The 72,089-nt window shown below is 41.8% G+C and overlaps 1 protein-coding gene across 2 annotated transcripts; it reads right to left on the bottom strand.

Moving 5' to 3' along the window:
- Nucleotides 1-27,875: 27,875 nt before the first annotated feature.
- On the bottom strand, nucleotides 27,876-56,383 carry TBX18 (T-box 18). 2 transcript variants are annotated; one of them, XM_027696002.1, is made up of 8 exons: nucleotides 56,125-56,383; nucleotides 55,185-55,368; nucleotides 53,494-53,595; nucleotides 50,462-50,633; nucleotides 43,941-44,108; nucleotides 42,666-42,730; nucleotides 38,915-39,009; nucleotides 27,876-28,290 (listed from the first exon to the last, which is right to left on the bottom strand). In XM_027696002.1, the coding sequence occupies exons 1-8, from the start codon at nucleotides 56,381-56,383 to the stop codon at nucleotides 28,280-28,282; spliced, it is 1,056 nt and encodes a 351-aa protein (XP_027551803.1). In that variant the 3' UTR covers nucleotides 27,876-28,279. The 2 variants fall into 2 exon arrangements, with proteins under 2 accessions (XP_027551803.1, XP_027551801.1); XM_027696000.1 differs by lacking the exon at nucleotides 27,876-28,290 and adding an exon at nucleotides 34,740-36,375.
- Nucleotides 56,384-72,089: the final 15,706 nt, after the last annotated feature.

The following is a 72,089-nucleotide window of genomic DNA, read 5'->3' as shown; positions in this document are numbered from 1 at the left end:
CTGCCTTCCCTCTCAGTTTCCTATTCAGTAGGTAGGGTTGCCATTAAACCAAGAGTGTAGTCACTCCTGAGCCCACAGTTGTCACTGCTGTTGTTCAAGGAGTAAACAACCTACTGCAGTAATAGGATTGCCAGGTCTTCTCTGAAAAGTCTCCTCCTGCCAGCTCCCCTCTACCCTCCTTCATAAACTATTTTGACAGCTGAAGACTGACCTAGAGGGTGGTTAAACACTGAACAGATTGCCCAGAGAGGTAGTAGATGCCCCATCCCTGGAAACATTCAAGGACAGGTTGGACGGGGGTCTGAGCAACCTGAACTATTTGAAGATGTCCCTGTCTATTGCAGAGGGGTTGAACTAGGTGACCTTTACACATCCCTTCCAACCTGAATTGCTCTACGATTCCATATGATTCTATGACTCTGTATGACTTAGGTTTTATTGTCAGGTATCTCTGCAGCACTAACACATACCCACACAATGCTCTAAATTAATTTTTTTTCATTCTGAGATCTGATTTTTTGTTTTAACAAAGAGATATTCAACCCTGTCACATCTGCAGTGCTTATACCTAGGTTCCCAATTTTTCTGAAGCCCTCACATCACTCTTGCTAGTCAGGGAACTGGTAGCATGTAGATGGTTCTCATTACATAGGCTGCTACGACAGGATTTCCAGGTGAACAAGGTTCAGAAAATGCCTAGAACAACACTCATTTTCTGTCCTTCCCTGGAGAACTGCATGTCCCTTTCTAAGCAGACAAGCAGTGTACCTCAAAAAAATCCCTGCTCATGCACTGCCATTCTCTCTTCCCCCCATCAGTTGCCCTGGAGGCCCATTCCCTCGCCAAGTGGTTCCTCAGCCATGCATGGCTTTTTCTCTGCTTTTCCATGAACATTCCAGTCCTGGTAAGAGGCATAAATACAGTCATCTCCTCAGAGAGGCTTGCATGCAGCCAAATCCCTGGAGACACCAGATGTGGTGTCTCCCCAGCAAGGCCCATGTGTGGCCATCTCCACAGGGAAGTCCAGACACACCTGTCTCCCCAGTAAGGCCCACATATGGCCATCTCCACAGGCTGGCTGGGGTGCCTCTGCAGCCATGCTGGATGCAGCTTGGTGCCGTGTGCAGCAGCACTGCTCGAGGTGGGGCACAGCAACCATCTGGTAGAACTTACAGCCAGACCCAAATCTGCAAGCATGCACATTTCATGGGCTTATTTGAAACTTTGCTTAACGTGTCGCACATGGAACTGTGCAGGGCTTGGCAGCAGTGGGTTACGTAATATATAGTCATCCATCTGCCGCCCCCATGAAAAGTGCTTACTCAGATGTCTGCCGGGCGGCGGGTGGAGGCTGCGCTACTCAGAGGCTGGCTATTAAAAACAGAGCTATTACTTATTGACAGTGACAACAAAACAGTAAAATCTCTCTGAACCTCCTTTTTCTCTGGCTGCCAAGCCTATTGCCATCGGGGGAGGAGGATACAGCAGGCAGCTGCAGTAATAAAGCTTGTCTAAATGGGTTTCTTTGTGCGTCTTTATCTATCAACAGTATTGCTCGAAATGAAAGCAAGGGCCTAGGCATGCCAGGCCTCTCCCAAACTGCATGGCCATGTTGAGAAAGCCCACAGCCGGTGGGGCCATCGGCCCTGCGCTCTGCTGCTCCTCTCTGCCCCCTGCCTCACCAAACTCCCAACACAAAATGGACAAATATTTATTTGCCTTAGATCCTGTGGCAGGAGTGTTTAGGTCCAGAAGGTGACAGACATGCAAGTTTGTTTTTTAAAACACCAAGGTGTTTACAAAACAAATACAGCTCCTCATCTCAAGCTGAATACTTTTAAACAAGGTTGTCATGTCACATTTGCCAGCGCTTTGCAGCAAAAGCAGCTCTGGGGAAAATTGGCTATAATGTTGTCCCAATAATGGGAACAGCCTAATGTAAACACGGTTTTTCATCAGCGCTACACCAAGAACTGGAATAATAAATAGAGCTAGGGGGTAGCCCCACACTTCAAATAATTTGTGGAATCCAACTTCCACACACTCAGCCCATTTCATATTTGTGCAGTTGCTGACCATAAGGATGGCCATAACCCTTGCTGCGCCTTGGACAAGTGCCGTGTTAATCACTCCTCACATCATCTCCAGCCTCAGGAACTGAGTTCACTTGACACTGCACAAGTGTCTAAACTGTAATGAATTTCCTCAGCTTTCAGGGCAGCCCCTTCAGTTTGACTGGCAGGTCAGCACAGCAACTGGCTGCCTGGGTGGCAAAGAGGAGCTGATTTCTATACCTTTGGGAAGTACCATTGCCTAGAGAAAGTACGATCATTTATGATTTTTTTGTAAAGATAAATCATAAAAAATACATCAAACTGGGGTTCAACTGAGCAGCACTTTAAAGCTTTATAGTTGAACATGCAGAGCTAAAGAACAGAAAAGCAACACTAATGCAAAAATCAGGCTGCTAAAAATTACTAGTATTTTCTCTAAAGGTGTCTGATTACTCATTTATTTTCTGATGCAGACAACAGAGTCACCATTCACTCTGAAATCATAAGTATGACCATGATATTTAAAAAAATCCCCACAAGTAATAGTGCTTACTGTAGAAAGAATCAGTGTGTTCAGTAGATTTTCTCCAATTTTCTTATTGTTTTCACACTGGATATTGTTTCACAAGGATATATGTGAATTTCCTCTCCACTTAACTGCCATCCTTGAAAATACCATAAGCCAAATTAATGTCTGGTGAAATTTGTCTTGCTTTGGTTGCAGCCAGGAATAGCTGCTTCGGTAGCTTTGGAATCAGTCACAGAGTAACTAAAAGTTATGTTGCAAAATCCACAGGAAGAATTATTTTCGTCTTCAATCCAAGATGATTTCCTTGTTAAGATTTCTCATCTTTGACAAGAAGAATACATTTATTCTCTGGTTTTACTGCCCAGAAAAGTATGCACAAGCATGGCAGATTTCAAGGATTTCTTTTAAGGTCATGTCCATACACATGGAGGTCACCTGTGGTTTTGCAACAGCCCATAGCCATGTATTCACTCCTGGTTCCTGTTCCTGGCAGTGCCATACATGTTCCCAAAAACACCAACTCTGAGAATCTAATGTCTCATAGTGAATTTGGGCAGCAAATACGAAACACTCTTTACAAAGAAACTATATAACTTATATTTAAAAGGGAAAAAAAGACATGACAAATGCTGTCCAAGGTGTATATTTACTCCTGACCCCACATCTAGCCTGCCTTTTCCTGCGATGTTTCTTCTATTTTGTGCTAATGACCTATTTAAACAGTGGCAATAAGTAGCAGCATCTAACAGAAACAACAGTGAGTTACAAGCTTTTGGCACATTCCAGAGACAGCTCTCAAAGGTTTGGAGAATGCAGACCCATTTGAACCCACAGCCCAGGCACAGAAAATCCTGGAAGGTAATATTATCTTGCTATGTGTCACTTAGGAACTAAAAATGAATATCCCAAAGACTTTGATTTCTGGCACTTAGTAGATGGTAAATATTATTGTTATTTTTAAACCAATGTTATTATTGGAAAGAAATTAATAATTTGAAAATAAGATTAGTGTTGAAATGACTTCTTTCGTTTTGACTTTTTGTAAACATTAAATCTGGGTCGACTATTCCTGGACAAGTATTTCAGCTGGAATTTTATTTTCATTTTTCCTCTATTTATACTGTGATCTATTCCAGTATACACAGTACAGCATTGACTTTGCCTTGGGATATCATCCACATTTTTTTAAATTTAAAAGATTTCAAAGAAAGGAAGTTAAAAGCTCTTACCACAGAAATAAACTAGGCTCATACACCATTCCTTGAGAAACTTATATATAATCCAATGGCCGTGGCCATCATCTTCAACAGAACAGTGGAGAGGGTGTGATAAATACATGTATTTCTTGGATGTAAATGGTTTAAAAATCTTATTTTTATTTTTTTCCTAGAGTGACTTTAAGATACCATGTCAACAGTTTATCAAATATCCCTATGCAGCTTTCTAGTCAGTTCTTAGTCCTTTACTTGAGAAGGGGCTGATTCTTGATGAACTACACAAACAACAATAAACTACAGAGAAATGAGAATTAATTTGAGTGCATTTCACTGGTTTTTACACAAATTTTGCATTTTTTTTTCACACAATAATCTATAAGAATAATTCATCCCAGATCTGCATGGTAAAAGTAGATCAGACACCTGCAATTGCTAGAGCAAACAAAACCAAACAGAATAGAATGTTTTATATATATACAGGTTTACATATTTTAGAATGCTTGTATAAGGGATATTAAATGAGATAGACATAGAAATGAACATAGTCCTGAGACCAGTGCATTTAAATCACCAACACCGGTTACCCATTCAAATAAAGCTTTGCATATCTTCCTATGAAGTGTGAAGCGAAACAAAGCAAATAAAGACGTAGGGGTAGAAATTACAAATGAAACTTGAGAAAAGAAGTATGTTAGAGGTTTCTAAATATAAATTAACATAATGTGTTGGCTTTTTTTGCCTTTGATTTCTAAATGGAACTTGGAATAGGAGGGAAAATTGGAAGTACATTATTGTATCTTGCATAATATCCTTGAGAGGTGTAAATGGTAATTCTATTCTTCTTTCCTTTTCCAGATCGGTGGGCCCTGCTAACTGGAAAGTATCCAGCCCTGTAAATCTCTTCAGGCACAAATATGTGGATCAGAAATTAAAACTCTTCTTGTTAAAACTTCTTGCTTCTTTTCCAAAGTGTCACAGGTATGCTTTCTGCAATTTATCCAAGCACAGAATAGAAATTGTGTGATCAGGTTGCAAGGGAGACCTGGAAAAGATCATTAATAGTCTTCTGTGTCATGAATACTCAGAGCTGTATCTCAGAAGTTTTTTGATACATAGACAATAAATGTATCTATCAATATGTACATTGATAGATAAAATGTTAGAATTTAGCGAAAAGGGCTTTTTAAAATAAATAAATAAATAGATGTACCTAACTGAGAAAGCGTTTGCATTAGTCTAAAATTTTTGCTGAAGAAAAGAAAGCTTTTAGGTCATTGTTATGGAAATCCAAAAAGAACTGAACTTGTGAAGTGATTTTTGAAGCAACTTCCTTCAATAAGTGTCACTAAACCGAGTCTGGAACTGTGTAAAGGGCACACAGAAAATTAATCTGTAGTTGCCAGGATGTTGAGAAGGAAGAATTACTAAGAAGAAGCTAATGATCCCTCTTTCTTTCAACCTGAAGGAGATGGGAGGAGATAAACACTCTGATGAAGTGTCACAGGCATGAAGTCATGCAGCAAGTATCTTCAGTGGAGTGGCCACTTTCCCAGTGTCTGAAACGTGGAAGGAGGAATTTGGGCAGGAGGAGGCAAATCCGCTGTGTACCATTAGCAGTCCCCTCAGCCTGCTTGGCAACCTCGAAAGTGCATTGCTCTTAACAACCTTTTTCCAATACTTACTTACAATAACATACTTGGCTTGCATCAGACCTATAATGTGCTGGGTACATTCTAAAAATAGGACCACATGGGCCTTGCTATAAGCAGCGCAATATCTAAGATGTCAACCACTAGATTAAGGGAGGGAAGAGGGATAAAACCTTTTAAAAAATAGTATCAGCTACTTCGGCATGTTATCTAACCACTATCATCCGGGAATTTCTTGCTCAGAGGCGTGTTCAGTGTGAGAGAGACAAACTCCAAGCACCCAGAGGGCAGCATCATCATAGTTTGAACAGCTGCGCAATCTACTGCAAGCAGCAATTCATCCTGACATCTCACACGGACAGAAGTGATTTTATGGGAGGTCCTTGAAGAGCTTCATTGTCTTTCCTTCCTGCTCCAGCCTGGCCCGAGATACTCAAGCAGCTCCTGCATATGGCCAGCAATGTGCATACACTCTTGCTGGGTAGGGGACTTTGGGTTGATTTCTCCCCTCTCCTTCAATGATATATGAATTGCAGCCAGAGTCAAGCAGATTAAGGTCCAAAATCTCCATTCCTGTCATTCAGAAACTGTTTACATTTATATAGCACCTTCCTATTTGTGATTAGGATGCTTTCCTGGGAAATGGAAATTTGAGCTCATGAAGACTGAGCAGGGTACCTATAGCTCCCATTCAATTTTCTACTTCATGGCCAAGGGCTGTAATACTCAAATACCACCAAAAGATAGGCAGGGCTGGCAGATGCTGCCTGTTTTTTTAAGGTACTGGGTTTGGGGAACTGTCTCTGTGCATGGATACCAAGTATGCAGATGGTCATAAGTGACTCCTTGCAGGCCACAGCCAGATGTCTACTCATTCAAGGGAGGGACTTGTAACCACTGAGCATTGCAATCTCTCTCTCCCACTGGACAATACTGAAAATTTCTGTACCTGACTACGGACACTGTATTCCTCTCTAAACTCTAACCCCTAATTCATAGCCACCTAAATATTTTATCACTTCTAGTTCTTAAGTAGAATCATAGAATCATAGAATGGTTTGAGTATGAAGGGACCTTTAAAGGTCATCCAGTCCAACCCTCCTCCAATGAGCAGGAACATCAACTAGATCAGGTTGCTCAGAGTCCCATCCAATCAAATAGAACAGAAGCCTTTCAAGATTGACTAAAGTAATTGGAAAGCATATGCATATGTTGCAAGAAAAATTTCATTCTATTTATCCCTCAAAAGTATTGAGGAATTCCTCTTTTCTTGTCCTATTCAGACCGTTTTACTGCTTTTCTTCAGCAAACTCTACCTTCTAGACTATCTCTTTCAAATGTTGTTCCTAACAGTGTCTAGAAGTGGAAGATACTAGCATGCCTGTAAGAAGTGCCCACTGCTGACTTTTGCTGTGTGTCTTGCTGTGCAACACTCAAGTTAGGTATCTGGAACCACACAATGAAGCACACACTCCTGCCAGGGCTTTTAAGCATCAGTCAAGTTTCATAGGCATGGATGACATTGTTCGAAGCAGAAAATTTTAGAGGTGCATGCATGATGTAGCCGATTCCATACCTTAATTCTGAATATATCCATCTAACTAATTTTCCTTCAGATCTCTCTTGATGGGCAAATCTTATTCTACAAAGTAAATCTTACTCCATGTTTTTTAAGGCTAGCCATTTTTAGTCTGAAGTACATGGAGAACATTTTGAAGTTTTTAAGTGTTACTTTTTTAAAGAGCACAATAAGAAAATCTCTTTTGGCCAAGACTACATGGAAATGATCTGTGGATAGCTAGAAGTGTTTTTCTTGTTACTATTATTATTATTACTGAAAATCTGAGCAAAGAAAAAGAAAATTAAAATAGGGCTATGCTCAGTATCTTGCAGTGGATTCTGGAGAAAGCTATAATATACTATACCCTGGCTTGTCAAATTTCTGGAGTCCTCTTGTCTTCAGAAACAACAAATGCACTCGAAGTATAAAACTTCATATTTTTAAGGAGAAGGGTTAATAGGACTAAAAAAAATGAGGCCTCATAAATATGCCAATGGATGATTTCTGTCAGTCTCCAAGTATGTTGGGTTTTTTTGCTTGACTGGTAACATGAATGACAATGACATGCATTGTGAATTTATGATCTATAGATTTAGCTGATAGATGTGTCTGAGTGACTTTTTCTTACCCTTTCCTAGGTTTCCATCTTCATGGGCATGGGTGTTAAATGTTTCAGATGTTATGACATTTTACACAGGTTGGTGGTTAATGAATTTTAGGAGTTGTGAAGCTCAACAGTGCTGTATTCCTGGGTTCTCTTAAAAGCCTCATCTACCTCCTACACCCAGTGATGTTGTGGTAGGGACTCAAAGGAAAACAATGTGAGTTCTGACGTATGCTACTTAAAAAGAGCATATCCATACAAGCATATTAATGCTAATTCTATGTGTGGGCCTGCCAAAAAATATGTGTTCCATCCAAAACATTTAAATACAGTCCACCTCTCTGAAGAGGGATCGTTTTAATCAAATGTATACTTGGAGCACTGCTCACTAAGAATTTATACTCTTCTTCTCAGTGTTTATATTAATATGAAACAGACTGCAAGTTTTAATAAAAAGGCAGTGATCTTCTTCTGCTAATGGATTAAACACAGGACATTTGAATTTCAGTGCAGCATCCAAGAGCATAGGTGGCCTAAGTGCTTTTGTCCTATTTCAACATCTAGTTATAAAATCACATAGACAGAAAAATACATTTCCGTCTATACATAAAACAGTTAGTGTTCACAGAGGGGATCAGGAGGAGGTAAGGAGTTTGTTAACTTCTGTCTACATCACAGTGCAGCACTCTTCATAGTACCTATTAGGAATATGTCTACTTCTTAGAGAGTACAGTTCCTCACGACTTTAAGGAGGTCTGAAGGTTTCATGGTAAGGCAAAATATAATGTGATGCTTGTGTTTATCAAATTTGTATTTTGATTCATACAAAACCAATCAATTGTGTATTTGAATGTCCCTACTTTGCCAGCACAGAAGAGGTGATATGATTCAAATATTTAGTGCTTTTAGCATCCTAATTTGTCCATGCAGTTTGCTTTGCTGACTAAAGCAACCACATGGCTCTGTGTGCGGTGGAAGACTGAAATGTGGACAAAGCCTGGGATATAATGAGTGGGGCTTACCATTGTCTTCATGTTAGGATTTGTGTAGATTTAAGAGTCTTTCCAAAATCTGCTGTAAGAGTTTCAAGATAAGGCTTCTGTTGAGCTGTTGGTACTTACTCCTTTTTATTTAGCACTGGAAAACTTCATTAAACACAGAAAAGAAAAAAAAAAACTAGGAGGAGGTGTCAGGGAACAATCTGGGCTGCTGGCTGCTCTGTGGATTTGCTAATTGCGCATATCCCCCTGCATCTCTTATCTTGTCTTCCATCTGTACTCATCCTGAATTTAGGTGAAAGTGCACTGCCCTGCTACCTCAGGATCTGCCCAATTAAAGGAAAAAACCCGAAGTCTTCCTTCATATGATTTGAGAAGCTTGCTTTCTCCCTCTTAACTTTTTCAAGCCTGGGACAAACTGAAAAAAATGCATGGACCTGCCAACTGAGCTGACACAAATGCACCACCATCCATCACAGAGTTGTTGGGGAAAGCTTAGCTCCCTGCTGATGCACAAGAAAGCCCATATTGTTTAACAGTTTAAATAGCTGTTTAATACATTCAAGCTTGGTTTTGCTGTTGTTGTTGGGATCTGCTTGTTCGTTTCAAGAAAGTTAGGGCTAACTTTCAGAAGAGTGAACTTTTCAGAAGAGTGAATTCTAACTTTGTGAAGAGCTGCAGACAAACTCATCAGGACTGCATTGGGACCGTGTTTGGAAGCATGTTCAGGCAGTTTTCCTTGTCCATGGGATCATGCTGTACTTTGAAAACAATTCTTTGCATGCATGTGAAAACATATTTATGTGTATCAAAGGGTTTTATGACATAAGGCAAACTGAAACACTAGAAATGGGAACCTGATGGCAGTTCCTGCCTATATTTCTTCTTGAAAAGCTGAAAAATTGGCAAATGAACTAAAACCACGCTTAGACAGTAATGAGGGAACTATAGCAAATAATTACATGTGAAAATGATTCCCTGGTCATGCAGTGTGTACACACAATGAAAGCTGGGATTTATGTATATACATAGCTGTTACAAGGCAACACTGTAAGTGCTGTGGAATCACAATGGTGATCATTAAACGATTTGTATTTCTGGCAGAAAAAGGTAAACTAGTGCAACTATATTGTATAACATTTTAGGACAAGAGCTTGTGACATAAAGAAGATAAAAACTGAATGGCATATGGGACAAGTCAGTATATTCACATAGCTAACTGTAAATTGCAGATTTTTATGATCTGACCTTTAATTCTTATGAAGTAAAACTGATTCTCAGAATAGATCCCTACCCAGAAGCTCTTTTGGCAAATGAGCCCACAAAAAAAGAGATGAAAATCAGTTTAGGCTGGTTTAGTTGTTTCCCTTTGTCCACCAGCAGATACTCACAAAGGGCTCACGGCCCTATCTGTCCTCTGATGTGTGGTGCTTTCAGGCCAGTCTGAGTTGCTTTTCTCCTCTTCATCAATAGATGTCAATAGCAAGCTTCCTACTCCCAGAGACTTCAGCCATTTCAGGGCTTGCACCACAATAGTAAAGAGGAAATAGTGACTCCCTCCCCAGTAAGAGTTCTACTGTTGGGTACTTTCAGTTTGTCCTTAGAAACTCGTTCCTAATATGACTAGACATACTTCTGTATTTCGTGCTTTGAAACTCTGAAGCTGACCCAATGTTTGGAAGCTTCAGTCATCTCATGACACATAGAATCCCAAAATTTGATGCAGATTCAGCGAATTCAACACTGCAGATTTGCAGGAACATGACTCAGTCTCCTCTTCGTCTTGATGAGCTCTAAAGAAAGCACAAAGAAGCTCGGCAGGGCACATGTCCATATCTTTTTCTGTTTCTCCTCTCTTTCTTTGGTTTTGGTTTTTGATTTTCACACATGAAAAGTTCTGTCCAAGGATGGCAATTACATGCAAAATAACCTGCTGGAAACAAATGACTACATTCTCCAGTCATGTACTCTGAATATGAATGAAATGTAAATGAAATGGAAACGTATTTTCCTTATCCATTAGTGTAACGGTACAGAGAATCAGAACCTGGTGGTGTTGCTGCTAATATCCTCTGAATTTCCTTCCTTCCCTCCCTTTCTTCCCTCCTTTCTTCCTTCCCTCCCTCCCTTCCCCACTTCCTTCCTTCCTTCCTTCCTTCTTTATGCTGCAAGATAGCAATCCACAATTGATATTGAGCATGACAAACTCAAAGAAACTGTCTGATACCAAACTATATGTGAATCTGCTGAGTAACTTGCTTTGCCACTTTCCTCTCGTTCCCAGCTAAAAATAAATAACTAAGAAGGTGGTGGTAGCAGCAGCCAAGAGAGCAGAAATGGCAATACACTATCTCTCTTATATCAGCCAGGGATTTGGATTGCAAGGACAGGTGCCCGCCAGCTAAGTGCACTGCCTGCATTTTCCTGCCATTCACCTGCCCAAAGAGCAGATCACAAATCATGCCAGTTGTTCACAGAGGCACCAGCAAATGTCAGCATGCTTTAAGTGCAACAGTCAGCAGCCCTGCTGAAGTTAGCACATAGCTGTGATGGCAGGAAGCCTATGTCATAATGTTCTTCTGAACGGTTTACTTTTTATTATTATTTTTTGGATGGTAAGTGGAAGAATAAACTTCTAGGAGTTATGGAGGATTCAATTACTGATAAATGCTGAAGTAAAAAGAGTTAATGTCTGGGAATCCAAGGAGTTCCCATCAGAAAAGCTCTGTGGCATCTCCAATGACCTCTTCAGACAAATTTGCTCTAAATATTATGTTTTTCAAGGCAAGAATTTTGTAATATATTCCCAGTTTCCCTATCTTCAAGACTTCTTTAAGAGAGGTAAGGAGAATAAATATCTAAAACCAGCTGTGGCAGGGTTTATTCTAACCAGATATTCTTCAGTATAGAACAGATCACATCTCAGTAAATTCCCCTTGCACAGATTACCAAACCAGAGAGACAGAATTTAGGGCCATATATAAGTCACTATAGTCCCCCATTGGATCTTGAAATGCAAAATTTGAAATTATTATCATTGTAAATCCATTACATATTAGTCCCTGGTGTTGCTATGCGGCAGTTGGAATGTAAGAACACACTTCAGGACATGTTGGTAGAATAAGAAGAAGCCCTCAAGGAGAACAGTCTCAGACTTGTTACAAATACCATCTCATCTCCTTGAGTGTCTTATGGAGAGTCTGCAGGAAGGACAATCAAGGCTCCCATTTCCTATGCCTTCAGGAAGTTCATCATTTCAGTTTGATTAAGCTGATGTCTGGGTGTGCACAGAAGGTTGCCCTTGTGATGTCTGAAAAAGAGCAGATCAGGTACTGACTGGCAGAGCTGTTCTCTGAAACAGAAAAGAATTGGCACCATGATGGAGTTTCTTATTTGGAACCTGAATTCTGGCCTAAGGAGTAGTACTAAAGCTACTACCAAGGGCTTTTGAAAGCATGGGCTTCAGATGGCTGTTCACACTGTCTGAGACCCCTGAACATCGGCTCAAAGTGACCCCTTCCCAAAAAGCCCATTTAATAGCTGATTCTGCCAGCGCCAACTTTGTCATAAGTGTGATTCTCTTTAGGAGTCCTACCTTTCTTTACCTATAAAAGGGACACAGTGCTCTTCAAGCCCTCAGTGATACAGGACTTTCCTGATCAAATTCTTGCCTGGAGCTCAAAAGATGACATTGAATCAAACTTGCGTCTATCTAAATATCCAGCCTTCGATTAAAATTTCCCAGAATAAAACCTTTATCACACCAGTTATTTCAATGGTCAATGAGGTTTCTGTCTTCACAATTACTTTTCTTGAGCTTGCAGTCTTTGAAGAATTCTGTATATTTGTATCTTTCTCTTACCAGAGATATGTTCATCATAATTAAGCAAACCTGTAAATTCTTTCTGACAAGCTAGAGAGACAGACCTGTAGGGAAATATGAGTTAACACATTTTCTAGAACTTAAATAATTATTGTTAGAACAGAGAAGGAAGTAGTTACTGGTGGTAGAGTATTTCTTTCCCTTTTCTCTCTCTCTTTCTTTCTTATATTGAAAGATACTAAGAACTTCAAATTACTTTCTTATTTTAAGACAGAAGGAAAAGTCAAAATAATTTATTTTTTCTCTAAGCATCAACCCAAAGAAAATGGTATTGGATTTTTTTTTTGCTACAACAAAAAGCCTTTGCAGCTGAAAAAATAGTAAGTACAAATGTCTCCCATTGATGACAGCAAAATTACAACTGGTGGAGTAGAGCTTCATAAACCAGGATTTCCTAAAAACTTTTGAGTTTTTCTGTGGTTGACAGCACAGTTAGGAATGTTGGAAACAGATTCTGCTGCAGCAGTCAACTTTGACTAGGAAAAGCTCAAGTACAGGAGTCATAGTAGCACAAGGCTAAGTTACTTTTTAAAATTTCCATCCCTAATGATGGTTTCTGCCACACGAGTTCTATCTTTCACTCCTGTTTCACATCACACTATTCCTTTGTAGGCACTTTGGCTAACAGGCATCTCCTGACTTGAAGATGTTCTGCAGGGATGCGTTCTGTCTGCCTGCCAGCTGCAATCTCCTTATCATCACAGCCTGTCAAAAATCCCCTCGTGTTTAGCAACAGTTGCTCTTGCTGCTCTTCTTTCTGGTTGGTAGCATTATTATCTCTTCTGCAAGAACAGTATTCATGTCTGTCATTTCAACGACTCTGAATTTCTTATTTTTTCAGGATTGATGGCAGCAATGCTATTCCTGTTTGTTGTACAATCTCCAGGACTGACATAATGAGTCATTCCTGTGTGCTCTGTGATTGCCAGGTCAAGTTCTTTTCCTAAAGGGGGAAGGCTTGTAGAAAGACTGGATAAGGAATATTGCCTGACTAATGCCTTAATGTAGCTTTCTATGATGCGACTAAACCATGTATCACAAAAGTTTGACATATGAGTTTATTTTAGCAAAAAGCAGCAAATGGAAAGAAACAAAAGTTTTTGCAGTGGTCCATGGATATATTCCTGTGGCTTTTCCAAAGGCAGGATTAAAAACACCATAGTGATTTGATGGAGAAGAGAAATACAAAGATGAGTTTATTGAGCATGGAGTGAAGGATTCACACTAGTCACCTTTGGTTTTCCTTGCAAAATTGAAATGGCCAAGGAAACATTTGTGACCATGGAACTCCTTTCTGATTGTAAATGATTATACAGCTAGTTATACAAGAATTTACCTGAAACACTTGGGGTTTTATTGGTTTGGGGAGCTGGGAAGCATTTTTACTTTTCCTAATTAAAGGTTCATTTGTCCACTGAAGTGTAAAAAAGCTAACACAGATCCCGAGTCACAAACACAAGAATCTAAGTGTAGTTTGGCTGAGCCACACCAGAGGTCCTGTCTCCAAGAATTTCAGTAACAGATGTCTAGGGAAGGCAGCAAGAACAGGTCAGGTCTGTAGTAATATTTCCTCAAAATACAACCTGAGTCACCAGTTACTTGTAGTTTAGGGAGTATTCTAGTCTGGAACTGCTTTTTTTGTTTGTTTGGATATCTTCAGTAGAGTTTTATTTATTTTCTTTTTTGTCTAGGTTTTTCAACCCATGTAACAATTAGCATCCAAATTATTCAGTCACAAAGTGTTCCACAGTTTACCATCGACTTACGGAAGAAATATCCCCTTTTTTTCTTTCATAATTGCCACCCATTAGTTCCATATAAGGTCTCATTGTTTTGTTTTAACTGGCTTTGTGTTGGAAGAGACAGTGGGTATCTATTTGTCTTCTATAGGAGAAGCATGATTTTAGAGAGCAGTACCGTATCTCTTGTCAGTTGTCTCATGCTCTCCTCAGTCACCCCTTACAGAAGCTGTGCCCTACTTTGACAACTCTCCTTCACTAGACCTTTTCCCAGCTCTGTTACATCCTTGTGAATGCAGAGAGGCCAGAACTGCATGCACTGCTCCAGACACCACCACCACAGTCTCTATGCTGGTATAATCATAAGTACTTTTTGTCCTCTGTTTCCTATCAGTTCCTAACTTCTGATTTATTTTCTTCACTGCTTCTGCACATTGAGATGGTGTCTCCATGGAAGTGTGCAAAGATCTCATTTCTGAAAGACAGTGGAAACAGACCTTGAGGCTCATCATCGAATAGGTAAAACCAGAATTGCTTTTTCTTTTATGCATTATTTTACATTTACTGACATCAAATATTTTCTGTTTACTCAGTTACTTTATCTTGTCAGGTCCTTCTTCAACTGTGAAGAGGCTCTTGTCCTTACCACCCTAAATAACTTATTATCATCAGTGTACCTTGTCACCTCATTATTCACTCCTTTTTCCATATCACTTATGAACATGTTGAACAGCACAGGCCAGAACACAGATCCTGCAGGATTTCACTCTTGACTTCCCTCCACCTTTCGTTCCTAACCTTTTCTTTCCTATCTTTTAGTCAGATAGAGTCATGTCAGAGTTTTGGTTCTCATCCCATGGCAGCTTAGTTTCCCTAGCAGGCATTGGTGAGGAAACCTTGCTGAAAGTTTTCTGGATTTTCAAGAAGGACAAAACAGCTGAACCTTCCTGATCTGTGTGCTTCAAAGAACTAATATGAAAGCTTGTATCTGTAACCACTGAATATGTTGAACAGAATCTGAGATATCTTTTTAAAACTGAGACCACTTTACACATCATTCTCCTTCCAGTGATCAGCTCTGCCATTTCTTCTGTATCTACTTAGCTGACAGAAGACAGTGATACTTATTCAGCTCAGCAATATCCTTTCTGTTAATCCAAACATTGTCACAAGCGTGACTGTTGTTTTAAGCTGTGATTTTCTAGAGTCTGATTTTGTGTAAGGCAATTGATAGCACAATTTACCCAAGGCCAAGAAGTGTGTGTTTGGTTGTTTGAATGATACCGCCTGGCATATTTTCTTCTTGTTATTTTGGACATAAACACACACTCTGCATAAAAATCTTCACTGAAGTCAGCTTTGAAAACACACATACCATGTTATGAACACATACTAAGCTAAAATATTTTTGACATGTATATAGACTCAGAAAGTTATTAAGAAATATTCAGCTCGATATTATTTGAGATGAGGGAAACACAGAGGTACGAGTATCAGGAGTTCTAATCAAAATTCCATTGGGACTTCAATTTGGGATTGAAGCTATACTAAATATTTGCATCTGAAGCAAAATTCACAAATATTTGGATTTTCATCAGTTCTGCTTGGATGCAAAACTGTCAGGCACTGTAGTTTTGGCAGTCAAAAATTGCTTTCCTAAATGTTATCTGTGTTTCCCACCCATTGGAAAAATTGCAGAAGACCCAGGGGGGCTTCTAGTTCATATAAAGCCAAGTGCCAAAGAAAAGAACTTCCTCAGGGGTTCCTTGTATCTCCTCAGGGGTAGTCTGTCACCTCCAAATCTATGCTTCATTTTCAGGAGGAATAATTCCTTATGGCAACTTTCCCTGATTCTGCCTTGGAGCAGAGCGATTCCCAGCAGCCACAGATGCTGCAGTCTTACAACTTTGTTTAAACATCTGCTTAGATTAAGAAAATATTAGCACAATACTAGGCACAATGGTCTTTCCATAAAAGGATTTTAAAATGTCTCTGCTCACAAAGTATTGTTTTCCCCAACATGCAAGGGAGGGAACTGAGGGCAGGTGTAAAATTTCAATGAGCGTATATATTTTTCAAAAATCCTTTGAGGAAAATGTCACAGCCTGTGTCATAGCTTCAGAGAGGCAAGAACCTAATTCCTGATGACGAATGTTTTGAATTCTTATTGTCTGACAAATATTGACTCATTCTCCCTTCTCAACTTAGAATCTCACATATAAGATCTATCGGCAAAATCATCAACTTTTATGTTGTTTTATTAGCTCAAGATATCTTTTTTTATAACTATAAGTTATTTAGTGAAGAGTGTTAAGCAATTACCAGAGAAAAAAACACCTGCTTTACCTTTTCCTGCTTTTCATCTTTCTAAGACCTACTTTGTTTATATCCACTTTATGTTTCTGGATACCTAGAAAATACATCCCGCTTACAAATAAAGATTAGAAATTAATTTGTTATTCAAAGTTGATCTCTTCAGCAAATGATCATGTAAATGAATGTTGATTGTGAGATTTGCTCATGTTAACTGTGTGCTGTGACTACTATTACAAGATATTTTTTCTCTTCATTGACATCTTGGGCTCGCTGGCTGACTGAAATAGGAAGCATTCCTGTTTCCTGCCTGAGAAGACAACTCCCGAAATTGTAGAACTGTTTCCAAGATGGTTATTCAGGAACTTGGAGCAACCATGTGTGCATTAACACCTCTCCTCTGAAAACCTTCTCATTGGCACGAATGCACTCACATGGGAAAGGAGGGAGGACACACAATGTAACCACACCAACATCTGTATCTAAAGAAATACTTCTGGCTAGTGCATGGATGAGTTATTTCACACCCACTTTGCCCCTGCAATGTCAGTAGAAGGATAAAGCAGTGATATTGTGCGGTGGAAGAAAACATGAAGAAGCAAACATATACACAGATCAAGGCAAATCCAAAGCTGTGGCACTGAATTTAGCAAAGTTTCATTCTTGCCAATATACAGACCTCATTCCTTTTCTTTTTCTTTTTTCTTTTTTTTTTTTTTAGGAGCTACTCAGCAATGCGAAGTTTTTGTGTGGAAATTCAAACTTTATTCTCCCTTATATTTTAACTATAAGACTATCCCTCCTGCTAAAAATAAGTTGACCCTGGGCTGAGCAAAGTATTGGACTGAGTTTTGTGTTAGTAATGAAATCTTATAGCTAGTAAAGTTTTAAATTTCACTGTGAACCTTTCACTCTGTTATAACTTCATAATTCTTTGAAAGTCTAATGCTAAAATATTTTTCCTTATCAGTTTATGTGTATATGTATGTGTAAATATGTACTCATATAAAATAACAAGATATATATGTAAACATTATATATATATAACATGAAGGCAAGATTGTGTGGCTATTGGTATGAAATAGAAATGTCTACATTACTCATGACTGAAAAACCATGAATGCTTTTCTCAATGAGTGCAAGTACAATGTTTCAGGCAAGCCAAGTTGGTACAAGATTAAGAACATTATAATTAGGTATAAAAGTGGGATCTGTAACTGGAAGTTTCACTTCAGTCTCAACTATGAGTCACAACTGCTGCAATGTGTTTATTTCAGCATAGATAAGTAAATAAACAGGTCTAGTTTACTGTTAATGACTTACAAGGACTGAAATAACAACTACCCACTTAATGTTCACTACCATTATATTGATAACAACACAACTTTGTGTCAGTACAGCTCAATTTTATGCTAAAAAAAGGCAGGAAAGAGGGGGAGAGTCTGGCCCACACGTCATTCTTAGTTATACTAAATCTCCCTGAGGTCTCGGACAAAGGAAAGGGATTTTAACTTTGATGAAATTACTGATCTCCTCTGCACTCTGGTCTGTAAAAAGTCACAGTGCAGCAGCTCTAGTCAAGGCCTGGTTTAAGAACAGAGACAGCTAAGTTCTGTTGCCAGTGTTGTTTTACAGTGCCAGAAAAATTAGGCCACAGCTGATGTTCAAAACATTAACATTTTAGATTTCTGAAAAGACAGTTGTGCACATCCAGCACCATGAGCAAAATGTTCCTAAGTGTCACTTTGGGAAGAGAAATAGAAAGGGCTCATGTTCACCCCAGCAAAGTTTAGAGCGTGTTGCTCCAGGCGCAGGTATAAATGTCACTCTGTCTAAGATAGCACCTTGCAAAGCATTGATAGAAAAGCACTTCCTTTTCCAAAGAAACCACAAGGTTGGAAGGAGCAAATCTTGTACGAATGACAAGCACTTACTGTGTGCAAGTGCAGGGCTTGTACGTATGTATGTGTGTGTGTGTGTATACATATATATATATATATATAGAATAATTAACGTAGTGATTTTAGATAAGGTTCATCCCACCGAAGTACAAACATCTTGCTACATCTGAGTTGGGCTTCTTAGATGCCCTTTGTAATTCCAGGAGAGTATATAGTCCTTGCAGAAAGTAATTGATCTGACCTGCTTTACATGTCTTCTTTAGGTGAAAAAGAGGAATGGAAACCCAGAAGTTCCAAGTTTCTGCTGTAGGCTATCAAGTAGTAACTTGACAACCAGTTCATGTATTGTAGCTGTATATAAAGAACATGTATAAAACACGTATATGCACAGACCCCAGTCTTTGACAAATGGTGGCTGCTCAGCTCATGGTTCCCAGGCTGCCTCCTTAGTAGAGCTTCCATGGTAAAAAATGACAGGACCCCAGCATGGCATATTCATGCATGCATGATATAGTCACATTTCACTCTATTTCAACATTGTTCTATCCTCATTCCAGCCTTGCCCCTACCCCTACCCCAAATTCTGCCCCCGGAGGTATCCTAGGAGGTGCAGGAGATAACGACAGTGCTGAGCTGATCCTTAACCTTGCTTGTTCAGACAATCACTTTTGTGTGTCACTTTGATCTCCAGTTTAGGCATCATGTTAACTAAAAAGGGCAGGAGCAGGAGAAAAAGGTGGTTTCTGCTCAAGTATTTTACTTGAGAAAAATGTTCCCTTCTACCTCTAACAACTTCTTCTTTCATGCTTGCCTCTTCTATTAGTTAAACATGGGATCCTGGATGAATGTTTTTGAATTTTAAATCTGAACTTTTGCAAGCACCATGATAGACAATCATATCCTTATGAAAAACACAGCATGGTTCTAATTAATTTTTTCAAACATCAGTATCTCAGAGCTTCAAAATATTTTTCATCACAACGTTAATCATCAAAATAAAAAAAGAAATCTCTGTGTTCATGGGAGTCTAATTGTTTACAAATATTGTAAATCACCAACAGTTAGAAATTTGGTTTTTTTAAAAGTCCTTTGCTTCCTTTTTTTGCCACTTTTCATTTGTGGGGGAAGGTATATGGAAATAATGAACAGCATGTTAAGAAAAAATAAACAACAAGGCTGACAGTTTTCTGGGCAAGTTTCAGCTCAATTGGATTTCAAGTGGCAAAGATTTTGAAACCCTCCCAGATCATGGCTGACACAAGGGAGAGACAAAGCAGCATCTGCTGAGATGCATTCCCTTTCCCAAGACCTAGATGCTTCACATTGCAAAAGACTGCAAAGTGCAGTGCTATGCAAAAAATTTTCCATTTTACCTTGTTGGGATAAGACAGCAGCACTGGCAGCTAATAATATACCACATCAAATATACTTTTTTAAGATGAAACCCTTTTAACATAGCTTGGTCTTAACACCTGGTGCCTAGAAACAGCAAACCCGAGAACAACAAGATCTCAAGATCTTAAGAACATGTGGACAAAATTTGCTCATGTACTGGCATTTTAATTATGTTTCCCCTGACCTTTTTCCCATGTTCTATAAAGCAGACCAACAATATCGGGGGGGGGAGGGGGGCTGAACCCACCTCAGTAGCACCACCTCAGCTAAAAAAGATGAGCACAGTCTTCAGAATATTATTAGCAAATAAAACCAAACCAAACCAAAAATATATTGGAAGGAGGTTGAAGCTGATACTTAAAATAATAGTGTAAAGAGCTGTCACATAGTTTCTCTTAATAACTTCAAGGACACCTTCTTCTGGCTTTTAAGCAGGGTCATAGGCAGTGTTACGTGCTTCTACGGAGTCAGACCATTTCTCTTCCCATCCTCCATGCGAAAGGGAAGCAGGGTGAAATGGATTACAGGGATTACAGATGCTTGTGATCGAACACACCACTGAATTGGGGGAAGCAGCCTCCGAGGCGATGAATTCCAGCCCCCAAATTCAAACCTGAAAACAGCCCAGATGGAATTATTCCATTTGGAGTCTGAATGGAAGAGACAAAGTTCGACATAATGAGGACCCTGCAGAAGGCCAGGGCACCTCCCCAGGCATGAGCACAATGTGAGGAACCCTGCTAGTACATGCCAAGGAGGGATTCGTGTCACTTTTCTAATGGGGAAATTGTACTGCATGTAAAATGATATCACATTGCAAATTCTCCAAGCAGCCAGTTGAAGTTGCCAAAGTGAAGATGCTGTTTCTTAGTGTTCAAGTGCTTAATTAGTCAAAGCTTAATCTTATCACTGATAGCACTGCTTTGTCCTGTTGGCAATATTTATTTTCAAAAACTAATTAAAACAAGCTGATAAGTCCACCTGGGACAAGTTTTTCTCTCTCAGTCCTCATGAACAGCTGAATGAGGTTACACAGATTGCATCTAGGAATATGAAAATTAATAACCAAAGGAACAGCACAGGGAAGGCTTATTTCCTCTGACAGTCATACTTGAGCTAGTCATGATGATGGGCAGAGCAGAGCATGGATTCACTCCCCTGAGGCTCCAAACAGCAAGAAAAGGAGAAGGTTCACTGTACCCCAGTGACTCAAGACACAGCTGTCCATAACACCTTGTGCAGAGCAGTAGACAAGAAGGGGAAGATGTCTGAGCAGTGCTGCGAGGTGGTTGGGCTACCTGCAGGCTCCTTGGGAATGATCCGAGCCTCTTTTACAAGGACAGACTATTGCAGACTATTGTAATGACAGTTTTCTTCCAGACAGGTATTACTGCAAAAAACATGCCTTCTCTGCCCCCTACCTCATGTCAGCAGGAGCAGAGCAGCACCTAGAGCCCTGATTCTCAAAGAAAGGAGTTACCTGCACTTACCACTTTGTTGCACCTCACTCGCAGCAAAAATAACAGAATCACAAAATATTCTGAGTTGGAAGGGATCCACAAGGATCATCAAGTCCAACTCCTGGCCCTGCACAGGACCATCCATGAGTCACACCCTGTGCCCAAAAGTATCATCCAAACATTTCTTGAACTCCGTCAGGCTTGGTGCTGTGATGACGTCCTTGGGGAGCCTGTTCCAGTACCCAACCACCCTCTGGGTGAAGAACTTTTTTCTAATATCCAACCTAAACCTCCCCTGACACAACTTCAGGCCATTCCCTCAGGTCCTGTCACCGGTCATCACAGAGAAGAGATCAGTGCCTGCTCCTCCTCTTCCCCTCATGAGGAAGCTGTAACTGCAATGATGTCTCTCCTCAGTCTCCTCTTCTCCAGGCTGAACAGACGAAGTGACCTCAGCTGCTCCTCATATGGCTTCCCCTCAAGGTCCTTCACCATCTTCGTTGGCCTCCTTTGGACACTCTCTAATAGCTTAATATCTTATATTGTGGTGACCAAAACTGCACACAATATTCAAGGTGAGGCCGCACCATCCACAGCTGCTCCAGTATTAACATAAAACTCATAAGCTTGAGCAGAGGAAGGAAGCTGAAGTGGCAGTGACTATGACAGATGTTGCAAAATGTCAACTTATTCATAACAGAAAGTCAGGCAATCTTTTGAAACCTTTTCTTTTCCCCTTCCCCCCCCCCGTGCAGACTTCAAAGCAATGAACTGTGGCATCTGTAACAGCTACCAAACCGTGCCAGTTGAAGCCAGTAGAGCACAATCCACACTCATAGAATGCAAGTCATGCAATTATTTGAGTTTGCAGTCCTGGTTTTTGAAAAAAACATATGGTCTGCAGCAAGGAAGCCAGGATATTTTAAAAGAGCTCCTACAGGGTTTCAAACTTTGATTTTACAGAGGTGTGGGAAAAGAAGCAGACTCCATTCAGGCTCTGATATTTAAATACATGTGTTGTCGTTTTGCTTATTGAAGAGAGCTGTGCTGTGCTTTTACATATGCAGGGTGTATTCTGAGTTTCTAAGAAGCAGGCAGCAACATATAGGTATTTCACACGTTTCCTCCTTTTTGTTAACATTTAGGGAAACAGTATTGTACCCTTAGTGAATACCGAGTGGCCTGAACAGCTTTTAAAAAAAGTCTAACATATCAATGTGGAAAAAATCCTGTTAATTGTCACAATGAAACTGTCTATCCAAGCATTCTTAGTCACTGACTATTTTATACTGAAACACCGTTGTCAATGCAAAATGAGGATCTGTGAGGTCCCCTCAGGACCTATAGGCATAAATCCTGATGACAAAGTAGTGTGAAACACTCTGGTTGAAACATCTCCCTGGCAGGTCAAAATGAGTATCTGTGCTGTGTCCTTACCTGTTCACGCTGAGGGCTGCCAGAGCTGAAAGGCAAGCCTAGCCAAGTTGAGCTACCATGAGTTCCAGTTTCCATTTATTCATTATTTATATTGTAAATATCCCTTCAGTCTCCTTATTCTCTCTTGACCATGAAGGTGTCTTAGTCTAAACTCCACCTTTTCAAAAGATGCAAATATCCAAATCAGGCTTCTGTGTCAGTGTCTGTCTCTAGGACACTGTCTTTCTCAGGTTTCTCAGGTAGCTATATTTGCTTTAATGCAAAGAAATCTAGTAGCTGCTCTTTGGCTTTATCTTATGGCTTGCTACCTACAACCCTTCAAAAGCCCTTATCACTCCTGGATGTTGAAAAGCTAATCCTGGACATAAAGCAAGCCTTACATAAAATATAAAGAAAAATCAGCACTAGGCACAACCACAACCATGGTATGGGATGTTTCTGCTTATTAGATGAATTATAACTGTTTCCAATGTCACTTTTTTATTGTCCACCTTTTAAATATATTTTAGGTATATATTGCCCAAGGCTAAGCTCCCAGGAAATGTGGGACACCTTCCTTAGCTTTCAACATCAGGAAGTATCCCTGTCACATCTGGTTTAAACCTACACCTGACACAAATCAGAGCTCTGACTAGTAACTCCTGCAACAGGTCCAGATTATTTGGCTGAGCTGCAGCTGCAGCAAAGCCCTTTGACCTCAAATACAACAAAAGATATTAAACCTATTCTGAAAAGTTGACTGGGTTAGCTTCAGAGTGTGAGATCTTAAGTACATATTTTTCATGAACAGAAACGAAACACCAGTCAGCTCAGAAAACTGGATTTGTTCTCATCAGCAACCAGGTGCTGCTGCTTTATGGGACTACCCAACCTCTTTACCCCAAGGTTGTGCAGGCTTTCACCAAGCCTCTCTACTTGCTACTCTCCATCTCCTCAGTATCTTCCTACACACACCATACTGGTCACTGAACTCTCTCTGGTTTAGCAGAAGTAATCTTTGAAGCTTCAGCAATCTTCTACTCCATGCCCATGGTCTGAGTAACCCAGAAAAAGAGTCATGCAGGAGCAGAAACCCAGCACAGCAGTTTTCCTTTGAGAGGCTGAGAGGGCCCAGCCAATGTGCTTTCTATTGTATCCTTGCTCAGAGACGCTGATGTGTTGAGAGAAATGAGATCACTTCTTCTGGTCTCCCTGAAAGCTTTTCACAAGGGAAGGTTGAAGGAGTTAAATACATATGGCTTGACTACAGGATCACTGAGTAAGGCCATGATAATGCTTTCTAATGTCTGAAGTACATAAAAATCTATGCAAGAGTGGCATTATTTAGGCTCATAGAGAATGTGTAACTATCAAGAATGGGATGGCAACTATTGAAGGACACAGTGCAGGAGTGTTTCTTGACAGGAAGATCTACAGCTTATGAAATCATCCCTAAAAGAAAGTTAGCAGCAGCCAGGTCTCAATCAACTGTAAAGCAGAAAAAGTATGTTATTACTGACAAAGAAATGAGTCCTATCTGATTTCGCTTAGGTCTCTAGGAGCCTCTAGTGCTCTCACAGGATTTGTACAGAACTTCCAGGTATTTGCAAATAGGAATTCATATTCAATCGCTTATTTTTAAATTGTGCCCCCATTCTAACAACGTCTTTCCTGTTTCTGAACAATCAAAGTTCTATGTAAGAAGCCCTCTTGCCTAAAGAAGTGTATTTGGGTGCAGTTGATAAGTCTCATGCTCTACAAAATGCTGCAGAGAAGGAATGGAGAAGAAAGTACTCAGAAGTGGTTAAGCTAAGTTCCAAATGATTTTGACAACTGCTTGGATCCTTGAATCTGGTCTTAAGGGTCTATGCCTCCTTATAGAATCACAGAAGCATAGAATCATAGAATCAGCCAGGTTGGAAAGGACCTCTGAGATCATCAAGTCCAACCCTTGATCCACTACCACCATGGCACTAAGCGCCACATCCAGTCTCATCTTAAAAACCTCTAGGGACGGAGAATCCACCACTTCCCTGGGCAGCCCATTCCAATGTCTGATTACCCTCTCTGTAAAGAATTTCTTCCTAATATCTAGCCTAAACATCCCCTGGCAGAGCTTAAGACCATGCCCTCGTCTCACTGATAGCTGCCTGGGAGAAGAGACCAACCCCCACCTGGCTACAACCTCCTTTCAGGTAGTTCTACAGAGTGATGAGGTCTCCCCTGAGCCTCCTCTTTCGCAGGCTAAACAACCCCAGCTCCCTCAGCCGCTCCTCAAAGGACTTGTGTTTGAGTTTCTTCACCAGCCTCGTTGCTTTTCTCTGGAACTGCTCCAGCACCTCAATATCCTTCCTGAACTGAGGGGCCCAGAACTGGACACAGTATTCCAGGTGTGGCCTCACCAGTGCTGAGTACAGGGGAAGAATCACTTCCCTGGACCTGTTGGCCACACTGTTCCTGATCCAGGCCAGGATGGCATTGGCCTTCTTGGCCACCTGGGCACACTGCTGGCTCATGTTCAGCTTCCTGTCAATCCAAACTCCCAGGTCCTTTTCTGCCTGGCTATTCTCCAGTCACTCTGTCCCCAGCCTGTAGCGCTGCATGGGGTTGTTGTGGGCAAAGTGCAGGATCCAGCACTTGGCCTTGTTGAACCTCATCCCTCTAGAATCAGACCATCTCTCCAGTCTGTCCGGGTCCCTCTGCAGAGCCCTCCTGCCTTCCAGCTGATAGACACTCTCCCCCAAGTTAGTGTCATCTGCAAATTTGCTAATGGTGGACTCAATCCTCTCATCTAAATCATCAATAAAGATATTAAACAGGACTGGGCCCAACACTGATCCCTGGGGGACAGCACTAGGGACCGGCCACCAACTGGATGCAGCATCGTTCACCACCACTCTCTGGGCCCAGCCCTCCAGCCAGTTCCTAACCCAGCACAGAGTGCCCTCGTCCAAGCTGTGGGCTGCCAGCTTTTTCAGGAGAATGCTATGGGAGATGGTGTCAAAGAATAGACACTGAAGCTTTCCCTTTTGCAGCCTGGGAAAAAACCTGCAAAAGGATCAATTTATATTTGATTTGGTTTTATCCATCTTACAGTGATAAATGGGGAACCTTCTTCACCAATCATTAAGTGCTTAGGAGAGATTTTTGTCTCCCAAGAGAATGAAGCCACTCAGATGAGGTAGTTCAATGCGTCGTTTTTGCATTGCATACATGCAATGTATGTAGCATACAGATAGTTTTGTACAACAGAAATAAGCCATTTGCTCATGTGTATAGACAATCTGCATGTAGCAGATCTTGTGCTTATGCAAACCCTCAAGTAGCAAAACCCCAACAACTATAGCAACAAAAACTAACTAAAACACAGTCCTTTCGGATGCAAATTTGGTGTGCAGAAGCACATATGTAGGAGTAGAAATCAACCCCTCATGGCTCCTTTCAACTTCCTTTGAAGTCAGTAGCAAAATTCTCATTGAGTTCAATAAGAACAAGAGGCAGCCCTTGATCTAGTAATAAGTCCTTATGAGGTTTTATTAGCTCTTTATACAAAACTTTATTCTAGTTGTATATAAAATACATTTTGACTCCATATCCACCCACAAGACTTTGTGGTTGGTTGAGAATAATGTGACACCACCACCCTGCCCAGGCTGCGATTGTCACTCAAAGCCCTGGATGTGCAGATGTCAGAAGGATTCCAGTTTACCTAAACAAGTTTTGCTTTTCAGAGAAGAGCCACTAAAGACAGGATGACAGCTCAAGTAGCTTGTGCCCAGCTATTTAGGAGCAGGTTAGGTCAAGGCCATTTCTGGCCACTGATCCAGCCTTCCTCATGACAGCAGACACATGACAAATGTCCCTGCTAATTCTGCTCAGTCTTGTGGTAGTCTTGGACACAGCTCATCACAGGGGATTTATACCAAGACTGGAGAACCTGGCATGAGGAGATGGAACTGCTTTAGTGCAGTTCTGTTTCATTCCTTTCTGATCAAGTTCAGAGAGTGGTGATGGGCAGCTATTCCCTCTGCTTGAGGGTGCTCAGCTGTGAATTCTCTAAGGGATCACTCCTGTTGCTTCAGCTGTCCTACATTTATATGAACTCTCTGGAAATTTGTCAGACAATTTGGGAAAATTATTATATTTGGTACTTTGTCTGCTCTCCAACTGACTCAGAAACCATGGTGACTGGGCTTAAACAGTACTGACAGGAGTAATGTTTCAGCCAAAAGCCAGCTGGCTGAAAGTCTACTCAGAAAATATGGAAAAGATGGTGATTGGCAAATATAAACACTGTTGGGCCTTGCAGCCACAGCAGCCTCAAGACAGTGACTTATACCTCTGTTATCTCTGTTTTGTGGCACCCAGATTAGGAGATCAAGATGGGCCAATCAGGAGAAAGCCATGGAATTCCAGGTAGCTCCATAAAACTGCTGCTCAGAGGCTGGGTAGTCTGCTCTAGAGGAAGGAATCCTCTTCTGCACAAATCCTGGCATCATGAAGGTGCAATACACAAGGAAGTCAACTCAGTCAAGACCACACAGCCCTGCACCTCAGCCCTAGAAAAAACACTGCTCAGATTGATGCACAGTTCATATTTTTGCCTTGGAAACATGAGTATTACCTGCCTCATGGGAATTTCACTACAAAGTGTGCAGCAGGATAAAGATCAGCAAGAAATGGCTGGTTTATGATTGATTCAGCTACAAAATGATGGATGTTCTGTTGTTTAAAATATTTATATGGAAATAAATTTTCTTTGATTTTCAAAAGCTTCCCCATTAACTTGTACACAAATACGAAAAAACTACTTCAGGAAGACAAACGCTATCATGTTAGGCATTGAAGTCCTTTGACTATCTGGAACAAAGGTAAACGTTTGGTCGAAAAGTACACATTAGTAGGCTGAATTCATTAAATGCTAGTAATTTTAGTTCAAGTTAAAGCATCTGAGCCCTTAATGGGTTCAAGGCCACAGTATTAATCAACAAAGAAAGTTTCTAATCAAATTTGGCCTTGGGAAATTCTCTTATATATTCTTTCTGGGTGATGTTATTGTTTTGGGGGAGCTTATCTACTATCTTGCTGGGAACAACTATCCACTTTAATAAAGTGCCTAAAATAATGTAATAAACACACAGCTTATATCAATAGCATCATATTTCCCCACATAGTATTTGTGTGTGGTTTAATTAGATGGAAGGATTACAGGAAAAGTTTGTGTCATAATGATTCTTTAAAGCGAAACCATAGATCAAAGTTCATAGCTGCCAAATATACAACTTTCAAAACAAGCTCAAGTGCTGCTATTAATCATGGCTGGCAGGGGATTTGATGACAAAGATTAAACTGCTGTAAAGGATACTGCTGTGCATCAGATTCTTGCAACTGTCATCATATAGTCTGCCAACTATTAACAGGTCAGAAGAGTTGTCCAGCATTTACCATGGGTGGCTCCATCACTGCAGTTGGTGAGGCTGTCTATGCCATGGTGACAACCAGTGACACCCTTCCAGATAGACATTTGTGGGTTGTTATTTTTTACAGTGTGGCTGAAGTCTTAAGGTCTTCCTGTAGAGTAAACAAGAGAGGGAAACTGCAGGATCTCAGCCTCAAAGCACTGTACCCTCATAGGAACATCGCTTGTGTGGAATATTTTCTTATTTTCCACATGAAACACCTTCTCCTTGCTTACTGCATGTGAAGAGTGCCCACCTGTGGAGCTGAGGTGTTGTAAATTCACTCCTAGTTTCACTCTGTATAGATAAGCCCTTAGAAAGTACCTCAAGGAGCAGCTTTCATCCCATTTGCAATTACACCAACCCTCTCTCTTTCCACAGGGATCATGTAATATCCCTGTGGGAAGCTACACCATTTGTTTACACAGAAACATAATATGAAGGAAGTATGTAAAGGATACTTTACAGGGCAGGAGCCAACAACATGTGACCCACGAGCCAGTGCTCTGTGGTGGGTCATCGATAGCCATTAGATGGCATGTAGAGAGTTGTTAACCTACAGACCTATAATATGCTGCTGTCGCTGCTCATATGTAGCAATGTGCTTGAGAAGTGGCCTTTCTGAACCTCAACTTTGTGGAGTCTGAAACTGGTTATCAGTTTTGCACCGAGCTGTTGGTGTAACAGATGTGAATGACAGTCTGATGCAACAAGCAACTGAAGATTCAAATCCAAACCCACAGATTTAACTACAGTCTTCAAAGTTTAGGGGACTTACAGATCTGATTCCAGACTTCACAGCTGCAGTCAGCTATAAAAGACACTTATCTATATAATGGGTTTAATCCAAACTACATTTGAATATCTGTCATCTCTGGGAATGTTTGGAGACACATCTGGCTGGAAATTTTTTAAGCACCATCTCATCTTTGCTAGCAGTATCTTTCAAAAAAAAAAAAGAGAAAAGGAACAGAATGTTAAGACTTAAAATCAATGGCATTCAATCTCAGATAATTTTTAGTTCAGCCTTTACCTTACCAAACACCTTCATTCTACCCAACACTTCATAATTAAAAGGTATAACAGATCACTACACTCCTTAATGTAACAGTTCTGTCCTCTACTGAATGCAAGGATGTGACATCAGACAGATCATTTTTAGACATTCGCAATGGTATACTTTGATGTCTGAAGGATCCTTTCTCATAGACCAGTCTTCACTTGCCTTCTCTTGATTTAAATTTCATTTTCCAAGGCTTCTCTCTCTCCACAAAAAAAATTCCTATGTGACTGAAACATTCAGTATTACAACTGCCAGACACTTGGTCCCCTTCTCCCCCCCCAACAAAATGTGGGTTATCTAGTTATAGCAAAGTGAAAGAAATGCCTGCTTAGATTAACTGCTTTTATATTCATTGTAAGATGCTTTTTAGTTACCACCAGAGTATAACTGGAGTGCATGGGCTTGGCATGTAATCCCTGAGAATTGGTCTCTTAACATAGCTTTGAGATCTTAACACTTGTGAAGTTACACTTCTGTGTAGGATTTACTAAAACAACATAAATGGCATTCGCTTGCACGTCTTTGTGTGACACTGACAACGTCCTGCCTGAGTATGGGGCAGGTAATCTGTAGTGCACACTGTGTCAGCAAGGCATTCATCATACACCAACAGCAATGACATATCAAAGGGTCTTTGCAGATGTCTCTGGAAGCATTAGTGCCCCTATTGCACTTCAAAGAACACAAAGACTATCCAGGAACATTTCCCTGAATTGGGATCCATTTTTCTGGTTTTCTGGTTTCTGCCATCTTACATTTAAATATGGCATCTGGTTTTCTTCTTACTGAGAACCATATACTGAGTACAGTAACCAGGAAAGGGTGGGGAGGTGTTTTCCTTTGGGTTAGTGAAAAATATTGCCTGAGGAATGGAAACACTGCTTTGATTGTGATACAGCCTCTATTTTTATTACTTTTCTCTGTAAAATACAATAAAAACATTGTGGGAAATATATAGTCAATTATCTGCAGTGGAAAGGAATATACGGGGGATGGAGCACCAAATTCCACCCTTGTCTTGTCTCTTATTGTGAGACAGACTATGGCTCAAAAACTGCAGAAGCACAAAGTTAAAAACAAACTATGAGCATGTGAAATGCAAGAAGCCAGTCATCCATCTGAAAAGCACCACAAAGGGACAGAAAAATGCCCAAGAGAGTTATGACTACAATTGCTGCACAGGTAAAGCACTCTGGAATAGAAAGAGGGATGGCTTAGAGTCTGAAAATGTGGTATCCATAAAGCTCAAGTCGGGGGCACCATTACCACTGGCCACAGTTGAGTCCAGGTTTCCTTCAATGTGGTCTAAATTTATTCTTGGCTCTATATTATAGCATCCAAATAAAATCCAGTGGTGTGCAAATGAACATAAGGGTGCAGCATAGTCAAAGTGGCTGCAGTACTGACAAAGGCCAAGTCTGTGCTGGGCCTACACTTAACATTCATTGCCATAGACCAGCTTTTGGGTAGCACAAGCATTTTCACATCATGCTTTATCCTTTCTGACCAGTCTTTGACATTAGGTCTTATTTTAGGCTACAGTCCCCAAACATGGGTAATTACCCTTGTGAGAGGTGCACTGAATTATGTTTGGATAGAACTATACATTGTGGGTGCCATCACAGCACCTGTGACATTCCAAAAGTGTATGGTGGGACTGCAGGGTCTATTTGGGCTATCTGCACTTCTCCTGCCATTCCCTGCTGCAAACCTGGTGCACCGATGCTTGTCTTGAAACCTAGTTGTTACTGCCAACATTCAGAAAGGCCACAATGGAAAAATGTGGAAATTTATCCAGCTCATGGAGGTTTAATGCTCATTCTGGTGGAGTGGAACATGTTGGATATTAACTATTTAAGGGTAATAAACCTCTGAAGGTGACAGATAAAATTCAGGAAAGTGTTTCTATTTGCCCACAGTATTTTTATTCTTCCTGATAGCAGTGCTGATCTGATTTACTGAGGCTTCTTAAAAACATTTACTTTATGGACTTCAAATTCTAAAATTTGCTGGAACTGCTCTGTCTGGGCATTGGGCATCAAACTATCTGAGATAGTTTTATGGCCAATTCAACATTACTTTGCAAGAATAAGTGGTGACTGCATAGGACTTACGCTTTTTTGGGTAACAAACACCTTTTCAAAGCTGACTAAAAACAATGACTAAAAGCAAAGTTTAATTCTCTAGAAATGTTATTTCCTAATGCAGCAAGTCATCACCTCTTAAAAGTGTGTGTCATCTTGGCATGCCAGTGTTTTGAATTGAGGAACTGAGTGTTGAGGAATATGGTGGAACATAAGGCAGAACAAGAACTTTCCTGTATTTTTGCATATATTAAATTGACATATCAACAACTTTGTGTTAAGTACAAGGTGAAATATTGAATCTGAGGTTCACATTAATGAAGAGCTCAACTGACAAGTTAATATACTTTGTCAGCTGAAGTGCAAAGTCAGCTAATAAAAACCATTAACTCAGGTAATTAGATAAACTGCAAACTTTTTAAACATACCTATGTACAGATTGACTAGGTATATTATCTTTACAGGTAAAATATATCCATAGAATCCGTGAGCTACTTCTGATGATTACCTATATTTCTTTTGTTGAAGTGCTCACAGTACAGGTTTACTACTATTAAAGACAACAATATCCATGATTTTCAGCTTTCTCCTGATGTCCATTGCTGCAGCAGAAATGAGCCCTCTCAGAATCTGATTGTGCTATTCAAAAATAATAAAAAAAAGGCTCTTCTCTTATTAAAAACAGAAGCTTTCGTTCTCTCTGGAGGCCTGATATTTATGATCAAGCATTTAATGCCTACTTCTCTTGCCCTAATTCTGGTCATTTGCAACAATGCTGATGTTAAGTGACTATGAAACCAGAGTCTCTGAAGTAATTAGATTTTCAGACCCTCTGCCCTATGTCACAGAGAATCATTTATTGCAGTACAATAGGAAATAAGGCCACTATGCATAACAGTATTTCTTGACGGAGAAATGTTGCTCATTGATGAGTAACAGCATAGTCAGATGATTATAGGTTGCAAATTGTCAAATCAATAGATTTTTGCATTTAGAACTAGCAGAACAGAGAGCAAATGACCAAAGAAACAGCAGAGAGAGAAAACAGGCAGAGTACCAAGGTCCTGCTCAAGTCACAGGGAAGTGCTAACTTCCCAGATCCAGTTGATAGGGAGCAGCTGAATTGGTCTTAGTAGATGGGATGCCATGGGCTACAAGGAAACAACCAAGCTCCATCACTGGCTAAAGAGCCTGGCAAGCAGCTCAGTTCCGTTTTCCCATGTAAAACCCTCAGAGCTCTGCTATCAGCCTCAGTATCTCCTTGTACACAACATCTGTTGGGATCTTTGCGTACAAATAATAGAGAGATTCAACAGCAGATGGTTAAACTGAACCATGTAAGAATTGTGGACTAGCTGCAGCTTGTTGTATTAAGTCTCTGAAACCCAGAGCTTACCTCAGAGTCACTTCCTTTGTTCTTGCAGAAGTTGTACAGAAAAAAAAGGCCCAACCCTCTCAGTTTTCCAAATGTAGTAAAAAGTGTTTGAATACACACTTTAATATATTTTCTGTGGCATTTTTGTAAAATACAGATATATAATTATAGATATAATGCATATATAGCATTTACTGTATTGATAAAAAGCTAGCCTTTTCACAATGACACACCAGTATTTACAATATGATTCAAATTTTAAGGAACAAATGAAACAATATTGTGTGGTTATATGATAAGAATAATTTGAGGAAAAGTAAGAGACCAGTTCTAAAAAATTCCCAGATGATAAAGTCATGTCAGGAGCACCTCCATGAACATCCATGCACAACCTTTTTTTTCTCCTCGTAAGAACATGCATGATTTAGCTCTTCCACATTTCTACCTAGTCACAGCCCTTAAGATAACATGGGTAATTACCCTTTTTCAAGTACAGATTAATTGTACCACCTTTGACATTTAAAGATTTGTCCAACTACAAAATTTCAAAGTTTTGGTTGGAGCAAGAATTACTATACACAAGTTACTTGTTAATTTAAACCAATAAAGCTATGACAATTTACATAACTGAAAACTTGCCCATCTTCTACACATCTTAGAACCATTTCATGAATCTTTAGTGTGAGTTTGAATAGCATTTTCAGCATTGCAGGTCTTTTCTTTAAGATCTGCCTAGGACACTGCAATGCCAAAACCAGTATCAGACCTGAAGTACACAAATGCTCTTTCTTATCCTTGTACATGAACAATTCCTAGCCATTCATCTGTAACGTACTGTCCACAGCACAGAAGATGTAAAGATGATCTTCATCTTCAATATACTGTCACCCTTTTCTATGAGGCATGAAGTGCTATTATCACATTTTACAGAAGAAAAAAAATCTGATATAGAGAGACTGAGCAAACTGCTCAAGGTCACTTAGGAAGTTTGAAACAGCAAAGCAGCAAACCCACATCTCCTCAAATGCATCCTCTTGCCTTTCTAACTTTGAATGAGAACTTTATATGTATCTTCTTTAACAGAAACAAATATGCAAGCAATAAAAATAAAGCCTTCTGCTTCAAGATAGCTGTGGTTTCTCTTCTATTCCCGCATAATAAGAGGAGATAGCAAGAGGGCTGTTTCTGCATGCATTATCTCCATCCCACTAAAGAAATACAAACTGAAATGAGTCCTTGAAGTGGGAGTGGTTAAGTGGTTAAGTGCACTATTTGCCAGAAAAGACATAGGAACACTTGAGAAACACAAAAATTCACTTTCGCAAAAAAAATCTAGCGTAAAACTTGAAAGGCCTTAGTCTCCTTCAATGCTTACTGGGGAAACATTTTCATCTATATTTGTACCCACCTTATAATGCCTTTATATAACCTGCACAATATAAATGAGGCTTAGCATACCGTTGAAGATGACCTGTCCTCTCAAGCATTAAAATTAGTTCTACAACCTCTGTGGTTAAGCTCTGACAGATGGGCAGCTGAGAGGCAGCTTTTGCAGAAGGACTGATACACACCTGTGCTGTGCAGGTGCAGATGAGGGCAGAAATTTCACTATGACAAGTGTTTCCCTGTGTCCTTGTCACTCTGGAGAAGCATGGTCAGGAGTAGATTGTGATCTACGTTCTTACAAGCGCCATTTAAAAAACAGAGGTGGGAATGAAGGAAGCCTCTCCAATTCCAGGACAAACGCTGACAGAAATAAAGCAACAGGAAGTCAGCTATGACAATGTTCTGCTTCCAGAAACACTTGTGGGCAAATTGGGTCATCTGCCTAACTGATACAGGTGATGTTTTTTGAGATACTGAGAAATTTTTGCCCTTACTAAAAAAAAACAAAACAAACAAAAAAAACCAACCAAACAAAACAAAAACAAAAAACCAACCAAACAAAAAAAAAACAAACAAAAAAACCCCAAACCAAGCCCAAAACACAACAAACACACAAACAAAACAGGTAAAACCAATAACAGAATTTTTCATTCTGCTCACTTTTTTTTTCTAAATCAAACCTGCATTTTCCCTTAAAAAAAGTAAAAATACAGAAACAAAGATACTTTAGAATATCCTACTGTCCAGTAAATAGGCAATATTTATGGAGGAAAAAATGCATCAAGCCCTTCCTTTGACAAAAACTAAGCACCCTGAACTTCATTCCGTACTAAGGAATGCTGCTTCTAGTGCTGTTGGTTTAAATTATTTCTATCACCACAATTTGAATACGCATTATTAGTCTTCAAACATCTAACCACAAATCTAGACTAATGCTGAAAAAAAAATCCTAGTGAGAATGCTGTGCTGTTGATAAGCTAAAAACAATGTATCATGAGAAGGCAAACTAATCTTTCAATTTACTTTGTAAATAATTCATTAGCTAAACTTCTATTTTAGGCTAGATGCTTCATGCTTAACACTTACAAGTCCAAATATCCTTTGTATCCCTTATAACAGAGAAGAAACTTGTAAAATGCCTTTGGTGCATCAGCTTATCATTGTATGAATGTTTTAAAGAAACTCACTAGTGCTATAGGAAATGGGCAAGTGGGCTTGTTTGTGTTGTTTAATACTCCAAGTGTCATTTGGTTCTTTAAAGGCGCTGGAACAGAGGAGGGGAAAAGGGGAGGAAGTCTTGCTTAATTTGTTGCATATGTCCCAATGTGTTATACAACTAAGTGTATTATACCAGAAAACTAAAGCAGTCTGCAACACAGCAAATTCTGTGTAACTCAAAATAGGAAAATAATCTGGCCACAAGCAAGTCAAAATTTCAGTAAAACTTCCTCTCATATTATATATATATACACACACTTTACAAGCTACATCGAGTGTCCCTTCATATTACAAAAGAAATACATTGTAGACACCAAACATACTGTACTTTTACTTAAAGGCTTCATCAAACCATATGTGCAGACACTTGAGAAGAGGAGAGTGTCAAGCTTCCTAGGGTCCTAGAGTCAAAGAAATTTTGCTGCCCCCCACTGCTAAGTAAGTGCACTCCTTCCACGGGGGGCAACATCTGCCGATCCGTCATGGTTCCACTTGGCGAGGACCCCAAGAAACTTCCTTGGGAAGAAACGATTTTCTCAGGACTGGCAGCCAGTTTAGGAGATGTGGAAAAGTTATATCCATAGAGTGCACAGGGACTGTGCAGTCTAAATGTGTTGTAGGAGCCTTGGTGGGTTTGATTAGTGGTAAAGGCATTGCTGGATGGGGATGGCATGATGTACTGGAGTTGTGGAGACATCCCTGAAATCTGCATAGATAAGCCAGTCTGTGGGCAGCTGAATGCATCCCCATCATTGCCACTCATAGACATATTCACAGTTGTGCTACTTGACACACCGACATAGGAGGGAGTCCTCGGGGGTGCAAACGTCTCACTGGTTTGGTTTGTGAGCCTGTTGTAGGTTTCAGCCAAGGAAGTGCTGTATCTGTTCAGGGTCAAGCCTGAGCGGGTACAAGCTGAGTAGTCAGCTGGAGCAAGGGTACACAGCTGGCTAGTGTTGGGATTGAGGTGGAAGGCTGGAGATGAGCAAGGGGAACCCGGTAAAAGGTGAGGGTGGGTAGATGGCACTCCACTGCCAGATCCCTGGAGTAAAGTAGAGGAACCTGCATTTCCTGGAAGAGAATGTTACAGCGTAAGAAGCGCGTTGGGGAAGTTCACTTCCTAGGTGACAGATCAAGACCTTTGGCTTTTATAATAACCCTTGACATGAAACACAACTCAAACTAATTAAAAAAATCTTTTACATATATGTGCAGGAGGGTGTGTGAGTAAACCACATGCATATTTCTAAACAAACAACTTGACCAAGAAAGAGAACTGAAGTTACATTTTTACAACCGTCACTCAATATTTAGAGCTCCTGCCCAAAAGATTAACTGCTCCTTATACGACACTGGAAGGAAATTGCATGGCAGTTAAGATGTAGCCAAGTGAGTACCACATCACAGGAAACTTCTTCAAAATGATGATTTTTGATGTGTCTGTGTTCTCAATACAGTCTGGAGTGTGTTTCAAGCACTCTGCGCCTGACTGTCATTATCAGAGCACCAGCTGAGGAACCAGCTGCTTAGTTCAGATGATAGAGGCTCCCATAGTTAACAGCTTCAGGAAAGTTACTAACTTCAGAACAAGAAAATTCCAACTTCAAACCAAAAAAACATGAGAATGAAACTTCAGAACAACTTCAGAAAGAGTGTAGGTTGAATACTGCACACAGCTGCTTCACTTCTTGAACAGGTAGGATTGCAGCAAACTGTTTGCAAATTGTCTATTTACTGATGTAAGAACTTTTTAAATTACAAATACCAGTGCTGAATGCTCCTGAAAACACACTGCTACAGGTGAAACCTTTTCTCAGGACTGAAAGTTTCCCAGCTGCAAGAAACACTTCCTTTCTTAAAGACATTGTATCTCCGTGAAAACTGACTGTAGAAAAATTAATTTGGGCCTTTCATAGTCTCCCAGGCAGAAGACTTAACATGGAAGACTCTCCCGTTTGTGAATCATATTAACAATCAAACAGCTGGATGCTGCAAAGAGATACATGCTATCAATAAGTTAACAGGTTATCATGATAGGTGAGCTAGTAAAAAGAAACATACAATATTAGTGAACAATGCCTGCTGCTTCTTGCTCTGTTAACAGGACACCACAAGATCAAAGCATCATTACACACTGCCATATTCCATAAATCCTGGTATAAGACATATTTTTTCTTCCAATCTACGTCAATGCCTCCGCTACTTGATGACAGGCACTTTCAGCATTAATAAGCCAGGCAAATTTCTAATGGGGTCTTTCAGAAAGACTCTAAACCACCCTAATGTCTAAGGTATAGATGACTAAAGACTTTGCAAGGATCCCAGTTTGTATCCTCAGAATATCAACAGTAACTTCAACAAGCTCCTTAACCCCACGCAACAGCAGAAGAGGAAACGAGAAGTTCATGGCAGCAGTTCCCCTGCTCTCAAACAATGCTCCTACATACAAACAGGGCAATAAAGCTGGTCTGTCTCCTAAATGGATTAACTGCATAGTGAGCTGCCTCTCAGTCTTACAGTCTGACAAGGCATTTCAGGTTTGGTGCTAACTTCTCATTACAGGCCTTTTTTATGAGAGTGTCCCTCACCCCTGTGCTCCACTCAAAACTGCCAACACTCAGCCAATGTATCTGTGACTTGGCACAAAACCTCCTTTTGAGCCCACATCAAGCACTGATGCTCAGGATTTCTCAAAGGAATGAGCTAAGAAGCTGACAAAAGTTATTTCTCTGAATTTCTGTATTTTCTGGATTTTTGCTCTTAAGATGTTTAACAACTTTGCAATACATTATCAAGAAAGCAGACTGGATGCTTGTAAATTTGGTAGTGGGAAATGCAAAGAATCAGGAGCAATATGTCTGATTTCATTGGGAAAAAGATGAGAAGTTTAATATTTGCACTGGGGTTCTCTGGAAATAAAAGAATTCAGAAAAGATTACAAAGCTTCCACTCTCTGTCCAAAAAGGTCATTTAAAGGCTATTTATCTCATTCATGGCACTACCTGTATGATGGGGAAAGTCCAATCAAGACTGAAGAGCAAGAAAAAACAAAACAGAGATCCATTTTTTCAAGCTCTAGAATGCCGATAAAGTTTGTTGGCACATTTACTGAAAAATTTTTAGGTCTTTAAGAATCAAGAAGGCATTCCAAGAAGAAACCCAGTCAACTTGCCACTCATTACTTAAGAGGACATTTATTCTCTCATTCCCTTTTTTTTTCTCTTAAAAACACAAGAAATTCCTGCATTGGAGTTTGGATGTGTACAATAGATGTCATCTATAAATGATCTCTACCTTTTGTATGTAGCCAGTGCATAGCTCTAAGGAATAGGTTATTCAATCCTTAAACTGAATAATTTAAACCCTTAAACTGGAATTCTCCTCCACATGTGATCTGATTTATCTTTACAATCTAATATTTTCATTGCCACGGTGACTGAATTAGCATTACCTTCTCAGCTTAGAATAACTCTGATGAGAGGTGATGGCCTGCACTGGGGTTAGTTGGTTGTTTTTTCTCTACAAGCGACACAGACTTTTGTAAAGTATGATGGGCAAAGCTTTATCTTCATGCATTTTTCTTTTGAAAGAACACAAAGACAGCCATTACCTTGTTTGGGTATCCCAGGTATATCTTCAAATGTAAGCGTCCTCAGTGAAGGTCTCCAGAAGGCATAGGACTCTACCAGAGCTTCCAGTCCCATTCTATTTACAACAAAAGAACCAAGGTGACATGAAAGCAAGCTGTATTTTGTCACACATCTCTGGATACTCTACCTCAGAAATACATAAAAACTAGTAACATTTCAGGATAATTTTGAAGTTGATTTTGCTTCGTAGAAAACAGCCTTACATCCTATCCATGAGATCACTGAGATCCGCTACCACTGGGCTTGCAGCAGACAGAGTTTTCCAATTCCATAAATCTCGCTCTCTATTTCAATATTTTGGGCCTCCTGAGAGGGCTATTTGAGTGGGGAGCCTTGGCTAAAGTTACGTTAAATGTTTTCCTAGTATGATATTTCCTTAAGAGATCATTCCTCCGCCTCTAACTGCCAGAGGGATGTTCTATTTCTGCCTAGAACAAAGGTGATCCACTGACAACTTCTATTAAAATAGGATCCCATTCATTACTGATGAGCTAGAAAATTACACTTAGAACATGAGCAAGGCATGGGTATACAGCTCTTTTGCCACTAAAATGTATAAAGCAATGTTGTGTCTCAGTTATTATGTGCTGAGCAAAATGCCCTTACAAACCAAAAATCTTCAGCGATTTTCTTTCAACAGTGTAATGAGAAAACTGAAATAACTGGGTAGATAGTGCTGGCAGACACTATTTATAAGAATTTCTGTTTCCTGAAGGTAAAGGTCCATTTGTTTTCTGACAATTATTTATGAATAATGCACCTCAGAAGTATAAATACTCAGAGGTATAATTTTGCTGTTATTTTTGGCTGCTGGGCCCCAGAGGCCTGTTAAATGTCAGCATCAGGCACACACCAAATACAAGTGCTTGCCTTTGAGCAGTAGCACTCTGTAAACTCGAATTATGCAAATAGCCCAATTTGAAGCAACCAACAGGTTCTGATAATGCTCCTTCCCCACTGCATTTCCAGCAGGAACACAAATGTGTGTCAGGAAACATTTATAAAGTATTTATTAGCTGAACCTGGACTAAAAAGATAGCCTTAATTTTCTGCAGTAACGGTGAATTTTCAATTCTAGTTAAAGTGGAGATAAAAGCCACCTCCTGGAGGAGTGTAGCCAAGGCGATAATTTATACAAGATGCCTTTGAACAATTTCCACTTTTTATCACCACCCTAATTTGAGCTATCAAATGGCCAAGTTTATTTAACAAAACAGTTATGTTTTTCCTGAAGTATTTAAAGGGAGAAATTCTGGTCCTTTCCTGAGTAAAAGTTTTTATAGGGTCAAACTTAAGGCCCAACTGAAAAATGAAACTATTCTCAGCACATAAATTCTGTTGCACTTTGCAAATGCACGGGGAATGCTTTTAAAAGGTGAAGCTACTGATTTCTGTAAAATAGGCTGTGAGACTGAATGGGAATGACCTGAAAGGGAATATTTTTAATTAAACATGCAATTTAATTATTGCATGCAGCAGTGCAGAGTAAAATAGCTGCAATAATTAAAGCAATATTGAAAAGCCGGATATAATTTTACCACAGTATTTTTTAAACTTTTGTTGCTGTCTGAAATACCCTAATGATAAACACACCAGCTACAACAATGAAGATAGCAAAACCTTAACATTTAATTTCAATATTTATTAATAATTAGTTGAGTAAACCAATAGACATTTTCCTTGACAATTGAAAATCTGAGCTGCATTCTCAAACACTTCTATTCGGTACCACAGATACTATCAAAGAAAACAGCAATAGTGACTTCAGTAAACCAACGTCAATTTGCAATGGACAAGAGTTTGCAGTCACTTCTGTAACGACTGTGTTTGTACAATAAAAGCATTCAGACCTCATCTAAGGGCTGCTCCAAAACATTTTACAGAGGCTTGCCCTTCCGTCAGGACTGGCCTTCTTAATCCCTTTCCATAAAATATAACTGTCTTTCAATTAAAATATCCTGGGTTTTTTTTAATGCCTGAACCATACTATTCCTAGTAGTCAAACCTAAAAAACCTCTCTGAATATCCCCAGTCCTACAACTGGATCTGTGTGGTTGCAGATTCCGAACTCTTACAGCACTTACATTGTCCTCAGGTAATACCAGAGCAGTCCTGCCTCATTAAAACCCGTTCAAAACTGGTTTCTGAACAATTATTTCCATTCTATTTTAAAGGGAATCTTCTCTTGTTTCATATAACATTATGGAAGAAATTCTAAATCCATTTAAACTCATCTAATTCAGAGGATCAGTATTTCACACTTCTTAGGAGGTTCCTTAGTACTTACTTTATAGTTCTGCAAAAAGCAAGCATATCAGAGAGACTGCTCACGGAGAGCTTTCAAACAAGGCACGTATTGCAACTTTTCTTCCCCAAGTACACACAGCATGTTTTGCTTCTTCAGTCAGTGCATTTATCTGGATGTTACTGTTCACTTAATTTCTAACTAGAAAGCTACAAAGGAGGGCAAAATTCTATTTATGTCAGTGCCTGGGGCACCACTTCCAGGCCCCAGAACAAAATGTGGCTAATTGTTTCTCGATAGAAGACAAAATCTCAGAGATACTGAAAAGATACTTACAGTGAAATCCTGTAAACCTTTACAATTACCCTACTCCTTCTGTACGTATTCATCTTCTAAAAACTACTCGTTTGCTGTCCAGTCTCAATTTTTATGTAACTCAGGTGGAAGCAAAAAACAGGCTTTAATGCTGTAGCCTCTGCTAACAGAGAAGCTCAATAAAAGTAACTATCAAAAAGAAACTCTGATCATTCCTGCCAGCACACAGTCTACTCCTTTCTCTGCAAGGCTAGGGCATAAATATAGCAGCTGTAGACACCAAATGCAATGTGGTCACTGGAACTGATGTACAATATACACCATAATGAAACACTGCCTTTTTTAGCTGAAACGGTTTAACATACAATTCATAGCAGGCTTAAGTAGTTTGCATTAAACAGTCTTTGGATAAAATACCTCATCAGCACTGGCAGCCCAGACTAGACCCAAGTCTGCACTTTGCACTACTCAGATTTCCCATTGCTATTTTCAAAGATTCACAGATCAAGAGAGAACAATCAATTAATCAGTCCATCCACAACAGAAGAAATAGAAACCATCCTTATTTCAAAGTCTTTTATAGCCTACTAGGAAAGGCATTCACCTAGGAAGTGGATTTAAAACTCCTTAGACTAAATAGACACTTGAACACAGGTCTCCCACTCCTATGCAAGTGTACTAAACATAAGGTTACTGCACAAACCAACTTAGTTTTTAAGAGAAAACAACAAGCCACTCATCCATACTAAATGCCACTTACGTGCAAGAGAACCTGGGCTTATAGTTTGACAATGGTATTTGCAATTTGTGTCTCCAGCCAGGAGAAAGACAAGATTTCAAGAGTAGCCTGAAATCAAGGACCTGAGTATGCATTAACTCCATTTGCGGCCTTCATGGTATGTCACTGCTTACACTGAAAAGAAACTTGAGTACATGACTCAAGCCGAGTGCCAGCCTGTTTTTGACCTAGATGGTCAGAGCAGGAGGAATGAGAGCTCACCACAGAGAACATTGCTGGGAAATCTAAGTGCTCCCTCCAGGAGTCTGAGTTCTCAAATTAGTTTGTCTGTAGATACACATATTCACCTTGAACAGCCTTCACAAAGTAATTCTGTGAGCAGTAACAAGCCCACGTCCTTCCCAACACCTACCTGTTACGACCCGAATCTCTAAACCCTTTGGCGAATGGATTCCTATCAATCTTCAGACGAGTTATCTGTGAATATGATTAGAGAAATTATTACCTGCAAATTCAGCTGAATAGCACACAAAATGACTCTTCTGAAAGAATTAAGCTGACAGTAGAAACATCTTCACATTTGTATGGTTTAAGATGGTTGTCCTGAAACATAGCAAAATAAGGTCCAATTTTCTGATCACTACTTTTGCAGATCCCCAGAGAAACTAACAGGTATTTAATGCTGCCAAGTGGCAGGCTGGAATTATTGAGCAAAATCTTCTGGCAAATGTCATTCTTCACTCAAGAGAGTACACTGCCTAACTGCAATAAAATTTAAACTAAATTTTATTTCTGCATGGGTCAAGAAGAAAATGTGAAAAAAGAGATTATCTCTAGGTTACTATCCTCCACAAAGAAACCCCAAAACCAACACCACCACCACCACCCCACACCCAAACAAACAAAAATACCCCAGCAAAACACTCCCTACTCCAAATACTTTTAATTTATTTGAAAAAAATCAGAAAGGCACCAAATAATTATATTTCAGTAATTACATAGTTCTCCTACTCTTCTGTTTGTAAAGATATCAATGCATATATAATTTCAAAAAATACAGCTGCAGTAACTTACATGGAATTAATAAAATGTCACAACACTATGATGTCACTATGTATGCTAACACTTAAACAAGTGGTAATAAGAGCCAAACATTGGAGTGATGCAACCTGCAGTTTACTTTGGACGCAGATAAATTGCCATTAATAATATAAGTTGAATACGGTTAATGAAAACGACTGCAACTTTCTTTAGACCTCTGAAAAGGACCTGGGAGTTTTGAAAGCACTGGAGTCAGGAATAAAAGTGCTTTAAAAGTTCTATCCAGACATATATCTACACTTAAAGGTACAGAAACCCTTTTAAAAATTACATTGCTCTTTGCCTTGTTCTTCAATGCTGTATTTATAATTAAGACACCATTAGACATGATAATTAGACCTTGTGATCTCCATAATTACAATGATTTTTTACATACAGCATCTAGCCCATGTGGCCTCAAGCCTCAGCTATAGCCTCCAGGCGCTGCTGCAATGCTACCAGTGAAAGCTGCTTGCAGCACAAAAAATGTTTAGACAACTTTATTTTAATAAGTGGTATAATAAAAGTATCTGCTTTTCTCCTATCTCTTATGTCCCTGGTCTGCTCTGAAAAGCCTGTAGAGTGCTAAGCAAATAGCCCAAATTACCTGTTGATTTTGGTATGCTGTGACAGTAGTGAAAACTGTCTCTGGAAAGGAGAAGGCTTTCACCCCTTCTCCTGAAGGGATAGGCTTGACAGGGGACAGATCATCACCACAGTCTTTTCGGATGACGTGGACACGAGGCTGATATTTATGCATAGAGTGAAGGATAATCTGTGCAGTCATGAAAGGAAAAAGATAACATTTATTAGAAAGGACGCCCTGCTGCTACAAGACTAATAGCTTTTTGGAACAGATTAATGGTATGTGTTTACCAAGCCACTTACTGGAAATGAAATGTTTTCTTTAACCTCTGAAGGTTCTTATTACAGTAGTCTAATCCCCGTGCATTTATGTTATTGCCAACCCTAAGCATTTAAAAATTACGACTCAGGAGCTCCAAATTCAGAGACTGGCTTGACTGAAACTGACTCAAAAAAAAAAAGAAAGAAAAAAAAAGACAAATCGGGAGTGAAGTCCAGGTCCCACTGGAATTATCAAAGTTTTGTCACTTTTTTCCACTGAAGTCTGAATTTAATCTAACAGATTAACAGCACCAGAAATTTGCCTTTTGTTTTTGAAACCTTTGGGATATGCTAGTGGACCAATATTTTCTCCTTATATCCCAAAGGCTAGAAACAAATCTTGTTTGGAACACAAGCTGAGACTCTCACACTCTGAAGAAGCATAAACTTGAGAGTAAAACGATACCAAAATCCTAACCCCTAAAGTGTTAATAACAACTAGATTGATAATACAGACAATGAATATCCATTAACAAACCTCTCCCAGCACACAAAAACTCAATCAAAAATAAATTATAGAAGTATATGAACTCATAATGCATAAAATTAAACACAAAAAAACCTTTTGGTACTGCACCTAAATTTTAGAGGAGATTTAAAATACAGAATTTTTCCTATATTTTACTCCGCTTCAGCTACCCACTATTAAAATAGAAGATTTCAAGAAAAAAAATAAATTGGAAGTTCAACTATTATTGTTGGAAGCCTTACGAAATTAGTAACTCAATAAATAAATAGTCCTATGGCTATTGGCCTGTGGAACCACTAATCAACATTCTGGGGAAGCTTTTTAATTTCCTGCTCCTTGAGTAGCCTCAGAATGTGCGTGTGCACAAGTACTCAACAGAGCCCCTATGCTAGACACCATGGAAGTTCATTCATCCAAATGATATAGAGGACATTACATTTATTTGGATAAACTAGAGTTTGGCCAGTTTAATACACTTGGTCCTGGCCAGATGACATGACCCTGTTTTGGATAAGCCAAGTTTTTGCATAATCAGGGGTTTTATTAGCCTGTGAGTAAGGTTTTGAAAATGACATCACAGGCTCCAATTAATTTGCTCAGGGAGTGCCCTATGGATGTTCTCATATGAAGCCTTTTTCCAGTTTCTGAAATCTTGAACAGAGCAAGATTTTTTTATCATGCAAACGTGTATTCTCTTTTATAACACTCATTTCAACTCTCCACTGGCAAATATCTACAAAATGAAAATGCAGAGAGGACAGGACATTCCTGACCCTGTTTTCCTGTGAATATCCAATGATACCATGGGAGATACTGGTGCAACAGAAAAAGAAATTATCAACGAAAGGCGTTTCACTGTTCAAACTCACTGCTATTTGCCTTGCCATTTGCCTAGGTGCCACTGAGCATGCCATGTTCTGCTGCCACACAAACTGATTGACCGCATCAGCTCTATGGTGCAAACCACCACTTGCCCACACAGCAGTGATAACCCTGGCAGCTACAAACAGCTCTGCTCACGTAGCAGAACAAGGGAAATCAAAGAAGCATGGAGAGGAACACCTCCCACTGCTTATCTGGGTGGCTATTACAGCTAAACTGTAAGAGATCCATAGCATCTCTTAAGAGCAACCTGTCTGGCCTCTGTCCTATACTGAAATTTCCCGCACTGACACACTGCTGGCAGCTAGCAAATCCAAAGCAATAAATTTTTTTAATTGATTTTGTACTATGCCTTATAATGATGGAATCTTTGTCAATGATCAGAAGGACTCTGAATTCTAAATAAATAATACGTAACTGCAAAGCCCTGGTGAATTAAAGAGGAACACTACGAAGATAAGACATAAAAGGAGAGAGAGATGCAACATCCACACTGAAAACAGTTTAGCTCTATTACTCTAAGCATCACCTAAAGCTACTGCAAAGAAAAAGCTAAGGAAAAGGAGATTCCAACTTTTCATTTCACAGTGCTTGCACATTTAAAAGCACAAACGGGATCTAACAGTTTAGCTTCAGAAACAGTAACTTTCCCTTCACACCCTTAAAATCCAATAACAAAAACACCAATCAGAAGTCTCACTGTGTTCCCAAACATGAACTGGCATTACTTTCAACTCACAGTTGAAAAGCCTGCCTCTCTCTATAAACCCCTCACAAGGCAAGACCAAAAAACTTCATGGGGAAATAAACTTCTCCCACCAAAAGTAAAATTATACTTTGGTCACAGCAGCTGCCGAGAAATCATTATCAGACAGAAAATGCCGCAGCAGGAAGACCACAGGTAGGTGGCAGAGCAAAGGTGACCAAAAGCACCTGCAGACACACAAAGCTGGGATTACCTTTGCAATACGGCTTTTGAGAGCTGCTGCCACGATGAGGCCTCAGAGCTGACCATGAGCACAACCATCACAGCCAGAACAAGTGAGAGCCGAATGCTCCTTCACAGGGGAGATGTCAATCCTCAGTCAGCTTGGCAGTGCCAAGACTACACAGTTACCTCCCCACCACCAGCATGGTCCTTGCTGCTGGTTTTACCAAAAATCCTCTTTCATCCCCTCTCCAGGGAAGTGTGGAGCTGAGGAGCATGGATTTCCTCTTGACTAGGACAAAATCTGCAAGTGCAAATGCTGATGTTTCACAGCTTTTCATTGTGACAAGAATATATAACTACCCATTGACTGTAAGCAGAGCTCACTACTTGGAGCCAAGTCTGGGCAGAGTAACAGTCCGCCTCTGCTTCCAGCCTCACCCCACTTTCAAATGGGGAAAAAAAAACCACCCCAACCACCAAGGAACAATTAACACGCTAACAGCCTCATTTTCACTGGAAGCGAAAAGATGTTCCTCTGCATCAAAAAATACTCAGCTGAAAAGCATGGAAAATAGCATAAAAAATATTGACTTTTCCCCTCTACTGAAATTCAGATTAAAAACTGCATTGAAATAGAAAAATCAGCCAGCTCTAACCAGCCGGAGGGAGAGACTGCTTTTACAATGCAGCACTTAGTCCACAGATGAGAGAGGGATGAAAGGCATTAAAAAAGAGCATCCAAACCATGCACTACTCCACTCCTCAGTGACCACTGCAAAATCCAGCTTTACTTTTCCTTGCCATCACTATTTAGATGAAAGACACAAAAGCCGCAGTGTGTGTCTTAATGCCTCTATAAGAACATAGTATTTCCAAAGTAGGGAATTCACCCTGGAACTTTCTTTTGAGATCAAAAACACACAAGGAAAACACATCCTTACAAATTTTGCTTGATCTTCTCAGCCTGCAAGTGAAACCCATATATCTGAGTGTCCTATATGCAGATGTACTTCAAAATCTCTCCTCAAAACAGAGCTATAAAATTGCATCTGCACAAACTCCCACTCAAAATACTGTTGAAAACAGCAGCAGGCAACAAGGAGCCTGGAAAGCACTTGAGCAGCAAAGCAAGTCATCTTAGAGATGGCTGATCTCCTTTCACAAGATGCTAATCTCCAAGCTATACAATGCGAGGGCAGCTGGCTGCCTGGAACAACTACCACAACATAAATATAGCTTAAGAATACTACTGAGTGCCTGTTTGCAAATACTGTCCCCATTCCCATGAATATGGGTCACTTCTCTCACAGGTTCTGACGGTTAATACTCTAACATAGGTAAAAGGGCTCTGGATTGATGTCATGCAAGCTCCCTACCTCAATGCCTGAAGATCAAAACCTACCCCATGGATTTTAACACAAAAATTCTGCAAAGGCTTATGCCTTTGAGAAGCACAGGAAGAAAAAAGGAACAATTTCAGCAAGGATTAAATTGTCAGAAACAGAGAGCAGGGAAAGCGTACCCAAAGAACTAAAGCCCAACACTGCTTGGTAGAGATGCCACCAAGGTTTCTCTGAGCCACTCTGCCTAAACAGGAGAGGAAAAAACTCACTTTCTAATAATCTAAAATATACTCCATGCCCCATACAGGAGTGGAAGAGCCAGAATATTTGATGTAAGAACAAATATTGGAGGGGCAGTAGAGCCTTGACCCCTGGTTCTTCTAATTCCTCATCCCTCCCCTGGTAGCCTCTTGAAAGAAATGGTTCCTTCCTGCTTATGAGAAACAATTGTTTTTCATATTCATCACAAAATATGATTATTCGTTTTCCATTATTGCCAGAGGCATTCAGAGGCTACACAGCTTTTTCAATACAGCATTCCACACTGCCATAGCTTTAAAAGAAAAAATGTACCCATTGGAAGAGACACTTTTCTGCTTTCTGCTTTTGCCTTTTCTGGTAATTATGAATGACATGTTTGCAATTTCCCAGATTTGAGAAATATGAAATTATTTTACAGCCATCCTTCTTTTGTCCTTTTATTTTAATACTTAAATTTCCACTTTGGGGAGGAGGGACACTGCCATAGCTCTGAATCAGTTCAATGTGTCTCAAATCGCTGCACTCGGGTTTTGCTTCACTCATTTCCAAGTCAAAATACTTAACTAAAGACCAGAAAATTTATATCCCCTCATATTATGAATAATGGTGTGCTGTATACACTACACAGGTTTCAGTTCAGAACAAAAACAAAGCTAAAATCTAGAACGGAAAAATACAGTAATACAATTCTCTGCATAGCTAAGATTTCATCACAGGGCAGTTTGCAACTGCAAGTGCACGGGTAGACCACAGTACCCATGTATCGCCCTTCTGAAATGAGGCAGTACACAAACCAGCTGGCCTGCTCACTGGTGGAAAAGCAACACTTTACCCATTTGCATCCACTTCACTTTTAGAGCCCTTACAATAGACTCACGACTCAGAGAAAGCAACTCCCACTCAAGAGGAGTCACAAATACACAAATGCTGGGGAAACTAAGGGAACTTAGTGTGCTAATCCTGACTCAAATTGACACTGCCAAATAACACTCCCTAACTGTAATTCTGGAAAGAAGCAATATAAAACATCTTTCTTACGAGCCTAAAGAAAAGCACTGCTAACATAAGAGACATGAACACCCCCACATTTCTTTAAAGGAAGAATGAAATAAAATCATGAATATTATTATACAGATGTAAGGCTTTTTATCTTTGTTATCATATTTGCTACCTCAGCTCAGCCACTCTCTTATATTCCTGCCTCTGTTAATCTCATTTGCAAACACAAATGGGGCGAAAAAATCTCAAACTTAGACTATGCATTAACAAAATACCTGGCTCAATGTCACAGAGTTACAGCACGTTACAAAAAGATGCATGTAGTATCTTTGTACTCTGTTCCAGGTATGTTTTCTTTCACTCCCTTCCTTGAAGCAGAAACTATCCCGGTTAATAAATCGGGTTACGCTAAGGACAATGGAATCCACATCCTGTCTCAAAATTTGCCTCCAACATCTTAAAACTCTACCATTTCGAACTTGATGCTCCTTCTGAAAGGATACCAACATTTGCAATTTATTATGGGAGTTTGTAAAATCAAAGACTTCATCCTGACTAAAAACAATTCTCCTTTTTTAATTATTTCTTAAGGTGTCAAGTAAAACTATTTTAGGGATTGCTGGAATGATACTGGCTTACATCTGTCATGTTTCAACAGTTTTGAAGAGAAAAGGAAATATTAACATAACACATTTTGTCACATTAGATAATGTCATAACTAAACAATTTAGAACTTGCAAACAGAACACTCATACTGCATACGTCTTCGCCAGTTTTTTCAGAAGTAATGAGCCTCAGCTGTGAAAGGGTCTTGCTTCATAAGGTATGTAATAAATCATCATCAGAGCAAACCCAGCTCCCATGTTGTTCGTTTTTGACTGCAATTATTAACACCTCATGGGATTTCACACAAATGTTTAGGTTAAGAAAATACTTAAGTGTATTTTTATTCATGTGAAGTTATTACACACTGTTAATGTTTCTTCTAGCCACTTGTGAATTTAAGTGTCCTTTTCGATCAGAGCAGAAGTTGTGAGTAACATGCTCGGTGGGAAAACATGAGAGCAAATCTGCCCCTTTGTATTAGGCAATTTAACCTTGTAAACTCTTACTGTGCAGAAGGAGTTCTGTTTTTGAGGGGGGGAAGTAAAACAGCAGGCTCTAATAAGCAGTTAATTATCAGAGCAGAAAGTAAGCAGATTTTAGATCTGGACAGTAAAATTCCAAAACAACTTTGAAAAGTCAAGCCTATTTCTGGCACCTGAAGCTGTACATCAGAGCCTTTCAGGGCTGAGCAATGCGCCTACATATAATACTGCAGAAGAGCAAGTACTCACATGCCCTTGATCATCCAGCTCGTTATTGGTAAGCTTCAGTTTGTCAAAGCTGATCACTTGTCTCATCCATGTCTCCCCAGAAGCGGGTGAATCAGGATGAATATAAACGCGAGGCGGTACTGGGGAGTCAGCATTACCAGCGACCATCCACTTGGAGCTATGATAAACATACCTACAAAAGGAAAACAAATATCTATAACCACAGAATAATTCATCAGACCCATTCAGTATTAATACATTAGGGCCCTTGCATACAGCAAGAACTCATCAATTATCAAAACATGAAAGGACATAATTCTACATAAATAAAAGTAATTTTTTTATTTTCAAAACATAGTTCTGGCACCTGCAAAAATAAGGTTAAAAACCGTGCTCTGATTTGACCTAAGTCTTCCTAAAATCAATCAGTCTTAATACTCCACACTGAGCTTTAAGCTGGTGTCAGTTCATTGATTGCTACAGCTCTGCTCTGAATAGGCATCAGCAAAGAGGGAAGAATCTGGTCCTTCCTTTATCAAATCGAGTAGTAATTCCATATTTGGAAGATTTAACATGTTGAGTCTAATATAAGAGTCTATAAATAAAGCCATTGAAGGGAAAGAACGCTGTGATTGGAAAAAATAATGAAAGTATGTCAAACTATGCTCCTGATATTTCCACAGACCATATTAATTGGCTTGAATAGTATTGCATAAAGGCTTAAAAATGAAAACACAGAGTCTGTGTTTCATTTGATAGGCCAACGCTGACAAAGTAATTTTATAGTAAAAATAGCGCCTACTTTGGTAGAAGATTTATTTTGAAGGCAGACATTTTGCAGAGCAATTTAAAAAGCACTAACTGAAAGTTATTTTATTCAAGTACAGTAAAATTCCAGTAATTCAACTATATTTTGAATACAAACAAGAAAGACTTCATCAAATAGATTTGTACAATTCAGCTCTTTATTAGAAAAACAACATAATCGGAACAAAAAACTAAGTGATCCAATGCACGTATCGGTCCATTCAATTCAGATCAAACTACATAACTAAGATCTGGAATGGTGGTGAAATTCTCTCCTGGGGACAAATTCTCAGCCCCAGATCAGTGTTATAACATCTTTCATTTATTTTGTATTTCTTAGTTTATATGCTTTCCCCACAAAAGTAAATAAAGTTATAAATACACAAAAAACATTTTGAGCAACAACTTTAGCTTCCAAATATTCATCAGGTCCAGTTTTCCTAGAAATCTGTACCTAGATATAATTTTCTTCATTTACATTTAGTTTCGATACCTGCTCTGTCAGCTAAAGACTAGGCTGCATGTGACTGCTGCCATGTCTATGAAATTTAAAAATCTGCAAGACAGTTTGTGAAGCCGCACAAACAGCCAGAGTTAAACTAACAGTCAGCAATAAAAAGCACAGCAAAGAATGAACTTTACATCAAATAAAATTGTAAAACATTAATATAGCAAAATAGCTAAAAGTGTGGTAACTTATACATAACTACAGAAATTTATATCTGTCAACGAAGAAAATACTGCCTTTCATACAACTCTTGTTAAGTTACTTCAGCTACCTTGAGCACCACGTATCATATTGGGCAGACAGTGCAGGTCATTATGACTGTAATTATTTTAAATGAAATTAGGTTTAAATAACTCATATTCAATATAACTGCTTTTGATTTTTTGTATTAACATTTTAATTAATTTGAAATTATTACTTTTTTTTTCTATGAATTTAGGAATTGCTCAGACCTTCTAGGAATTATATATTTAGATTGTTAAGTAAATGCACACATGCAACACAAGGCAAGAAAAGGATTTTCATTTGAACTGTACTGCATTGGTCCAAAGAAAAAAGGCATTCTTCCCCTATGGTACAGTCAGTAAAGTTTCCCCTAAATGTATATGCTGGGCATCCTTAGCACTGCTATCTGTCCCTCTCTGAAAAACACAAAATCTAAAACGGTCCTAAGAAAGATCTTATACACCATACGAGAAAATAACAAAATAGAAGTCAATGAGGTAAGTACAGGAAAAACACAGGGCAGTGTTTGCTTAGGAAACAAAGCAGCATTCCTGCAGAACCAACCTTTTAGTCTTGGTCTGAAATATTCCTAGTTCTACAATTAAATCTGCAGTGGTTTTCCCTACATTATACTAAGTATAGGTTAAAACAATCAAACCAGCAATTAGTAAAGACCTGATCCTGTCTCCACTGAACTGCTTCGGCCAGGCTCCCTCTGGCTACTATGGGATTGCATTTGTGAAGCAACACCTACGAAACAACTTCAACTCACAACAGTAATTGCTGCGGGCCCAATCCTGCAAACATTTCTACAGGACCAGAGGTTTCTGCAGTGTCTAACTAGCTCCCTCAAAAGACTACCGTCGGAACAGTGAGAGCTTCAGCTCTTCCTACTCCTAAATGTTTGAAGAACAGCCTCTTTTGTTCCTCACATTATTTTTCAGACAATAATACAATTAATTCTTTAAAAAACAGTAATCAGAAACATTAGCCTTTTTTAATCTAAGGAACCAAATATCGCAGTGATAAATAACTTTTAAATCAAATTATCAATTTGAAGCATGACCAAGAAAGCTTATACGTAGTTAAATCAGCCATCCATACTATTAATATTATTAATGTTAATGCCAATGAGCACTAGAAAATGTGCATTTTCATATTTATTTGTTAATAGAAAATAATTCCCACTAACAGGATGAGGAATATAATATGGTAACATTTCCTGACCGCACTAGAACTGCACTCTGAGAGTCAAAACCCAAGCATCTGCCAACAGTACATACACAATGTGAGGCAAATGTATTGTAAAGAGCTTCAACAGAAATCTTAGTTGCTTTTGCACACTTGGCGCAATGTTTTTGTGTTTTTTCTTTTAAATGCACTAGGATGAAAATAGAAATCTTTACAGAGAGTTAAACATGATCTTTTGCTAATTTATATCGTGTTAACATTTTCTTCCCTATTTGCTCCCTATGGCTTGCATCAGATATTTTTTGCCTGAAAGTCACCATACCTGTATCTTTTGTTATCCACCGGCACAATATCCATAGCAATATAATACTGCTGATGTGGGTCTAAACCTGAGATCTTCACTCTCATTGCGGGAAACATCCGCCTGAACATGGAAAGAGAGAGGTCACTTTTAATACGAAACAGACTCGGGAATGGTTGTTTAGGAAAAGTAACCGCTTCGTGGGATTCTTCTCGTTCTTCCCTTTAGCCTACAGAGTCCTTTTGGACGATTATAGTTACATAGCCATGAAATGGCCCATTCGATATGTCAAAACAGATTTCTAAAGTGCATTTACTCGAACAATGCTTCATATGTTTGGGGATACGCTTTGGGAGTAGAGCTATTACCACATCATTTCAACTTTATTGTTAGACAGTAAATCATTTTGTTTTGAGACTTTACCTTAGCAGTACACGCATTTAAAGCCCGTTTGAGATATTAGCTAGAAATGTATTCCTGGATATACGCAAACACCACCTCCACCCAGGAAGACCAAGTCGTACAGAAAGGCAAATTGCCACTGAAGATTCAACTCATAGTAGAAAATGGTGCATCTTTCCTGTATCAGCAAATTAGAAAGCTAAATCCACGGTGATACAATTATGACACCGCCAAGGATGCAGTTATAAAAGCCAATGTGCCATGCTGTAACCCAACAATATGGTCTTTATTGAGACGGGACTTCCTGTCTGCAACTTACTAAAGGTGAAGTGCGAGAGCTACTCTGTCTTTGAAAGGTATAGTAAAACTTCTTTATTGAAAGCAGAAACGAAACTACGAGCTAATTTCTGGGAGGGAAAAAAACCCAACAACTAACCCCCCCACACACCAGAAACCTCCCAAAGCAACACTAAACAAAACAAAAAAGATCACAACCCAAACGTTGAAGATTTAGACCCTTCTGTGGAGAAAATGGATTAATAAACGAATGAGGTGATTTTAACATAAAAATGCCCTTCTTAGCTTGGCATGCCTTTTATCAGAAAACTTCATTCTTGAAGTCAAATTTAAAAAAAACAATGTCCTACTGACGAGCTGACTACCTGACTGCAAACTAATAAAATACTCTTCTGTATTTTATAAACATGAAAGCTATTCCAGTTTATTTAATATTTGCTGCTGTCCTAAAAAAATATATATGTATACACATATCTATAAAAATCAATTAAAAGTCGTTACTGGAAACAAAAATCTTATCTCTGTCATTTCTTAATAAGTAGGAGGGTAAAAACCTGACTGTGGTTAACTGTTTTTTGCTGTTATTTCAGTGCACCTGTAAGATAAAACAGAAATTCTCCGACTGGACTCTCTTAAGACAAATGCTGCTTTGTACTGTTTAAGAATGCGTTCCAATCATTAATAAAGCCCCTCTGAAAATGTAGACGGTAGCATATGGATTCAATAAAATATGTTTTTCTAATTTCTAATAAGTTCAGATACTTTTATACTACCCAGGTTTTTACCATGTGTATCCCCTGGAAACGGAAAAAGCTTCCCCCCAGAAGGGCACGGCACTCCCAGACCTCGCCCTAATGAACAGGAAACCCGAAACGCCGCATGCTCCCGTGCCCATCCAATATTATCGCCATCTACCTGCCTCGTAAATCTGGGGGTTCCCCCGGTTTTCGCCCGCTTTGATGTGCCCGCCCGCCCCGGGAGAGCGCCGGTGGCGGCCCCGCGGTGCCCGTTACCTTCCCGCCTTGGTGATGATCATCTCGGTGCCGATCTCGTGGAAGCGCTTCCAGAGCTCGGCGCCCTGCAGGTCCACCCGCGGCGCCTGCGGCGTGGGCAGCGGCGACCCGGGCCTCGAGCCTTTGGGGGAGCCGCCGGGGGAGGCGGGCGGGGAGGCCGCCAGGAAACCCTCCTCGCAGCCGTCTGCGGAGAGAGCGGAGGAAGCGAGAGGGCCGGGGGATCGCGGACCCCGCGACCAGGAGACTCCCTCAGCCCCGGCCGACCCGAGGCCGCGCCCGCCCCGCGGCAGCGACCGAGTGCGCCGGAGCGGGCCCGGGCCGTAGCCTTGGCTCCGGGGGGGGGTTGACTCGAGTGCCGGGGCCGCCCCAGGACGGCCGGGCTGCCGGGGGGTTCCCGACGCGCAGCTCAGGGACGAGCTACCCCCGGCCCGGGCCGAGGCGTGCGGCAGCGAGTCCGCGGTGCGGAGCCGGCGACGCATTTCGTTTGGCCGCGGACTTCTGCCCCCGGAGCGTGAAACGGCGCTCCCCTCCACACACAGTAATTTGCACGCACATATATGTGCGTCGTGTGTGTGTATATATATGTATATGCATACATAGTTATATACGTAGTTGCATATGCACTCTTAGCAGCACACATACATTTATGTACTTCATAAGCGCTTTTCCCTTCCCTGGGAAACAGGCCCCGCCGCCGTCGCTCCCCCGCGCTGCGGCACCGACAGCCCCGCCGGCAGCCGCCCTGCTCCGTACAGGGGCCGAGGAGCGCCGCGGGCTCCCACCGCCAGCGCCGGCGGGAGGGGTGGCGGGTGCCCATGCAGCATGGAAAGACCGAAGGAATAACGGGGAACCAAAGCACCAGCAGCGTCTGGGGAAGGGGAGCCCGAGCCAGCCGAGGAGCGGGGGCGCGGGCAGCGGCAGGGCGCGGGGCGGCACTCACCGGCGGGGGCGCGGGCACCGCAGCCCAGGTCCATGTCGCCGCAGGTCCTGCCAGCGGCAGCGGCGGGGGAGCTCTTGGCGCAGCAGCCGCTGCCCCCTTCGTCCTCCGCCGCCTCGTCTTCGCCGCCCAGCTTCCGCCGCTTGGGCTGCCGCGGCTGCGGCTGCTGCTGCTTCTCGGCCCCGATGAGAGCCTCCACGGAGAAGGCGTGAGCCTTGAGGCTCATGGTGGTGCCTGGCGAGGACCGCCGCTTGTCGGCCATGCCCGACACCCTACAGCCCGCGCATCCAGGCGCCCCGCGGCCTCCGACACCGGCACCCGCGCCCGGCCCGCCGCGCCGGCCGCCCTCCCTCCCTCCCGACCGCGCAGGCAAGGGGCTGGGACTTTTCCTCGCCTTTCTTTTTAAATCCGAGTTATCAGCCAAGTTTTTTTTTTTTGGGGGGGGGGTTGTTTTGGGGTTTTTTTAAAGTGGAAAAAAAATCTATTCCTTTCTGCAGATGCGTTCCTTCTCTCCCCCTCCTCTTCCTCCTCCTCCTCCTTCTCCTCCTCCACGTTCTGCCCTGTCTGATGGGCCAGGCAGGACTGACATGGGTAACAAACGCTCTGCGGACACAAATTAGGGCTTGTAATTGAAATTTGTTGCCTTGATCTGTCAGCACTTCCAGGCAGGAGACCTGTGGGAAGAACTCGCTCATTAGTGTCACTGCGGCGGCGGGGGCCGGGCGGAGCCGCGGGGCGGGGGCGGTGCGGCCGGGCCGCCCGCAGCCCAATCAGCGCCGCGCCGGCCCCACCGCCCCGGCCCCGCCGCCCTTCCAGGGGGCCCCGCCGCGGCGGCCGGGCGGGGAAGGGGGGGTGCCTCACCGTCCCGCGCCCGCCTCCGCCCTGGCCGAAACAGCCCCGTGCCCCCAGCCCGCGGCAGATGCGCCCGGCAATGAACGTTAATGAGACACACACCCCCCATTCGCATCTCCCCCCAAACTCAGATGGAAGGGGGGCTCTCTTGGAGCGCAGCGTCTCGGTCGGGAAAACCGTTCGGACGTTCAAAAATGACATTGTGCCCTCTCTTGCGTTGAAGATTAGGAATTATTGGTGTTACTCGGCTGTTGCGCTCGGAGATTCATCGCGTTGTTATTCAAACTCTGGCTGCAGAGAGGTTCCAGCGTAGCATCCACAACCCACTCTAAACCCAACCCATTATCGCGGAGGCTGCAATAAAACGAGAATTAAGCTGAACCTTGTATGAACATAAATGCATCCAGCCACAGCAACTTTAATAATAATCATATTCAGGTGGATAGAATAGTTACGGGGAAAACTCTTTCGTATCTTTCCAGTGAGTAAAACTATTAAAGGTTCGGGAACAGATATTCTTTTCTTTGCATGTTTAGGGAAATGAAAAAGTTTTTGAGATTTTTGTTGTGTTTTCTTTTTTTTTCTTCTCTTGTTGAGGCATTTTTTAATTTTTTTTCCCTCAGAAATAAATGGAGTGACGTGCTCTGTTGAAAGAAACAGAAGAGAAATTCTCCAACAGTAAAAAAAACATGGGGCAAATTTCACTGTTTAGGGGACTAGGATCTCAAACTCACTTCACTGTTTTGGGCAACAGAGAGAAGGAAATTCGTGGTGTGGTCCGTCTGTGTCACAGCCTTGGAGGTCCTGTTCGGGCCGTCGAGTGGCACAGCTGAGATTTCTGATCGTAATCTAAAACGGAAATAGCTGCCATTTAGGAGACATAACCGTTTCCACTATCGCATTTTACCTACCCGTAAAATGCAAATTTATTCCTAATTTCAATAGCTGTTTCGTCAGAGAGTGTGAGGTATGGGCTCACTAATAAATACACCCTAGAGAAAAATTATCCCTTCAAATAAGATTATCAGCGTTAAAATTGTAAAAGTGCTTTCCAGACCTGAAAAAAATAGGTATGTGACAGAAAGATAATTAATTAAAAAAAAATAAAACAAAAAAAAACGAAACCGCAGTAGAAGCACTAACGCTCTCCACATTGGAAGATATGGCAGCTTGTCTGAGAAAGATTCGTCACCACGAAAAAAATTCCCCTGGAGTGGCTGTCGCTCTGAATTGATAGGGGAGAAAAAAATGCTTAATGCCTGTCACCGACGAATAGTGCTGCGGAGTTAGTTTCTCTTTACATTAAATCTGGGACATATTAAGTGTTCCGTGGTCTAAAGTCTGTCTGCTCTGCCTATTCCAACCGTGATTGAATCTGAAGGAAATCAGATGTGCAAGAGTGATCGAAACGTGCTAAGCTAGAGGATCTTGCAAGAGTTTAAACGCCGTCGCGGTGGGGATGAGATCGATAGGGGAGAGGAAGGAAGGAAATAGATGTTATATGTCCGAGAGCGCTCCGGCAGCCTCCTCGCCATCTCCGACGGCACTTTCCACCGCCCCGCTCTGCACTCCCGGCGACCGCGGTCGCCGGGCCACACGCCACACTGCCTGCGGTGCGACGGCACCGGCGGGGCCCGCGGGAGCAGGTACCGACCCCGCCGCCGCGGCCCGGGGGGGCGCGGAGGAGCGCGGGAGGAGGAGGGCGCGCTCCGCGGCGGCGGGGCCCGGCTTGCGGGTGGCGGGGGCGCGGGGGTTTTGGATCGAGGCTGCGCGTCTGGAGAAATGCGGCGCGGGCCCGGAGAGCGGGGCCAGCCCCGAGCCGCCGCAGGGACCTGCTGGTGCAGGGGCGAGTTGCCCCTCTCCTCTGCCGGGCTCTCTGCGGCTCGGCACAGCGCCGGCGGGGACGGGAACGAAGCGGCGGGGCTGCCGCGGGGGTCCCGGAGAAGCCTCTGGGCACGGAGTTGCTGATCTTGCCCAGTTTTTATTCTTTTCCCTCCCCCTAGAACCAGCCGCCGCGCGTTCCCGCCGAGGAGACCCTGACCCTTTGCTCCGCACCGCTCCGCACCACACTGCGCCGCACCGCGGGGTGCGCGCAGCCTGCCCGCCCTACGGCGGAGAGACAGATCGCACGTATTGTTTTTATTTCTAGAGGGCGGGAGCTTGTTGTTGATTTTTTTTCCTCCTCGCTAGTTTTCTGTAGGTTGCTACGTAGCATGGTATTTTCATTTCTTGACTTTTTAAAATAACTGTTTGGATTTAAATTTATCGAACAACCTTTGATCCATATGTGTGTCCGATTAATTTTTTCATGGGATGATGAAAGAGAGAAGAATCCCTATATATAGTTATCTGCTAATGGAGTAATATATGTATCCAAAGCACCTTTCTGGGGTTACTTTTATTTCTGGACCTTAAAATGCGCTCCGGATTTTAAGGCGATTGACGCTGCTTATTTGACATAGGACAATCACATATTTAGACTTCCAGGGGAAAAAAACACTGGTTTTCACCAGAAAGGTTTTTTCCTGCCCTTCTTTAGAAAATTTCGAGTGACATTAAAGGGATGATTATGGCCATGTTTTGTCATTCACAGTGTGATTTCTGCGAATCTTTCGAACATTGAAACCGGGTGCCACCAGAGAGTAAAATATCCACAGCATCCTTTTTCCTTCAAAGACACGATTTTCTGTAACTTCCCAGCAGGGACCCATAGGAGCGGTCACTAAGGAAAACATATTTATGTCATTAGCCGCTTCTTCCCTCCCCCCCTCAAGTGAGCTTAATCGCTTCACCCTAAGGAGACGTGACGTGTAAAACTGACAGCAGGTAGCTGACGGCGGCTAGTCAGACAAGCATTATCAACTGGAGAAAAATTACAGACGCCAATGAGAAAGTCGTCTGTAAACTCCGTTTCTGTGCATACCAAATGCACCTTCGCCCCCGTCCCTTTCCCTTGCTCTTGCTTGCTGGTGTCGCATGCAAATAACCACTTCAGCTTTCCTATAACGGGGTGAACGACAAGCCTAGAGCGACTGTCCCAGAGATACAGATGACCTTCAAAAGAGGGTCGAGAGAAGGTTAAGCGCGGCTTAAATTTAAAAGAAGCAGGAAAGCCCCCTGAGCCCCTCTGGCCGCGGCGGGGTATTACAGCCCGCCCGTTCCGTTCCGCCGGGTACCCTCCGGCTAGGCTGCTTTCCCCCCTGCCAGGCGGGCTGCAGCCCGGCGGAGAAGGTGGCACCAGGGAGTCGGCACGAACGGTGGTCAGAGCGGCGGCGGGGCTCTCCATCGGTTTCCGATGAGAACGGCCCTGCTCCCGCTTGTGTGTGCCACCTTCCGCGGGCACATAACGAGCGCAGCACATAGCGAGGGGCGCGGGCGGTCCCAACTCATCCCACGCCTGGCCCAGGCCCACGGAGCCTTGGTAACCCCTAGTACTCGTCTCGGACACACTGCCTCGTGCGCCCTCCCGACGGGCTTTAGCTTCGAGGCCGTGCTGGGACGAGAGGGAGCGAGGCCGGTTTCCCACCACTTGAGACTCCCTGGGCTCAAACCGGACAACTCGACTGACGGTTCCCACAACAAGGGGACGGCGAGGCCGATCCGGACTCAGCCTCCAGGACCAGAAAGCATGCAGCATCCCGCTCCGTGCTCCTAGCTCAGAAGCCGAGAAAAGGGAACCGAGCCGGGAAGGTGAGGGCAATCCCTCGCGCCCTCATCGCACACAGAGCCCTTTGCCGCCTGCGGTGACCCAGATTTAGCCCGGACCGGAGGAAACCTCGTTGCGACTGTCGCCAGTCGCCCCGAAACCAAGCCAGGAGCGTGGCCACGGTGGTGGAACGGCGGCCCTCAAACAGCCGCCGCGAATGGAGTTAGAGGATGGCTAATCGGTGCGGCGTGGCACATTTTGTTCCCTCTTCAGCACCGCGGCGCACTGCGCCGTGACGGCCGCGCACCGAGGAGACGAACGGGTCGGGGCCGGCTCGCCGTGCCCGCTGACGGACAGTTCGGTCCTCTGGCCAGGAGCGCGTCATCCCCTGGCCATCCTCACCGGCCTTTCCCCGTCAACCCCAGCAAGCTCCTCGGCACTGCCGTCCTTGCCCGTCGTGCCCCCGCAGCCTCAGGTCTCGTTTTAAAACTTAGGGGAAAAAAGTATTCGCTCCCCTGCTGCGGAGTATAAATAAGATCAATGTACGGAAATAAACGCGCAGCCAACCGACCGGCTTTCCGGACGGGTGAAAATGCCGAGAAAATGCATTAAAGAATTGAAAACACAGTATAAAGGCATCCATGTTAAAATTGTAAATATTCTGGTGATTGAGTTTTATAACGCTTATATTACTATCTTAATTTGTAATTACGCAGCCACGAGTATGAATAATTTTTAAGGAAGTTTTCAGTCTTCAATACGATGCTCCCACTTACATTTATTGTTCGTTTCAGACAAACGATTTTTTAAAATAGCCTTTTCATTACTCCAGTCACAAAATAGACATTTGCAAACCCTAAATGAGAGTTGAAGAAACCTCTGGCTTTACAGTTTTAATGCTTTTCTATAAATTTAACTCAGATTTTCACAATTGTCTCAGGAAAAACGTGAAAACGTATAGAATTAAATTAAATCATATAGCCTTAAATCACTATAGTTTAGGGTAGAGCAACTAATAGGAAATATTTTTGTTTGCGAGACTGAGATTTCAGCAGTAAAAAGATACAGTATATCCCCTTTTTATCATAACGTGAGTATACGGGAACGTTTATATCATAGCATTGTAAGAAATGATGTGTAGTTAAACAACATTTTTTAAGCAGGGCTTGTGTCTTTATGGCAACCCTCGGTCTTTAGTCAGGGCTAGTTCTCATATTACATGAAATGTACTTTAAGAAGTACTACCTGCTCCAGCTGTCCAGGAAAAACTGAATTATGGAACTAGGAAACATATGGCAGTTGCATATTGCATGAGTAAGGTACATATGAAAGTTATAAATTTCTTTTTTAAGTAACCATTGTAAACGCATTTTTATAGGTTTCACAGTATGTATTACATCTGTAATTTTAATTTTTGCAATATACCTTTTTAAAGATACCTATGTTTTCTGTACTCTAGGGAAGGAAATGTAAAGAGACGTTTACGCGTAAAAAAAAATGCTGCGAGCAAAACAAACAAGCCAGGTAAATAAACGGGGAAGCGGAACTTCCTCACAATGGAAAGGACACTATGCCATCTATTGGCAAAGCAGTTATTTACAAAGCTAAGGGTACCCAAGCGAGTATTTTCTCTTCTTTCAATATTGCAGAATGTCGCAGTCGTAGTTTTGCTGTATTATGACGAGAAAATGAAGACATTTCCATAGAGGTCCAGTGGAAAAAAAAAGTTAAAATTAAAAGAAGAAAGCAAAGACAGTTAGTGAATTTATACCTGACTAATTAGAGTTCATTAACTCACAGGGGGATTTTGCAGCTAATTGCAAACTCCCTTCTAGGAGCACCCGAATGGGAGCAGTTTAGCTTTTTCGATTGTTTTATTACTGAACCGTGTCAAAGAAGGTGCTTTTTTAATTTCTCTCTCTTTTTTTTTTCTGTGTTTTTAATGCAAGGTTACTTAAGGACTTAATGGCCACGAAAGGGCTCAGCGGGCTGCTTCAGAAGCTGACCTTACGGTCTCTGCTCTGTTCAGTCCTCCTCTGAACGCTATGCGAGTCTTACTGCAGGATCGGGCCGCCTTTTCCACGCCTGGCAGAGCTCCCCCGAAACATGACCCTGACCTGCGAGGCGGTACAAGGCTCTGTCGGACTGACCTCGGCGAGGGGCAGCGGTCCGGCGCGGCCAGGCGGGTGGCGGGAGCGCCGGGGGCAGGAGGTGAGCGGCGCCGCCCCCACCGGGTGCCGCAGGCAGCGCTTGTTCTCGGCAGCAGAAAAGCTTATCCCGTAGAAGAGAGCTACTAGTGCTTTTCCTGTTTCCAGGGAGGGGAAGGAGAAGATCATATTTCCCCATCAGCTATAAATAAACCGAAATAATCGGACAGATGTGAAGGGAAGAGTCAATTTCTCCTATTCCAAGCGTAGATCAATTTCTGAACGAAAGTTCCTGCCTCTCTGCCTTGAACTGGCTTTCTTCCTGCTTCCCTCACTTGCTAAGGACTTGACTTTTCCACTGCCATGAGTAGCCCAATACTGCTCTGTAGGAAACACGAGAGCCCTTTGTTTTAGCTTTCAACGCAGTAATCTCCCTTTCCCCGTCCAGCAGAACGCGGCTCGGCCGTTCTCGCCTAGATGTGTGTCGCGGGAGTGGGGGGGAGAAATTCCTGGGAGCACCTCTGTTTCTCAGCTCGAAAGGTTAATCTTTCCCCACGCAGAAAAAGAAAAAAAATCCCTAAAATAAAAAACCACAATCTCCTCCGTCTAAAACCAGACCCCAGAGAACAGGAAAATATAAAATCCAGACCCTGCACTCATATCCTTTTACTGCTCTTCTCGGTGTGAACGTGTGAGTAGACGGTATTTTACAAAGTTGTCTGAATTTCATGAAAGGCCGTTCCTGTGTTTATATGCGAGGGGAATTGCACTGTCTCGCTGACTGAAACGCACCTTCCCCGACTAGTCTTTCTTTATCCAGGCAGAGGGATGCGATGCTGGGAGCCCGAAGGTTTCGTCTCGCAGCCTCACGCCCGGATTTTCGGATCAGCCCCGCTTGTCTCTCGCTACCGAGGGAGAGCAAACCCACGCACTCGGGGGCGCAGCACTCGTTTTCTGCCTTGCCCCCCCCCCCCCCATCCCTGCAAACATCCTCAAAGCCCAGGCTAGCCGCGGGCTGGCTGCGGCCCACGTCTGGGAACCGTGATGGGGCAATGCGCATCCCGGGACGTCGCCGAGGTTCCCCTCAGTGCTCTGTCTGTGCTGGGACATCACCACCCCTCGCAGTCGCGCTCCCTCCGTTCCTCGTGCCCATTTTTAGGGGGACTGCCTGAGAAGGGGGACGTTGCGCCCCGATGCCCGTCCGGGACACACAGAAGCAGCGGGCGAGCACGTTATCGGGGAGCTGTCGGAGAAAGAGGCAGGAGGGTAGGGTACGGGGGTAGAAAGGTACTGATCGAGAAGAAAACCGAGCTCCATCTCGGCAGCGATTTTTGAAGAAGTCATCAACCAGGCTTCTCTGTCCAGCAGCCCACGCACACTGGCTCCCCACGCCACCCCCGGCGCCCGCTGCAGGGAGATGCCGGCCAAACCCCTGAGCATGGCCCTATTTACCCTGTCACCTGAAAGAAGAGATTTCTCTTGTCAAAAGTAAATTATTCTGCAGTCAGCCAGACCAAAATGCTTTCAGAATAACATCGAGGAGATCATTTCCCCCGAGTTCTTTATCAAGTGTTGCATACAAAATGTACCTTCTAAATATATTGCTTTTTCGATGTGCTGAAAGGGAGGCAGTTATTAAAAACTGTGCGAGTACTCTGCTTGTAATTTCCCGGGGAGTGGGGAGAGGGCGAGGCGCTAGTGGTGGACTTGAGCAAAGCGGGACTTTAAAATCACCCACTTTTAAGGTTTGCATGGATAAAGCCCCTTGGCGCCTTTTTGACAATATACAAATGTCTGTGTGTATTTGCATGCATAATAATATAAATATAATGTATTAAGATAATAATATATTAATATATGATAATATAAATATGTATGTCTAAGCATACATACACATACATACATGTATATCCATATAAGTATTCCTCATTAAATATAGACATGTCTTGCAGTCGGGATTTTTTTACTCGTTGATTTCTGTAGATAAATGCAATTATTTCCTCTAATGTTTTCTTCTCTATATATGATTTTACTTTTTCCCCTTTTTCTTCTTCCTTTCTCTTTCTCTCTCTCTTTTCTTAGTGGAAAGTGCACAGTAAGTGTGAAATATACATCATCGCCCGAGGAATTTGTCTTGAAAAGTCCTCTCAGCCCCCTGGTGTTCAAAGACTGAAGGATGGTTATTGATTATTGTACTAGATCAGAGCCCGCATTAAACGCCAGGGGAGCGAAATGGACCATCTGTGAGGGCCTGGCTCCCGCCCGCGGTCCCCGCGGCTCCCCGCGGCTCGCCGGGGCCGGGGCTCCGCGGCTCCGCGCCGCTCCCGTCGCGCTCCGCACCCGCGGACGGCAGGACAAGCCGTCCCCCGCGATGCTTCGAAACGGCTTGGAGCCCGTCGGGCAGGGGCCGTGCGCGCCCGCGGAGCCCCGCACAGCCGCTGTGCTTTCCCCAGTTCCGCTCCCGCCGTTTTTCTCGTCCTGGTCCGGCAGCAAAGCATCCGTCGTGTCCTGTAGAAGTGTGGTTGTACAGGCGGTGCTCAAGCTGGGAACACCCGGACTGCAGAAACAGGCCCTATATATATATGTGTAGGTGTATATATACAAATATATACTCATATATATAGAGGGCTTCAGCTGGGTGGAAGGGGCCATATGTTTAGAATGATGAGCTCGTGGACAGGCTCGTCAGTTCTCACCACATTCGTGCACCCTGAGATCCATCAGTTGATCCATGGAAAGCCTCACTGAAGAGTCAACAGAGAATGCTGAGCTGTGGGACAGAGGCTGAAAAAGCCAATAGCAGGAGGGCACAGGAAGAGGGAGGCTCAGTGCCAGGGTGTGGTGCAGGACAGGGTGAAAGCCTCAGCATCCCACTCCAAGCACACCATTCCAGGGGACGTGAGCGCGTATGCAATGCAATGTCCCTGCCTCCCTGCCTGACCATAACTGCGCAGGTGACTGGGGTTCTCCTTCGAGTGCATGTAACCCTAGCCTTCACTGCCAGTGATGTTACATCGCCACAAACTTCCCCCCATGCCTTTCAAAGTGTGGTACGTTAGCTGGCAACTGCAAACTCTCCAGATCCATTGCTTCTTCGGGCAATGCAAACCAGAGAGAGGATTTTTTGCTCATAGAAATTGACTAACAATGAGAAAAAATAAACCTAAACTTACTCCCTTCAGCTGGGGAGTGATGGTGCTGTTTGGGAAGGGGGGGTGAGGGAGGGCAAATATAAGTACTGTGGAAAGGGGCAAATATAAGTACTGGAAAGTACTGTGACCTTGGGCTTTAAATTACAGCAAATTTTGTCATGTATATAAACGGAAGATCAAGTATATTGTGGAAAACTTCAAAATGCATTTTAAATTTTATTCTTTTTTCTCTTCCTTTGAGGTGCAGACTCTTGAATTCATGACCACTGAGACGATTTGCTCTTATGAATAAGAACATCAACAACCCTATTATGCCCTGTCACAGTATCTTGGTATTTCTACATCCTCTCTAAGGTTCACTTTGAGACCTGGAGGAATGTGATCTGGGAATTAGGTTTTGGACCATTTTGTTTCCATTTTGCAAATGCAAAGATGCTACAGTGAAGCACACAGTGGTTTCTATTTCTTCCTCTCCGTAGGCATGTTTAACTCTCATTGACACTGATGTGAGTTATGCACATGTCTAAAGAGGAGAAGGGAGGCTTAGATCTTTTTCTCATCGTTTACATGAGATCAAAGGGAATCAAATAGAGTTAATGAAGGGCCAGATGGTGCTTTATTTGTGCTCTGGAAGAGCATAGTACAAGAGAATGGGAAGGAATAGCTGTAGTTTAACCTGGCAAAGAGGAGGAAAACTTACTATCTCATTTAATGGGCATTGAAGCAAGTATTCCGTATCTTCAGAAGTGGGAAAGGTTTGCTTGTTTTTGCTCCCTCAGTAGGTTTTGGATGTAGGGCCAGAGTTGTTTTTGGAAGGCGCCGATTGAAGGGATTCCAGACTCTGAAATCATTCGCATTTTGTCTTTTTTGGAAACAAAAATCCAATTTATTTGGATTGAGCAATTCTTCAGGTTCTGCTTTTAAGCCATAGGATATGGGTGCTCCCCTAGTCCATGGAAAATGTGTAATCTAAGCTGCTATGAGGAGGCAGGGCTGCAGAAGTAGGAGAGCCTTTGATTTGGATCCTCACTGTGAGCAAGAGTTTGGCAGGAGAGGCACAGGATGCTGTAAACTTTACCAACTGTGCACACAGAACGATTCATATCCCAGAGGATGCAGACAGGGTCAGGGCTATCCTGTGCCTCTGTGGCATCTCTCAGCACTTTCTCCTGGCTGCTGGACTCTTAGCATCAACTGCCCCCAGGATCTTCAGATTGTAGCCTAGGGCATAGCTAATGGCACGTTACTTTTACCCTCACTGCTGGTAGGATTACCCAAAAAGAGACAAAAAACTTGTTTCCTCTGTAGATCTTTTAGTGATCCTGGCAGGCTCTTTCTGACATAGGATATCCCAAAGGGTCCTAACCGGGAAGTGGTAGGGAAAAACAGACGTTTTTGAAGAGGATTAAACCCGTGCCTGTGCTGATCTTGCAGGGATGAGTCTATGGGGGCAGTAGAGGCTATGTTATTACTTGTCCTCTGTGCGTACCGTCATTGTTTTAATACATGACATACCTATTTGATGATAACTTAGCACCAAATTCTCCAATAGCTTGGTGTCATGTGTTGGCCTTGCATGATATTATTATGCCAGTTGACAAAATGTCACTTCAGTGATGTTCCCCAAGACTCCTTTTATTGACAAAGTAGGTCTCTGGATTTGGAAGGCTTTTAGTTGAGCTAAAGGCCTGGAGACTTTCCTGTTTTAAAAGCAATGGGAAGAGATGCAACTAACATCTGTACATTTGTTTAAGGCTGCCAGAAATTGTTTGTGTTTATGGTTTATTTTCAGAAAATTGTATCAAGAGTACTTTAATAGTGGTGCAGCCCCATCTACTCTTTGCCCCCTGGTACAAACCCAACATTACAGCTCCAGCTGACATTATTTCCACCTGCTTTAAATGTGTTCATGTGCCTCTAATCCTGTGTGCAGCTTCACATTTGTACCCATTTCCTGTATTTTATAGGCACATGTGGTATGTCGAGGTTTGGAAATGTAAGCCCTCATTTTGTGCTGTTTGTTTTTTAACATTCATTTTCCCTAGCTACACTCCTAGCTTAAGAAACCCAACTCAACCCAAATCAAACTAACAAACAGAAAACCCACCCAAAAAACCAAACAATTCTTTTTTTTTCTGGTTGAGATTTAAGCAAAACCTTGAGAACTTCCTTGCTATTTTATATATCTAGCACTTTTATTGAGTGAGTGTGCAGTAATTTGGTGGGTTTACTAAGTAACTTGACAGTTAATGGGATACATCTGCAATAGATTCCAAAATAACTGGCTGCTTAGAAATATGGAGAAGACTAGCATTTTCTCTCCTTTCTGTTCTTGTGAGAAATTCATATCTGCTTCAGCCCCACAGAAGTGAAGATTCCTTTAAAGACCCGTGTATGCCAAGAGCTGCTACCAACTATGATAAAACTAATTAATGCTGACCCTTCCAAACCTTCTACTATATTAGAAAAATATTATGGATTTTAATCTAAAGGATTAAAATCTAAGAAGCTACATTAAAAACACAAAACCCCATATATACATCTGGAGCTACACGGTGGCTTTACGAGGTTTGAGAGCATAAAAAAAACCCTCAGCCATGAAAAAAAGTGCCCAGACTTCATTTTCCACAGACAAATTGGCTGCTTTGCATCAGTGACCCATGGTTGTGTGCTTATTCACTCCTATGAAAAGGAGAAGAATAGCAACATCAATAATCCTTCAGCTGGTGCAACATGGCCCAGAAGGATTGGGAACCCTTCAGTGTTAGGGAACATAAACTCAGTCAATTGGGAGGAAAACTCTAACCAGGAATCCCATATCCCTGGGAAGATTTCTGCATTTCCTAAACTGACTTCTTCCTGACACAACAGCCAAGAGCTACTCTATCCTTTACATTAAGGTTGATTTTTAGGGATAGCCCCCACTACAGGGAAACCCATGGTAGTGTGAATCCATTAGAATGAACAGGTTGGGGGAGGAAAATCAAACATTCGTGATGGAGATACAGAGTTTGAGTGAATGTATCTAGCATCCTGTGGTTCCAGAGGGAATAAAGAAAAGGAACATGATAAAGGAAAATGAGCAGAGCTCTCTTTCCTGGGCCTGAGTGATTTCACCTATGAGGGAGTCAGCTGATCTAATATCTTCACTGCAGCTTAATTAACGTTCATTTGCCACATTTTAGATGGCTTCGGATAGGTATTTCATGGTAATGAAGATGAACAGTTTTGGTAAATAGCTGATATGTCAAAATGCCCTTGGTGACACTGATGTGTCTAGATTGCAACTTTTCACTTTTTGTGGTTAAAAAGTTGGTAGAGGGAAGACCTTTCTCAGATTCCTTCTGCAATTTGCAAAGAAATTCCCTATACTGCCTTGCCAAATGTTGTTTAAAGCTCTGACATGTGTCTGTTTATTCATTAGAATTCAACAGCAGGATAGAAACAGAGCTAATGTTTATGTTCCAATTAAGGAATTCATTTATGTTGCCTAACTTAAAAATATTCTCCTCAGAGAAAATATAAGTCCAAAGTTGATTTACCAGGTTTAAATTTAAGAAAACTATGTTGTCAGAACAACCACACATTCCTTTTTGCATCACTTTTGAAATCTGTTTCCTATTACCATCTCTGCATCAGACAAATACAACCAAGTTATTTACAGGCTGTGAAAGATACTAAATCTTTTCCAAGTAATATTACATTGGATCACAAATTCTCACTTTTAATAATAATTGACAACAAACTAAAGCAAAGGATATTCACAATTAGTAACAACAGCACATAATGCTCTCCCAGTGCCTTGTATCTTCAAGACCCTATGCAGACATAAGCTGCTGAAGTCTCATTAACATTTACTTTGGAAGGATGTTAAGTATTGTTATCTCCCTTTTACAGATGGTGAAAGAGGCTCAGTAGGATTGTGACTCGCCTAAAAAAACCTCAGTCTAATTGCAGAAGCAAGACCAGAACTTGCAAGCTCTTGGCTGCTACTTGTGTGAGAGAGCGAAACACATTTTTAAAAGCATTCTGTGACTTAGGAATCCCGGTTCCAGCACACACCGGGACTTGAGTGGTGCTGGGGCAGTGCAGCTCCTCAGGGGCGCTTTGGGCTCCCGGCTCCCATTAACTTTGAGTGATTTTGGAGCTCTTGAAAACTCCTTTCAGTCTGTGGAGGGAAATGCACAACACCTGTGATTCATAGAAACAGCTTATGGAGACGCAGAGCAAAGGCTGGGAGTGAGGGCCAGCTCCACGTGCAGCTCAGCCGCGATTCAGAAGCTGGAAGGCCAAGCACTGAGCCTGTCTTCCTGGGCTGAGGAGCTGGGGGAGCCAGCAGTGCTGCCAGCTCTTCTCGCTGACATGATTTTCTTGGGAGCAGAGCCAGGAAAGATCTAAAGACAGAACTCCAGCCCTCTAATAAATTTAAGTTTTGCCTTTGGGAGGAAGCCCTCCTTGCCTGGCCCCTTGTGCCTTGCCCTATGTCTCCAGGAGAAGGCAGCAGCTCAGGTGGATGCACATGCCCAGGCTTTCTTCACCCCTCTTCCTGGACAGCCCCCTGCCACATTGTGAATGGGGAAAATGGGGGTGGGAAGGTGGGCAGAGAGCTGTGGAAATCCCTGCAGAAGCAGATGTTCTACCATATTTATGTGCATGTGATGGGAATGCAAGAGTGAGGAACCAGAGCAGAGCTGGTAAGAGGTGCTGGGTGGCAGGGGCAGGCAGGGGGCATCTGTTGCTGTTAGATGGAGGGGTGCACTGGTGCAAGGCATGCAGGTCTTCAAATGAAGCAAAGGTCAGGAGAAGCCATTCAACATTCTAAAGACCAAAGACCTGTGACAGCTATCCAGGTCAGGACTGGGATTGGAGCTGGCTGTGCAGCTCTCACCCACCCACACACAGCCTTGCACCACCATGCCCACAGCCTCTGGAGATGAGGAAGTGAAAGGCGTTTGATCTCAAAGGAGGGATCAAAGACATCCCGTATACATGTAGGTGCCTTTGTCTTGCTGTTGCCCAGTTTTTTACCTTTTTACTTTGGCAATACCAGTGTGCAGCTAACTGGAAGCCTGGAATAAGAGTGGTTAGAGCTGAGGAGGAAAATTTCGTCATCATCAGGAGAGAGACTGGATATTGCACAAAGTAGGACTGGCTTCCTCAAAACACTGCTGAGAAGGAAAAAAAACCTTTTATGAGAAAGAGGATGCTGAAGCGTGTGCAGAGACCTGAGCAAACAGCAGCTCTGGAGAAGGCAGACTATCCCTGCATCCTCAGAGGGGGTGCAACCTTTCTTCAACGACCGGATAACAAGCCCTGATTTTCATGTCAAGATTTTAAACTTGATTCCTTTGCTATGGGTTTTGGCCTTTGACAATGCTCAAAAGGATGCAGAAACCATTTACGGTACAGTCTCAAATTTGTGCCTGTGTTTAGAAATGCTCGATAGGTTCATCATATTAAAACATTTTAGGAAGGTGTATAGCTAAGGGAGTACTCAATGCTAAGAAGATCTTGAGGTAATTCTGAGTAATGAGGAAAGGCCTCCCTTATGTGGAAAAGACTACCAGGCCAGAGGACCAGCATTCTAGGCCAAACCCTATTAAATTCAAGGGAAAAACAACTTTTAGATGGCCTTGTGCCTACACTTGGAAATTTAATTGAATCTGGAGTAGGCTTTATAGACTGAGGGACTCACAGCATGAGATTAATTGTTCATTGCAGTGATGGCAAAGGCAAGCAGCAAACTGGCCAGCTGGTTCTATCTGGACTATAAAGAAAATCTAGTCAGGATAAATCAGTTAAAGTCTCTAGATGGTAGAATATCACTCCAGGGGCCAGGATGGGAAAAGGTTAAGGGTCTCTGAGAAAAAAGTTGCTTCTTAATGTTCTTTTTGCTTGAAAGTGCTAATATCCCAGAGGACTATTCTTTACATAATTCTGTTTTCACAAGATGAAGGGGGTACTAGAGCTTTACCAGCTTGATGTAACTCACTGCAAATTCCTTGAAAAAACTGTTTAAAAATATTTATGCAACAAAAGAAGCTATTTCACACATTTTGCATCAGCAACCAGGTTTTAAAATAAACCAACGTGTCCTCAGAAATCAAAAGAAGAAATAAAGATCCAAATTCGCAGTTGGTGTAAATTAACAGACTTTCACTGAAGTCAGTG

The sequence above is a fragment of the Neopelma chrysocephalum genome, unplaced genomic scaffold, assembly GCF_003984885.1.
Source record: "Neopelma chrysocephalum unplaced genomic scaffold, ASM398488v2 Primary Assembly neopelma1_23b, whole genome shotgun sequence".
In the NCBI taxonomy this organism is placed as follows: domain Eukaryota; kingdom Metazoa; phylum Chordata; class Aves; order Passeriformes; family Pipridae; genus Neopelma; species Neopelma chrysocephalum.
Note: the sequence above shows the minus strand (reverse complement) of the source record. Positions and strands in the feature narration are given on the sequence as shown.

Coding starts and splice junctions, on each gene's coding strand:
- TBX18 (XM_027696000.1), bottom strand. CDS start 56,383: ATGGCCGACAAGCGGCGGTCCTCGCCAGGCACCACCATGAGCCTCAAG. Junction 44,109..50,461: donor AGCTGGATGATCAAGGGCAT/GTGAGTACTTGC, acceptor ATGACTGCACAG/ATTATCCTTCACTCTATGCA. Junction 42,731..43,940: donor CAGCATACCAAAATCAACAG/GTAATTTGGGCT, acceptor TCATATTCACAG/ATAACTCGTCTGAAGATTGA.